This window comes from Camellia sinensis, chromosome 12 (genome assembly GCF_055761805.1).
Source record: "Camellia sinensis isolate YWXY chromosome 12, ASM5576180v1, whole genome shotgun sequence".
In the NCBI taxonomy this organism is placed as follows: domain Eukaryota; kingdom Viridiplantae; phylum Streptophyta; class Magnoliopsida; order Ericales; family Theaceae; genus Camellia; species Camellia sinensis.
In genome coordinates this window covers 63531517-63588800 of record NC_138972.1, presented here as the reverse complement: position 1 = coordinate 63588800, position 57284 = coordinate 63531517, and the positions used below count along the sequence as shown (strand labels likewise).

The window sequence follows — 57284 nt, the reverse complement described above, 5'->3', positions numbered from 1 at the left end:
CCCCCCCCCAAAAAAAAAAAAAAAAAAACCAAAGAAAAAAACAATTTTTTTACGGAAATTTATCAGAGATCTCTACAAAAATTAATTATAACTTCATAAAAAAGCATATGATTATATTTTTCAATATTTATAACATTTTTCACTAATCTTAAAAAAAATTCCCAACCTCCACTGATATGAAATTACCCTATTTTTTATGGTAAAAAAAAAAGTTACAAAGCAAATTTCATGATTTAATCCTTATAACAAAATAAATTTTGAAATTTTAATTTTTTCAATTTAAATTATAATCTTTGATCTGCTTTTAATTTAAACCATTAGTCTATTTTTATCAAGTAAAATTTACAAAAAATAATATTGTAATTATTAAGTTCAATGTATGTGTAAATACAGTTCCACTACATCTCCCTAATTGAACTCCCAATTCTACCCCCAATGACATATATGAAAAAAATAAAGTTTGACAAAGAGAGAAGTGTGGGTGTGCCTTCACATAGGTCTTAGCAACAACATTGTGAACGGAATTGGAGGACCTCAATTAGGAGGATAAATAATTTTTTATGTACATAAAATGTCTAAAATATTCATTTTTATTAAGTTTAATGACTAAAATAACGATATTTTCATCGGTTTTACCTAACAAAAATAAATAAATGGTTTAGATTAAAAACAAATCAAAATATTAAGGTTTAAATTGACAAAATTAAAAACTCAATATTTATTTTATTACAAGGGTCAAACATTAAGGTTTTTTTTTTTTTTGGGTGTAATTTCTCCACAAAAAGGGGTAAATTATAAATACACCCTTTGAGGCTTGCTTCAAATACAGATTGCCCCATATAGTTATAAAAAATTACAAATACTTGTCAAAAAAAAATTATTTATTAGAATAAACAGAAAAAAATAAATTTTCTAACTACTCTTCTATGCAACAATAAACTTATAGAATTGATAATTGAAATATATTTCTGAGGTGGTATATTTTTAATTTATCTATTTTTTAATGGTAAATTACACTGACCTCCCCTGAAGTTTGGAGAACATACAATAAGCCTCATAAGTTTTGCATAATTACATTAGGTTTCCTTAAGGTTTTAATTCATATAACACTTGATTATATTTTCATCGAAAGTTCATTAGTCATATGAATGGAAAAATGATCTCTTTAACCTTATTAAAGAGAGGTCACTGTAATTATATCAAAATTGCAGTGCTTATTATATTATTTTTTTTTCAAATTTCAAGAGATGTCAATGTAATTTATTCATTTTTTATAGTTAAAAAAAAAAATTGTATAGCATATCCAAAAAATCATTCAGATTTGAATAGTGTAAAAGCCTAGGTGTTTTGAGAAGTGCTTTTTTTTAACTCTCGGTTTATTTTTGTTTTTGGTGAACTTTTTTTTAAATTTTTGAAAGTGCTTTAGATTTCTAAACTCAGCTCGATAAGACGTACCAGAAAATTATAATTTTTAAAAAAACATCCAAAAAAATCCAGAAAAGATAAAAATAAGCCAAAATAAGCAATCTTTTTTTTGTTTATTGTAGTCTTTAGTGATTTTTTTTTTCTCAGAGTTTTCAAAAAAATATATACGTTTTAGATTCGTCTCAATAAGACGGACCGGAAAAAAAAAAAATTTGACATAATTTTCAAAAAAAATCAGTAAAGACCAAAAAAATCAGAAAAAGATGTGACTTTTTTGTTGTGGGGGGAATGGCTCAAACTGTGCATAAAGATGGGGGAATTACAATTTAATGTTGCCCCTCCATCCCTTAATTACTTTTGGTCTATTAATTCCCCTTTAAATTAAGTTGTTGGGTGGTCTAACTTACTACTAAAACTTTAACTTTTTACACAATATAACCCTACTTATCTCTCATCACACAAAAATGAAAATTATGACTCCACTTATCATTAGATTTGGCTTATTTACAAATTACCATATTGTAGCGATCTTGGTTTCAACCATTCTTTCATGTTTTGCCACTTCGAGTGGGTAGGTTGGGGATCGAGCTGTCCGGTCAGCTCGCGGGAGTCTAGGGGGACAACCAAGTTACTTGTCCACTCGAGCGGCCGTTTATGCACTCAAGCGGAGAATGTTTGGTTTTAGAAGTTTGACCTGTCTGCAAAAGTATTGGAAAGGTGTATTCGACGCTCGAGTGAGGCTTTCCACGCTCGAGCGGACCCTGTTATATCAATTCATGAATCTGATATTTCAGATCACTTTTGTATATCTCTCTCTCTCTAAAAACATTTCCTCTCCCTTCTCTCTACATTTCCCTATGCCAAATTGGATCAAAACTTTGATTTCTCAAGATCCATTAGAGTTCTGTCATAGGTTCTTCATCAAAGTTGGTTAACTTCTCGAGGGTTTTGTTGTTTGCGGTGAAGATCGAGTTTCAACACCGTTGATTTTGAGGGTTTCATCTCATTTCTTCTTCAAAACTTGAGGTAGGGATTTTCTTAGAGTTATATATATTTTTGCAAGATCTAGATGATTTTCGAAATCATCATTCGATAGCTTTGAAAAATGATTGTTAATTCAAGAAATTGAGCGATTTTGAAAATGAGTTTGTCTCTTGTTCTTTTAAAACGATCTTATGGGTTTTGATTTTCGTTGATTGAAGAAAAAATGATTTTGGAAAGTTTTCTTTCAAAAGATTTGAGTTGTATTGTTTTGGTGAGAAAACCTAGAATTTGGGAATTTTTTTTAAAAAGACTGAAAATCCATGAATGATATTGTTATATTTATTTTGTGTGTCAAAAAAAATGGATGTTTGAAAATTTTCTTATTTCTATTTATATAAATGATGAATTTCAGGGAATATGAGAATTGTTGTTCATTTTGGAAATTATTGTTCAAAACGTTAAAATAGTCTTGAAATGACTAATTGTTGAGGATACTTGAGAAGAAGGAATTGTGTTATTCTTTGGATGATGAATTGGAATAAAAATATTTATATTCATCTTGTGTTATTGGCATATCAATTCATTTGATTACATTAAATTTTGAAAGTTGATTTGAAAACTTGCATTGAGAAAAGAATGTTGAGAAACAAGTTTCCATGAATTGGTTTTGGAGTAAATACAGTGGTAAGTCTTGACAGGTAGTATAAATGAAATTGAATAGGTGTCGAGCCTTCTAGTTAATACTAGTAAAAATGACAGATTATAGGTGTCGAGCCTTCCAGTCAATGCTGGTAAAAATGACAAATTGATAGTACTTGTCTAGTCTACTTGCAGACACCAACCTAGGGATTACCAGAATCGTATTTACCGCTCTTGAAATGAATTGTTAAGTTTTGAAGAATTGAAATTGCATAACATCATTGAGCATGATGGTTTTCAAAGATGAAGATGTGATTTTCTTTCAAAAGGGCATAGCATGTCATGTGCATTCCATCTCTTAAGACTTATATAAAATGTATATACTTTGTTAAGGATTTCCTACTGGGCTTTATGCTCACCCTACGGAATTTTTGTACAGAAAAAGATGTGATGATGCCGCCTAACTAGAGGCAAGAGAATGTGTGTTGAGAGTACGAGACTTTCATTTTTCTGTGACTCTGTGCGTAAGCCAAGGGCTATATGTGTGTGGATTTGAATTACCGTTTTGTGTAACTAGGCTCAAGCCTTGAAAATTTGTAAACCCCTTGGGGATATTTATTTGTTTATTTACTTGTTGTTAGATTAATGTATTGTTGCATGAAGAACTATTGTATAATGTAATGTAAGTTTGAAAATTTATATTCGGTTTTCTTTAAAAGAGCCATAATTGTTGTATTATCATTTGGGTTAGAAATTTGGAGTGTTACACATATAATGATTACCATTCAAATTAACCATACTACTAAACTTAACTCTAGTACTAGCTAATGTATACTTGCCAATCCTTTTAAATATGGTGACTAATTACATGTTGTACTTGGACTCCTAAAATATAGATTCTAGGTTTGTTTATTTATAATTGTTAATCTTAATATGAGGTTATGTTTGGATGACAAGAATTTTGAAAACGAATAAGAATCTATTAGTAATAAAGTATGTATCAATATTATCCATGCATTTGGTTGTGCTAGGAATCTTCTACGAGAAAAAGATGAAGTTTTAAATATTATGAGTTTCATTATCATTTTTTATTTCTTAAATGGTTAACATTCTCCCAAATATGAGATTCCCATTTGAAAGTGGGGAATCAAATTCTTACTTAATTTGTAAATATGATTCCTACTGAAATAATAATCAGGAGTCACTTTCTTATTCTAATTTGTTTTAGATACTAGAATCATGAGAACCAAAAACACCAACTTTGTCTAGGGTTCTATCAGGCTTGCGGCTATTTGAAAGTAATTGAACAAAAACATTTAGGTCTCATTTAAAAATAAGTTATTTTAGTAATTTTTTGACTTTTTTATGAAAAGATGTGTAGAAAAGTAGAAAGTGATGTGACAACTCATAGTGACTTTTTGACTAAAGCATATAGTTGCCAGAGGAGGTCTTAAGATTGTATTTGGATTTAGAATTCAAGAAGGAATTTGAGAGGAGAAAAGAAAATGACAAAAATTCAACTTCTATTTTATTTTTTTTCTCCTTCCTAATTCATTCTCTACAAATTCCTTATCAATTTTTTAAACCAAACCCAACCTTCGAACTTTGGCCACTTTATGATAAAATTAAATTAAAGATATTTAACTGCAAACCTGACATTGGTTTTTCGATTTGCAATTATGTTAGTAAAAGACTTCACTTTTGATTAAAAAGGCCTCTAATGGTTAAAATGAAAGTTGAGAAGTCAAATCATTTTTCAATTTACTATAATATCATTTTGTTAATTTTGTTAATTTTTGATAATATCGTTCCAATAATGTCAAAGTTGTTTTTAGCCAACTACCATTTTTCTTTTTGACGGCTAATTGTGCCAGTCAAACCTACATTTTAAGTAAAGTTACAATGCCGCTTTTTCGCTCATCTACGGTTAATAACGATAACAAAACTTGACAATGTACTAAACATGACAATTTTTTTTCTCACTGGCACTACTACGCTTTTAATCAAAATCTCACATTGATCCTTACACTTTTACTAAAATTTCACTTTAGTCCCTCACTTTTAATTTTTGTCAACCTCACTAACGACAGATGAACAAAATAGTGACATTATAACTTCATCAGAGACTGGAGCTTGCTGGAGGGTAACTAGCAGTAGACAGTGACCGGAGGTGGTGAAAGAGGGAGGAGAAAGAAAGTGAGAATATCTTCTTCTCCTTTAACATTTCCAAAAATTTTAAAATTTGAAATCAATTTCACTTTTTTTAAAACAAAAACAATATATCAAATAAGTTTTCATTTTCCGTTTCCAGAAAAATGAAAACGAAAAACGGTTTGAAATCGAAAGTTCTAATGCATAAAAATGATCAACAGGTTACAGGTCCTTCCGAACCCTCTTGAATCTTTATTCTACCCTCTAGATGTCCAAACAGATTCCACCAATTTGGAGAAGCATAAATATGTCATCAAGGTCTCCAGCTATTCTGATCCAATAATAAATACAACAAAAACAAAATACAATGGAACCAACCATGTCAGTGAATAGTGATACAAGAATTCGCGACTTCGCCTAGTTCAACAGCCAAGTTCGTATAACTAGGCCACTGCTATTTCTAAAATCTTAAAACATCTGCAAGCATTCCAGCAATACAATATCATTTTTTTAAATGCAAATGTTAAAACTTAATTTTTGAAGAAATCTGTATAAATATATATACACAGATGCATTTGATGTGCACAAATTGCAATTAGAGGGTTGTCCTAAGCTTCAAATGGGTAAAAATTTAACAACATTTTCTCTCCCGCAAAAAACAAAAAGCCCCGGTGTGAAAGCAAAACAGTCAACCAACCTATAAGAATATCAAAAAAGAGAGCAATAGAAAGGGAGTAAGTATCAACGTAATCTCAACCTTTGATGTATAGAATAACTGGCTATGTTTCAAATCATGCTTTACCTACCAAAAGACTACACAATGTCCGATCTAATTTTACCAGTCTGGAATTATAAATCACCAGAGGATATATTCTTTGGCCTTATCAAGAACACTTCCAACCAAATGAGGGTTGGAATGAGAGCCCGGGAGTATCAAAACATGTCAATTTTGTTGATCTCTTATAATAAAGAATTTAATTCCGAATCAAAATCAACAATCTTCTATTGGTATGGTGAATTTTTCACTTTTAAAAGCAAGAAAAAAACTGTACATTAAAAAATTAAAAACACCTTTTTCAATTGAAATTTCATGAAGAGTAGATGGAATTCATGTACTACAGAATCAGCATTTTACAAGAGGGAAACAAAATCCAAAATAGAACAAATGCCTTGACTAGGGAAGAACATGTGAACGAAATATAAGTGGATAGGTGCAGCAAAATCCACTGCTCCAACACTGCACAATAGATGACATGAGGTTAAAGATGACATGAGGTTAAAATGTATCACTAATGCTGCATAATTAATCCAGTGACAAGACGACTTCTGCTGTGGCACATGTAAACAGAAAACAAAAATTTTGATTGTGTGGACCATTCATAAAAACTTCTACAATGTATGCACAACAAACACCTAAACTATCATGGGGTGTACTAAAAAAGTGTATGAATTTATTAAATTTAACTAAGCATATAACCGTTGCTCTATGTTACCTAGAATGTGGATCATTCCGGTATGTGGAACGGGATCAGGAATGTGGTAAACAACTTGCTTTAAAATGTGAAACAATAAGGTAGATTTGTATAGTTTACACTACAAGAAAATTTAAGAAATTTTAGAGTAATTTTCATTTAACTATTCGGCATCCAATAAAATGTAATTTTTTTTTCCTCCCAAATTAACCATGTAGCAAAACATTTCTATGAACATTATGACCTAAGAAGTACGGACACTTCTACGGAGGAAATGTGTCATGTCACACCTGTGTCCGACATGGCACTCTTTGGACACTCACTCCTAAAAGCATGCCCAATACTTCTTCAACGTGTCTGGATTAAAATCAAATTCATAACATCAGACACATTAGCAACACTTCGGTGACACTTCTTGAGTCCTCCAAATATATCCTATATGATGAATCCCTCCATTATAACAATGTTCTCCATTCTTTATAACACAACTTATGTATCCTAAATATATTAAAAGAACATCATGTGCAATACAATTTTATATTATTGTTTTTGTTTAGAATGTAATTGCTATGTAAAAAACACCTTGATGTTTAATTTATGAAATATATAGCTTTTTAATATAAAAAGGTATATTACATTTTTTTATTATCTTTGAATAAATTATTCATATATATGACATAATATATTTCTAAAATTACAAAAATTAAACATGTCCCAAGCGTGTTGTGTCGTGCCCTGCATTTTTTTAAAAAACGTGTCGGCATGTCTCATGCAGGAAGCATATCGAAAAGACGAGCAAACAACAAGATCAAACTAGAGATACTCTCTCTAAGAACGAACAATATTGAGCAAATTCTCAATTTTTATTAATCAAATATCAACTTCAAGTCCATAGCCGTAAGATTTAAAACCTTATTTATAATAAACCTACTTCTTGGAGAACAAGAAACTAATAAAACAGGAAATAAAAATCAACGCTAATAGACGAGTCAAATTGTATCAAATCAAATTAAGAAAAGAAACTAAATAAATCTATACTATTCTATACTAAATTAAATATTCCCAACTAAATATTAATTCTAAAACATAAAATAAAAATAGATAATATTTTTAAATCTGATATTAGTGTCGGTGTCGTGTCCGTGCTTGTGCCACCACGATTATTTGCCATTTTTTTTATGTTTTGTCATGGCAAAACTTCACTCCTAAATTTTAGTTCATTATATTTTATTGTTTCCTCCTAAGGAAACATTAAAGGAAATAAAATAGAAAAAACGTTTGGGATTCCTTCAAATCACTAAATTTATCGTTTTAAAATAAAAGTGTACCATATACCAGAACGTACATTCCAAAATGTAATTTGCTAGGATATTAGTGTATTTTGCACTGCTCTCACTAGAATACAATGGCAGAAAAAGATTCATGCAGCCGACCCCTGTTAATTCGGACACAAGGCTTGGTTTGGTTTGGTTATAATCTATACACATGACCTTCTCCACATCTATGTCATACACGTTGATCAAAATCATTTGCTGAAAATGTGCATGTTTGTCTCACTGAGAATATAGTTTGAAGTGGAACCATAAATTACCACAATGATCTTACCAAGAACATGAGAAGAGTATGAGCACAAAAGAATAGTGTAATGGACTTACCACAGTAAGCAACGGTCCCAGTTTGAACTTGTCATGAAATGAAAAAGCAAGTGGCCTCGGATTGTCTCCAGGCCCTCTAATGAACCCACTGGATTAATACGACCGGAAAAAAAAAAAAAAAAAAGATTAGAAACATGCTAAAGGTACCATTCAAGTACAATCAACAGATTTAGAAACATTCACACACAAATTGTTAACAGTCACTATTTATAATAACAATAAGGGTAAAATACACAGACCACCCTGAGGTTTAGAGAAAATACAATAAACCCCACAAGTTTGCCATAATTACACCAATCTCCCTTTAGTAAGGCTAAAGTGAGCGGAATTAATGTCAATGGTCTGTAGACACAAGGAAAAACAAATTAAAATATATATTTCAATGTAAAATAAATGGCAACATTTTTCCATCTATACGAATAACGAACAACTGGTGAAAAGAGAGTCAAGTGTTATGTGAATCAAAAGTAAGTCCAAAACACTTTCTATACACTTCTTACACATATATTGAGACTAATGACCACCCATTTGAAGGTCATTAGCACTACCCATAATAATGATAACAGACACGGCGGGGACTATTGCCAAATTTATGGATGATGCCAGGACAATGAACAACCTTTTAATGCTACTAAAAGTTGTATATTACCCTGCCAATATATCAGCCTAATAGAAACAATAAGAAATAAAAAGATACTGCGGCTGGTTAAAACACCAAATGATAATTGATAAACATGTAACAAGACAATAACTCACATTAATGATGCAGAAATCAGCGGAGTCCTTTTGACATCACAAATGGCAATGAGACCCCTGTACAGCTCATCCCCATCTTCATATGATAAAGCCAATCTGTCACCCGAAGCATCCCAAGCTATCTTCTCAATGCCTCGACTGCATAAATAACAAGAAAATGTAATGAGAAAAAACCTCTTATCTTTTTCTTTTTCAAACTCTTCTTTTAACATGTGCGTTTCTAAGTTACATCGACTCTTCTAAATTTGTTAAGTCCCCGTGTCGGACACTTGACATTTGAATAAGGACATGTGTTCGACATGCTTAGTTGGACTCCGCATCCAATAAGTATGCTTGAGTAGTTGAGTTTACTATATAACCATGTATAGTACTCTGTCTGTTCTATGTTAGTTTGAAAACACCATAAGAACTACTCATTAAACAGGGCTATTTTAAGAGTCAATTCGTAAACCTTAAAACATGGAAAATATTAAGAAGGTATAGGATTTAAATACAAAGTTATTCTACCTGTGAGTCAAGGATTGTATCTCTGACAAATCAACCGGCAAAAGGTGTGCATCTGGCAAAATCATCACATGCAAAGAATTGAATCAATTCTTAAAGCCTAATTCAGTGCCCTAGAATTATGGAAACTTCTATTTCCACACACCACTCTCAGTTCACACCCCATTTTTAATTCAAATATCAACTTCCAAACAAAACTACATGGTTCGGCAATCAACTTCCAAACAAAAATCTGTAGTTCGGATTCGGAAATCAACTTCTAAACCAAAGATATAGCCGAATGATACGTTTTTGTTCGGAAGTTAATTTGTAAACAATGTAGTTTTGTTCGAACATTGGTATCATAACCAAAAAAAATGTGTGAACTGAGAGAAAGTGGTGTTTGGAAAGAAGCTCCCTATAGTTACGAACAATAGAGTACATATACAGTTTTCCTGAACAAAATGAATAGACAATGATACAGAAACAGAGAACCAACTAAAGACTATAACTTCTTTTTTCCCTTTTTTTTTTTTCCAAAAGCACCTTTTGTCCTTAAATATGTCATACCAACTAAACTAAGCACAAATACAAATACAGACATGGTACAACATTGATATACAGCATGGTATGGACACACTGACGCAACAATTTAAAAAAACAAGACATGACACAACATGAACATGACAACACATAAATAATATATATTCAAAATAATAATTTCTTCAAATTTTACAGTACAAATAAATTTCCATTTCATTTTTTTTTTTATGAGAAAACACAGTAAGAAATAGTTTTTTTTCACATTCCATATACTGTAATAGTATGAACATGAATAAAAAGTCCCAAAATCTATTAAACATCTACTAACATCATAACATAATTAGTGGCTTTCCAGATCTCTCAACCTTATGGAGAGGGTACTCATATAACCTATGAGGGATCATCACCATTGTTATTTATTTATTTTTTGTAATATTTTTTAGGGAATTTTCATTAGTTGATTTGATTAAATGATTACACATAATTTTCTAGAATAAGGAATTGATGGTTGACATATGAAACAAAAATCTAACACAAACTAATTTACAGTTACGTATTATTTCTTGGAAGAAAACACTCAAAAAACATAAATCTGTTTTTGTACCACTTTAATTTGGCTCTTTTTCAAGAATTTTCTTCCTTTAAAAAAAAATAAAAAAACACACACACACACAAGAATAAGATAAAGATAATAATAATACATATTTTTATTGCATATGAAAGTCTTTCTTTCTTTTTTTATCCTGAATTTTTTATCAACATCCATATTATCCCCACTCTCATTTGGTTCTAATATTTTTAAGTTCGATTAATTTTGAAGAGTTCAAATTTTATTGGATTTTGATAATTAAGAAAAGAAAAAAAAATGTTATATAACACTATTGTTGGCTATTAATCAATACCACATCAAATACTCAACAGAAAATATTTATCTATGGAGGATACGCTTCCAATCCAGTTTGACAATATATCTCCTACTTGGACCAAAATCCCATCCAGATGTCCAAACATGACCTAAATGAACTAAAATAATACTTCAAAAAGGCCTTAATATTCTGTTTTACGATACTAATAATAAAATATGAAATATCATAATGATTGACATCTTACTCTAGTTGGAGGCAAAGTGTAACTTACAGTTCATATTTGTAAAACATGATGGCATCTAGTTTTTTCTTCAGAATAGCGTAAACAAAATTGAAGATGAGATAACTAAAACTGTCAAGCCTTATATCTTCTCCAACTTTCTTTTCTTTCCCCTTATATCAGCAAACTAAAAATTTCATTAAAGACGTGAAATTAAAGGTACAAGGAAATGAAATGCACTAAGAGAGATTTAGAGAGTGCAAACTCCCCTACTACTGCTGCTCACATCCACACAACCAACCCCTCGGCCTCACGAGTCTTTTTAAGTTTAGAAGAACATAAGCAAAAACAAAAAGGAAAAAAAAAAAAAAGCTAAGTAGATCTTAACTATACAACAACAAAGTACTTGAATCCCTGAAAACATTCTGTATCCCACCACACCATTACTATCACCCACACCATATACTAACTCCCAACACCATGATACCCAAAAACACTTACCAATACACTATTCCACAAACCCAGGATTTGTAAAGCCTTTAACCAACCCCACCACAAAGAAAAAACAACAATACACACATGCATAGGGAGAGAGAGAGAGAGAGAGAATCCAAGACCATAGATCTCTTTGTTAAATAAATAAGTTATTCAAGAGAATAGAGATTGTGAGGTAGTCAGAGCAGACACATAGAGATGCCAGCAATGCGCACACAAGCCCACACTACAATTTCCTCATACCAACATATCCATTACAACCTCAACTCGGAAAACAAGCATAATGTTGAAAACATTCAATAGGAATAAGAGCTACTAAGGAAAAGAGGGAAGACGCTCACATACCTAGTGACGGAGGCTTTGATGCAAAGTGAACAGAACCTAATGTTAAAGATTCAGAGAAAGCAACAAGTATCATTCCTCCATCGGGATCCCATGTCGCTCCCTAATAACAAATGATATTATCAATTAGTCACTAATTAAAACTAAGAAAAGACTCCATCAACAGTATGTATGCAATAACTAGGTTTATCAAATCCAAACAGAGAAAAAGGAAATAAAAGTATTTCAGAAGCATAAAAGCAAAAACAACCATACAAAGGACTTGTGATATTGCTAAAGAAATGTGGATATACAACTAATACAACCAAGATAAATTCTTGGATTGTAAACGTCAAATGTCAGAACATGTGGATTACACACTAAAGTAATCATCTCTTTATCATGAACAGCGAAATGCTATGCAATACCTTAGGTATTACTTTACATGCCACGTGTGCATATTCATCATTTTCCCTATGTGATAATGCCATATACCATACTTGTGTGCTAGGTGACTTAAACATGCTATGTTAGTGTCTTGACTATGCCTATGAATTACTCTCAGAGAGTTGTCTTTGACATGAGAAAGTAGAATTGAAGTAGAATTGTTCACATGCTTCACTGAGACCATGTATGTAATTAAAGTGTGTTTGAATAACTTCATGATCTTGTTTCTTACTTTGCATGCCACAAGTGCATGTTCATCATTTTCCCCATGTGATAATGCCATATGCCATACTCGTGTGCTATGCCAGAGCATATCTAGTGGAATTTGGGCTATTTTTGAGCACAACAAAAGTGCACTTCATAAAAATTTACTATAAGTTGCTCCAGTAGTATGTAGTATTCACTGTGCCCAAATAGTACAGGTGCTCCAACAGTGTAGTATTTCATGTGCTATTTTTTTTAGAGCAATGCTACATACCTCAAATTTGACCTTGGCTCGAATGCCTCGAATTTCTGTTCACTGGTCGTCCGGCGAAAAGGTTGACAGCCGCAGTTGACAAGGTGACAACCACGGTTGTTAGCCTTTTTGCTGGACGACCGATGAACAGAAATTCGAGACAAGATGGATTCGAGGCACCAAGGATTACACTTTTTTTTATTCATCTACCTATCAACCACCATTTTTTAATAAAGCTTTAATTCATTATACTAAGTCGAAAGTTACAAAATAAATAGATGGCCTTGTATATGGATGTAATTTTTATATTTACATTTAATTTATCTTCTTTTTTTTTTTTTTTTTTTTTTGAGAAACAACAAAATTTTATTAAAACGGAAAAGAGAGAGGACAAGAAGTCCTCTTACAAGGAGAGAAAAAAGAAGAAGAAAAAGCAAAACCAATCACAAAACTCCAAACTCTAAGAATGGCAAACAGCAGCCCAATCCCTAGAAATCAAAAACAAAGGGACTCTTTTAAAAGGAGGAGATACAAAAGCCCAAAAAGAAGCCAAATATTCAGCCCTATCCCACAAAGCCTCTACACTTGCTACTTTGTCCTCAAAAATTCGAACATTTCTCTCCAACCATATAACCCAAAAAATAGCAAAAACAATGCCTAATCACATTGATTTGGCTTTCTTAGTACTCCCAAACCCGTCAAACCGAATAAGAAGCATATGCATACACTCCCTTGGAGCAACCCACTGCACATCACATAACCTAAAAAGGCGCTGCCATAATGCTGCAGCCACCGGGCAATGAAGAAAAAGATGATCCGCTACCTCCAGATTACTCTTGCACATCACACACCATTAGGGGCAAAGAGAGTGATTAGGCCTTCTCCTCTGAAGAACATCATTAGTTGTAACGCCCTTTTGAGCCAAAGACCACATGAAAAACTTCACTTTATGAGGGACACTCGCTTTCCAAAGTTTCTTATGAAAAGGGAACAAGGGAACCGAGGGATTATCAATAATCTTATCAAAAAAGGATTTGCATGAAAAGACCCCAGAAGAGACAAGGTTCCACACCCTACTATCGGGAGTCGAAGAAAGAGAAACCCCCTCAAGCACAACCCACAAAGAAGCCAATTCCCCCGCCTCCCTATCATTCAAGTTTCTAATGAGATCAAAATTCCAAGATATGGGTGCCATAGACGAGCAAGCCACCGACGCTATAGACACATTTGGCGAACGAACCAACCTGTAAAGAAGGGGAAAAGATCTAGCAAACGAAGTATCCCCTAACCAAACATTCTCCCCGTTCCCCACTTTGAATGAAAAATAATTAGACACAAGAGGATACAAACGAGAAATGGATTTTCACGGAGAACGACAATTGCCTCTATTAACCACATTAGAATCTCTACCATTAGATTGAATTTCATACTTGCTTTTAATAACTGAACACCATAACAACTCACTTTCAAAAGGAAATCTCCACAACCATTTGCCCAATAAAACAATATTCCTGGCAACAATGTTCCCTATAGCCAAGCCACCTTTTGCCCTAGAAAGAGAAACAGTCTCCCACCTAACCAAATGAACTCCTTTACCCTCCTCACACCCTTACCAGAAAAAATCCCTCATCAATTTCTCAATTTTTCTTGCAATGCTAACCGGAACTTTGAAAAGGGACAAGAAATAAATAGGAACCGAGCCTAATACGGATTGTACTAACGTAAACCTCCCTCCCTTAGACAACAAAGCTCGCTTTCATCCCTACAATCTTTTCCTAATTTTGACAAGAACAGGTTCCCAAAAAGACACCAATCTAGGATCTCCTCCCAGCGGAAGCCCTAGATATTTGAAGGGGAAGGAATCAATTGAACATCCCAACAGGGCTACCACCCTATGCACCTGACTATCAGCCAAATTAATGCCCACAACACTGCTTTTGCTAAGATTGACCTTGAGGCCAGACATTATCTCAAAAATTCTTAAAATCTTCAGTAGACTCCCCACCTTACTTTCCTCCTCTGATGAGAAGAAAATAGTATCATCCGCAAATTGTGAGTGAGTCACACCTATCCTATCCCTTCCCACCACAAACCCTTCAATGACACCCTTATCCTTAGCTAACTTAATAATCCTACCCAACACATCAGCAACTAAAATAAACAAAAATGGTGATAAAGGATCACCCTGTCTTAGGCCCCTGGATGCTTGGAAAAACTCTCCCGCCTTGCCATTCACAATAATTGCCATACTGCATGACGACAAGCACCCTCAAATCCATTTCCTCCACCTAACACCAAACCCCTTCCTTTCCAAAACAAAATCCACAAAACCCCAATCAACATGGTCATATGCCTTCCCAAAATCTACCTTAAATACAATACCCTTCTTACATAATCCCCTATACTCCTCCACAACCTCATTGGCCACTAAAATTACATCCAAAATCTGCCGACCCTGCACGAATGCACCTTGTGCCGAAGAAATAGTGCCCCCCAGGACAGCTCTGAGCCTTCTAGCAAGCACTTTAGCTAAAATCTTATAAAGAGATGTGACCAAACTAATGGGTCTAAAATCCCCAATCTTGATTGACTTCTCCTTAGGAATTAGACAAATGAAAGAGGCATTGGTGCACAAATTAACTTGCCCACTCTCAAAAAACTCAGAAAAAACCTTCATAAGATCCCTTTTTACAATATCCCAACAATCCTGAAATACTGCCATTGAAAAACCATCTGGGCCAGGAGCCTTGTCTCTGTCACACTCAAATACAGCCTGTCTCACCTCTTCTTTGTCGAAGGGTCTTTCCAGCCAACTAGCAGACGCTAAATCCACTGGGACCCAATTAATGCCTTCAATCCCTGGACGGTCCACACCCCCATCGGAATATAGATTTGAATAAAAATTAAAAATTTCCTTGACAATAAGCTCCTCCTTACACACTACTTCACCTGAAGCCACTTCCAAATTCTTAATAAAACTCTTCTTCCTCTTCCCTGACGCAACTCTATGATAAAATCTAGAGTTGGTATCACCCTCTCTAGCCCATTTCAACTTAGCTCTTTGACCCCAAAAAATTTGCTCCCTAAAAATGATCTCTTCCAACTTCATTCTTAGCATTGACCTCCTATACCTTAACGATTGAGATAATCCCTCGTCGGCCTCCTTCCCATCTAACTCCCCAATCTCCTGAACTAGCTCTGCTTTCAACTCACCCGTATCCCCAAAAACTTCACGTTTCCAGATTTTAAGATTCTCCTTGACTCCTCTCAACCTGCGCATAAACTTAAAACCCTCCCACCCATGGACACGAGCATTTTCCCACCATTCCTTAAAGAATGCCTTGAACGCACGATTTTCCAACCATATATTCTCGAACCTAAATGGGGTTGGACCCCATTTAAAAGGACAACTCTCTAGAATCACAGGACAATGATCTGACACCACTCTGGGCCCCACCTCTTGCCTTACATCCGGAAACAACTCCTCCCACCCCAAAGTATGAAGAAACCTATCCAACCTACAGCACACCCTATTTTCCTGCAGATTAGACCATGTGAAACGCGCATTACTCAGAGGAGTATCTATCAACTCACACTCCCTGATAAAAGAATCAAAGTCCCACATACTCCTATTTGTGGAAACCCCATTTAATTTTTCGAAAATTTGCCTAACCACGTTAAAATCCCCACCCACACACTAATAAGGAGAACAAATCCCGAATAATCCCACTAACTCATCCCACCACTCCTGACGATCCCCAGATCTATTAGGACCATACACCCCTGTCAACCACCATTCCTTATTATCCCTATTCCTGAACCTAATAGACAAAGAAAATACCCCAACAACAACCTCACACTCCACTACAACTCTCTCATCCCACATAATCAACATTCCCCCTGATCTTCCCCTAGAAGGCAGTACAACCCATCTCCTAACCTATCACACCCCTCACACTTTGTCTCTTGAAATATAACTATACCTGGTTGTTGAATTTTCAAAACCTCTTTAACTACGGCCCTTTTCCTACGAGACCGTAGTCCTCGAACATTCCAACTAAAGATCTTCATCGGGAACTATCATCACCCCTTACCTTTTTTCCCCGCCCCTCATAATTGATACCACTTGTAAGATTTCTTAATTCCCTCAACCCTTTCCTTAATCCAGAACCCCTATGATTTCTATCCCCCCCAGATGGAATCCCCACCCTTTTAGCCCGAGACTTCTTCCCAGTATTCCTGACCAATGCCAACCCAAGAGTCTCAAGTAACTGTGTAAAATGAGGGACATCATCCTCCTCCAAAGGAAAAGACACATACTTACTCATTTCCCTCAACCACCTTTCAGACTCAGAACCATCGTTGCCATTAACAGTGTTCCTTTGAAACCTATGATTAAGAGACTTCTCCCTCGAAAGATCAGTCCTATTAGTGTCCATATTATTCAGCTGTGGGTTCAAACTGCCACTGGTAGAGGTCCTATTCGCATGTAACAAAGGCAAATTATCATTCTTGTTAGAAACCTTTCTGGAAACTTGTAAGAAACAAGGACCCAATACTGACTCCCCCTCCTGCCCCACCCCTCTAACTGACACAGAATGAGAACTCTGAATATGAGGATGAAGTGAAGAATTCATGTTGTCCCTGTCAATAGAGCCACCAACCTGTTCACAAGACTTGAAGACTTCCTCACCATAAAATCCCCCAGTGTGTTTAATACAAGAAGAACCTGGTACCTCCTCTTCATGATATAACCCAGTGAGATTCAATTCAACATCATTAGCCCTCTCCTCCTCCGAATAATCCTCATTTTCCTCATTCGGACCAAGAGATTCATTAGAACTATCTAAAGATCCATATTCTTCCAATGCTTGAAGCACCCCTTGAGGATCACAGATGTCCCCTTCCACTTCGTGAACCATTCTGTCAACATCAGGTAAAAATTCGATCGCTACATCCTCATCTTCAACCAAATCATTAACATCAGTGTGTCGCTCAACCCGAAGAAACTGACCTGTGGAACGATCGACCACATCGGCCAAACCCAGTTGAATTTCGTTCGGGTTTAATCCAACCAGCTTAGTCGGAACCAGATCAGCCCCAATCTCCACATCCTCCTGTCGCCGACTGTCGTTGCCTTCATCCCTATCGTCCACCTGGGTCGTTGTCTGTATACAATCATTCACCCGATCGAAAATACCCATTGTCTCTTTTACCCGACAAAGCCCTAGATCCGAACCAGTAACAGAAATGCCCATTTGGACTGGATTCGACCCATCATGATTCAACATACAACTTGGTTGTTTTTTACCCAGTGGACTATCCTCCACAAGATCCCCTCCTTGGCCCAAATGACTAGAGCTCAAAAGGCCCAAATCAAAAATCTCCTCGTCACGGACCTGGTCTGCAATTGGTGTAAAAGAAAGACCCAAACCTGATCTGGGCCCAAGCACATCCAACAGCCCATCTTCACCTAAATTAGCCTCTCGAGCCCTGGAGCCCAAAACACGAGGCCCATGTTCATTACACTCATGCCCACCGCTTGACCTTCCCTCTTCGTTGACATTCTCACTGACGAATATCAGAGCCCCTTCGTTAACCCCAACTTCCTTAGGAACCAGACAGCCACGTGTCGCAGCTGTCCCCCCAGACTCTTTATCTCCTCCACCTCCGACGCCAATCTCCGATGGAAACTCTTGCCGAAAATCCCAGTGTCGATGACCCTCCTTTCGACTGAAAGACTTCGAAATCCCTTTTACTCGCACTGTGATGGCTCCATGATCCGTCGAGATCTCCATGGTTGAAGGTAGAAACCCAGAATCCGATCCTCTCACCTTCAACCTCACCTCAAACAGATTTTCAAAATTCTTTGTTCTGTTATCCACTTCTAGAAGCCCTCCACATTTCCTCCCAATTTGCTCAAAGATACTGATATTCCATAGATTAAATGGCAAGTCACAAATAGCAATCCAGCCACCGTACAAAGCAATCACATTCGATCTCCTATGCTTCTCTTCTGACCACCTTTCCAACAATACCGCAATACCCATTCCAAAAAACTGCCACCCCTTACCCCCATAGAAAGCAGCCATATCCTCGGTCTTGGTGAAGAACAGAGCTCGATTCAACTGAAATGGACGCAACTTAATAGATATCTTGTAAGACTTACATAATTCCTTCTCAATTTGCTCCCACCCAATAAAGAAATCTGCCCTCTCACACACCACCGCCTGATGAAGTACTAGCGAAGGACCATCTCTTAACAAACTCACTGATGGAAGCTTGAGAACCTCCGCATACGACCATCCTCTATTTGCCCCTGTTTTCACTTGCTGACTCTTTTCCTTTGTGTCATCCCTCTTGTTGGCCCTATTCAATTGAACATCATTGCAAGGATCCTTTGCTTTGGCCTCCTTTCTTATCTCATTGCCTACCTTCTTGCCATCTACATCTCTAGTGCAGTTGTTCTGCCTTGCTCCAAATAGGATTGTTTCCAGCAACGAAGCCACATCCTTCCACCCCTTTCGATTGACTCCTGTTGGGATGATAATATTTGATGTCCTAATCCCTGCAACCCACTTGGATAGCTCCACAAACTCACCTCTCCTATTTGAATAACACTGAAGACAGAACACAGCCGAACTATTCGTATACTTTCTGAAGAACTGCCTCATGGTACTCATGTTTCCAGCATCTTTGAGAACCTGTGATGCCCAAAAAACCCCTCCCAAATCAAGTTTCAATGTGAAACTGCGATGCCTATTGCTTTCTATGATTTCCACTACCTCTCCATGTGATCTCTCATCCACCTGAACAATAATAACCTTCTGCTCAATCTTCAGATCAAGCACACGATCACTATACCTTCTGACTCTCCCTTTTTCTGACTCTCGCTCTCTCATCATGTTAGGAATTACATTTAATTTATCTTCACATGACATAGTTGTAATCAGTGCTATATTAAACTGCATTAATAAAGCCCTAGATGTAATTTTTTTGAAAAAAGTCAACTAGTCAAGTGTAGTATAAAATAGTAGTGTATCATGTGCCAAATTTGGCATGGGAAATGACACTGCTATTTTAGCACAATATATACTACACTGTTGGAGTTGCTTGTTCGCTACAATGCTATTTTAGCATTGCTACACCTAATACTACACTACTGGAGATTCTCTTAGTGTCTTTACCTATGAACTACTCTTAAAGAGTTGTGTCTTTGATGTGAGAATAGAATTGAAATAGAATTGTTCACATGCTTCATTGAGACATTGTAATTATAGTGTTTAAATGACTTCATGATCTTCAATTTCTTAATCAAAATACTTAATTGACCTATATTAATGCTTGTTATGTCTTGAGCTTTGTATGAATAATGACCACGGTTAATAATTAATGTTATACGATTAATAAAGGCAACCTCGATTAAGAACAACATGATTAACAAAAGTGAGATTAATTAACTTAACCATGAGTAGTTAGTGGTTAATGGTGTTGATTAGTGAGTATATGGCCCATTTGGCAAAAAGAGGGGGGAAGAGACGCCTCATCCTCGCTTTCTCTACAATTTTGTGCATTGACATGTGCTCTATTTATACATACATGTCTATAGATCTATAATGGCTTATTAAAAACAAAGGAAGAGAGGAACTTGAAGTCCTTGTCCTGTAGATAGTGTGTGGAGAGAAAAAGATAAGAGAGTGAAGGAACATTCAAGAAAAGAAAGAGAAGGATCAAGAGAAACTTGCATGTGTTAGCCAATTGAAGTAAGAATTCTTATTTGCAACTTGTTTCTTTCTTTTTAATATGTCGATAGCTTGATTACCAAGTGCAATTTGGTAGAAAATCGGCTTAAACTCCATGACTGAGCTTGTTATGCTCATTCCGATTGAAGGAAAACCCTAATTTCAAGTAATTGAAGAAGAATCATGGAGTTCTCCCATTGAATTGAGAGTCTTGAAACACGCCGGTTTTACTTACGATGAGATGAGGAGACTTTCTCTACCACTTTATGTGGTTTGATTCACCACGTGGGGATTTTCATGTTTGCCCATTTTGTTATGAAGAGAAGATGAGCTGACTTATTTCAAATGAGATATACTATCTCTGATTATAAATTGAACATTGTATGCTTTTGATTACAATGTATCCATGATAATGTATGCTCAAGGATTCTTATTATTCATTTACTTCTTGTATTGGCCAAGAGATGTAATTACTTGCTGCATCAAGTCTTGCATATATTGATATGAAGAAATTAGCATAGGTAATTTTAAAAAAAAAATCTGGAAATTGCATTCCATGAGCATCACGAATGAATCTGTTTTCTAAACCGAAAGTAGTTGCTTCTGTTATAATTGGAAGGAATTAACACGGTACTAGTGAAAAGCAATTCAACCTTGAAACTCATTTGACAAGTTATTTACACTATTCAAAAGTTGAGTGAGTAAACCAGAAAATTTTGTTGAACGTCACTAGCATACAAACCATTATTTAAGAAATGGTGCCACCAAAATATTACACATGAAACTGTAACACCAAGTAGGCAATAAATGACATTTGAGACAACTTCATTAAAATAACTAGCAACCCATAGAGAATGTCATATCAAATTCTCATGATATATATCCATCTATTCTTATCAAAATAAATATATTTAACTTCAAAAGTATAGAAGCTCCATCAGATCTTTTTAGCTGGATAACAAAATGATTCTACCTTCTATCCTATAGCTAAATAAGATATTCAATGTTGACAAATAGAAATAAATATTGTTCAACTTCCCTGCATGGCTGCAGAAAGCATCAGAATTCAAAAGGCCTAAAAACCAACTATCAAATAATGTTTTCTTCTAGTTCTCTGTCTGGATTGTTTCGCCAATTAACAAACCAAATTTGAATCAGCCTTTGTTACTTCTAAAATTCTTGACCTATATCAAAACCAAAGGGCCAGAGATACCAAATCATACGTCAAAGTAACTTCAGAAGGCTGCAACACTCAACTTAAGTTTCAGTTTCCACAATATCAATTCCACTACATTCCTCCTAGAAATTCACAGAACTAACTTCTCCAAGAACTAGAAGACGACCCCTCAACTTCCCACAATGAATCATAAAACCTCACATATCGTCAATTCCAATAACTGTATTCGGCCAATAGAATACATAACACATTTTTAGATGTCTTAAAACTTCTCTAGAATTTATGCATCACCCAAACTCAATAACTCAAAAATCTTTAATCCCCACTACTTGGGGTAGATAATGTGCATTTTTTTTTTCATATACCACTTCTAGTCATGGTTATAAGAATCCGAATCCAGATCACAGGATTTTACGATTCTACCATCTCAATTTGGCCGAACAATCCTGATTGCACTAGGATCTAAAATCTTGTAGAATCTTAGAATAACTATGATCTTAATCACAAAATCATGTATAATCATAATATGATCCCGGTCCAGCTACGATTCTGATTCTTTCTACCAATTTTTTTCTTATTATTTATTTTTTCTATATATGTATGTGTGTGTAGATCAAATTTTGACAAAAAAATTCACCTTCAAGTGTCTTCTCTTATAACAAATTTCATTTTGGGAACTTGAAGAGAATGTGACAGCTTCTCTTTATTTATAGAAAAAGATTTCTTCAAAATTATTTGAATTAAAATATTTTGAGAGAAATTTAAAAAATTTGTTTCACCCTAAAATCAAAGTCAGTGAATTCAATTTTTTGTTTGAACAAAATGATTTGGAGGAAGAATTGAAAACTTGGTTTTCATCTAAATGGAATAATTGTGACCATTTTATCAATTATACATTATTAGTAAACACTAACAATTTATCTTAGCATAAATATGCATTATATCAAATTTATTATTTATTAAAATTATTTAAAACATATATTATTATTGATAATTTTACACTTTATTTTAACAACCTTGCTTGTAGTGCACTATCATTGGTTAGACACAAGGCAATGAAAATGAATGCACCTGCTAGAAAATATAACCAATCTTCAAGAGTTGTGGCTACAAGTTCTACATCTGTCATCTAAACTACAACAATCCTTTCTCCGAGCTTGAAACTGGTCAACTGCAACATAAAAGAAAAAGGGGGAAGGGAGGGGGCAAAACATACTTAGCATAACATGCGTAGCTAGTACATCTCAACCCTCACCCCCATAAAATATATATATATATACACACATGCACACACATAGTAGAAAAAGAGACTCTGAAAACTGCACAAAAAGAGACTGCTGATCTCTTGGAATACAACACACCATGTTGATCTACAAAAATTTCTCTCCACAGCGTATCTCTAAATCCATGCAGTCATAATAATAAATATATCACAAAGAAACATTAATCAATCTGTGAAAGCTACAAACACCTAAATTTGTCAATCTAAGTGAATAATATCACCAAGAAACTCAGATAAAGAAATATATGATTGCTAACTATAGATATCTCATATGATCTGATAATCACGTAAGTACAGGTCAATTGCACAAACAGAATTATCATTTTACTAACCGTGACAAAGCCACTGGTTGAGGACCAAGGTTCTGATGTCCATGTGTTTGTCTCCCAAAGATAAAATGTCCCATCACTGTAACAGAACAAGATCATCACCTCAGATTTAGATTGATTAAGATTAACAGCAAGCATACAAAATCTGAATCAGGCGAGTAAATGACAGTACAACTTCGCTGCGAAAAAATAATCTCCAGTGGGAGACCACTTTAGCATTGATATGCCTCCTAATCCCCGTCGAATGGGTGTGCCTCGACCTGTAATTATATGAATTCAGATATACCAATTAAAAAAAAGAACTGAGTATCTGCAAAAATGAAAATAGAATTATCATAATGCATGTAGTTCAAGAGTAACTTGATTCTTAAAGAGATAAAAACCAGATCAGCAAATATGAAAATATTCTCAGATTCAATTTAACCCATGCCCCAAAACAAAGCAACCCTAAAACAACTGGAGACTCTAACTGTGATAACCCAGATACTGCTTTGCACTCTATATTATGCTTGCATTGAGTGCACTTAAACAAGAAAGCCTTATTTCTTACTTGCTAAGGTGATATGATGCTATCTTGAAGTAATGAATTTTTTCGTATGAATATGTTTTACTTAAGTCTGATGTATTGATATTGTATGGAAATGCCTCATACAAATAGATGAAAATAACATGAAAATGTTTTGTAATTGTATAACTTGAGCTTCTGCACTATCCCTCATGTTGAGATAAGTCTCCTGTATGAAAATGTAAGAAGAGACCACACCACTTGTGTGCTTGTGTAGAGACATTTAGTTTTAGGGGCAGTTGAATAGAGTCTAGTTACTATGGCTTAATGATGTTTGAATGGCAAACCAAGGTGCTTAATCAATTTGGATTAATGACTATTGTGTTGTCAACTATGTGAAAAACCAATTGCGATTAATAAAAGAAACAATGATTAATTAAGCCTAATCAAGATTAGCTAGGTAACTGTGATTAATTAATCATAACATAGTTAATTAAGCTAATGACCTTGATTAATTAAAGAAGATGACTCGTGGTGTAGGAAAGGGAGGATGACACCTTGATACAGCACCAATAGGAGAAAGAAGGTGAAGAAGAAACGAGAAGACGAAAAAGAAAAGAAACAAATCTATAGACGAGAAAGAGGTATATTGAAATTCTCAAATTCAATAATATGCCAAATTGCCAATATCAAAAATGTAATAGTTCAATACACATCCACCTATATATATGGGCCTAAAAGCATTATCCAATAAGAAAATAAAGAAAAATTAAAGAAACATAAAAATGGAACTAAAATCCTAATGAAATGAAATCAAAAAACTCCTAAATAATTATAAAAACCTAAATAAACTAAAATTCTAATTCAATTGGCTTCATCCACAGCCTTGTCATTCCCTATCATTTCTCATCGGCGAAAAAACATATCCCTCAGGGAGTTGTAATAATAAAAGCACTCCAACAGATGAAGCTCACATTGGCGAAACATTTCCTCAACCATGATAGCATCTGAATGGTGAATACTTCCTGAACAAGACTATATTGAGAAGCCCAATGTAAGAAAATGATGTCTCGACTCTATAGCATCAATAATCAAATAAACACAAAATGACCAAGACAAAGCAGCTAGAACAGGTGTTGGTGGTGAAAATGTAGCAACTCCAGTAGAGAAACCATCAAAAAAAACAAGAGGCTTCAAAGTGCCTCAATTGAGTAACATATCCTGTACATGTAACATTGAACAAATATTTAAATTCAATGGTAAATTAGTAAAACATGCACTTGATCCATAATCCAGAATAGAACAAACTTGTCCATTAAATGTCAACGTGAAATACTTGGAGAACAACTATGGTGCAAAGGGGTACTAGCAAAGCCCTTATGCTTAAAATGATAATAAATATCCTCAAGGAAACTATTAAAATCAAGCAAAGAGACGAGATTAACAGACTTATGAGATGATTGATTAGAAATAATGTCAGAGTAACTCTCAACATCAAGCAAGGAGATAGGAGCAATAGACTCCAAAAAAGCAGAGGATATGACAATTTCATCAGGCTCGTAATGAGATGAAGATAGGACAGACTCTGGAATGGAGGATACAATAGACTCAATTGAATTCTCATCAGCAATAGAATCAATGACTAGATCAACATTTTACACGGTTACTGATTCAACAAGTTCTTCCTTACGTGCCACAACAAACGTTGATTCAACCTTAAGCTCTAAAGTCTTGGTCACTTTAGGACATGAAAAACGTGCACACACAACATGAATATCCTATTCACCCAAATATATATATATATATATATATCCTTCCAATCCAGTATGATCAGGCTAAGCATATTGATATTAATAAGAACTTTATCGATGAGAAGTTAAATTATGCAATATGCTTTGAATTTACCACCTCACCTCGGGGGGCTGTTAATGTAAATTGTGTAAATGTAAATTACCACTACCACTCACTCCACCTACCACCTCCACTACCACCCACTCCACCTACCACCTCCACTACCACCTACACCTACTCCTCACCTACTCCCAAATCCTCTCCTATATAATAGGAATCCTTGTAATATACATAATACACAAAAATCAATCAATAATACACAAATCAATCAATAATATACATCAATTTATTTTACATGGTATCAGAGCAAGGTTAACAACCTAGTCATTCTGCTTCACCGGCGGGCGGCAGTCTCGCCTTGGCCGCCCGCCGGACCTCTACACATACCTTCACTCCGCTGCCACAAATTTCACATCTACTCTCCCCTTCACCAAATCGCAGGGCCAAATCACACAGAGCTTGCGTAGTAGACTCAACAGTCATGGGTTCACCATACGAGAACCTATGATTTTGAGTTTCAACCCGTGCATGTTCAACAAGAGTACGAGCATCAGCAGTTAACCCACTCATTGCGCATCCAATATGCTCATCGATTTCCACAATTTTCTCCACACTGCTGGGCTACAGGAGCGGTGAAGTGATACGCTTCTCAACAGCAAGCACAACTCCTTCCTTAGTCTTCAACCCAATTGCTGTCGAACCCAGCTTAATGGCCTCGATGGCATATTCAACCTAAAACAATCGACCTTCGGGAGAGAAGGTATTGACACCTCTATCGTACTCAGCTCCTCCGGCAACGAACTCCTCAGCTCCTCCGACAACACCACCATCCACAGCCTCGTACCTGCCATGCGCCGTCCCTGCCTTCTCTCCTCTCTGCCTCCAACGTTCCCTCATCTCCACCACCGCTGTCACTGTCGTCCCTCCGTTCTCTACGGCAACTCACCGACGGTCCCTCAATCATTTTGTCTCTCTCTCTCTCCCCACCACTTCTCCAGAGCCACAAAATGATCTCAAACTCTCTGTTCATGGACCCAAATCATCATGTACCCCACACACTCTCTCTCTAGCTTGGAACAAAGTCCCTCTTCTCACTGTTTCTTCATGACTTTGATTTGGGTTTTGATCCAAAATTTGTTTTTTTTTTCTTTTTTGGGTTGCCGTCACCATCACGTGCCCATTACAAAAAAAAAAATAAATAAATAAAATAAAAACAAAACGAAAAAAATAAAAAAAAATAAAATAAAATAACATCACAGGGGCTCTTTATCTCTCCCTCTCGGCAGACCTATGCACATGGGCACACACTCAACACACAACCCAGATACCCACTTATCTCTGCTGATCCCACTTTTCACAATTTTATTTCTTTTCTTTTATCTTCCTTTTTCCTTTTCTTTTATAACAACAACAAACATCATCATATCTTCCACCAACTCCAGTCCCACTCAACTTTCTTTTCTTTTAATATATATATGTTTATTATCATATCTTGCCTCCAACTCCCCACGTTGCTACACTTTCTTTCTTTTATTTTATTTTATTTATTTATTTATTTTCTTTATTTATTTTTTTTCATTCAAAAAAAAAAAAAAAAAAAAACAACACAAAGAGACAAAACTGCACACCAAACTCATTTTATTCATGTCGGGGCTCACCCCGATCACCATTTTACACCACAAAAAAAAAAAAAAAAAACAAACAAACAAACAAACAACCAACACCACAACGGCTTTGTTTTCTTTTCTGCAGACGGCCACACCCCGACATCCCTTCTCTACTCTGCCGCCGGTCTCTTCTTCTTGCCTCCGTCCTGGGCGGCCCTTGCCGGTGTTGCCTCCGTGTCACCCACTCCACTGGGCATGATCACTACTCCCTGCTCCTCCACTGCAGCATATGGCGGCCCTCCAAATCGGAACATCACGGTGGCCTTCCGCTTCAGCTCCTTGTTTTCCGCCTTTAGCACACTTATCTCTGCTCGCGCATCCTTATACATGCGTTGGAGCAGAGCCAGTTGGGCGTTTAACTGCTGCACCTCATTTGTCCTACTCTGCAGCCGGTTCGACAAATTTGTAACCGCAGTCATAGTTTCCACACATGACTTCAAAGTATACTGATTGGCTTCCACATCCGACTGCACTGCCATTCTTTACTCCACAGACCGCATCGGAAAGTTCAACGGAGCAAAACCCGAGGTGTTTGGTTGAGGTTCACTGGCCACCGCACCAGTTATCTCTCTTGTTGACTCGTTGAGGTCGGGAAAGAGAGTGAGCAGACCACGGGAAGACGAAGCCATTTTCTGGGCAACAGAGTGTTACAGCGTATTACAGAGTTTCTCTCTCAGCAAAGGAAGAATTTTTCAGAGGTTTCTCTCAGTTTTTCTGTCTCAGCTTCTGCCTCAGCCTCAGCCTCCGTCTTGGTTAAATAGTCGAGGCAGCCACGCGTATCGCGCGCCACTTGACGCCAGACGACAAACGGGCGCGCCAGCCAAGGCACTCACGTGCCTCGCCATCATGTCCGGCACACTTTTTATGGAATGGGCACGCCTTTTGATGGCACGCCTTTTGAAAGATTGGGCACACCTTTTGAGGACGCGACTTTTGAGGGCTCGATATATATATCCATGTATATCTTTTGGGCAGCCTATATACACACTCATCCAGTGTCTTCTACAACGGTCAGCTTTATCAATCCCTTTGTTTCAACCTCAAATAGGTTTCTATCTTCACACCTATTTGAGTTTGAGGGGGGGTTATACACAGTATCATGTATAAGTCGCCCATGGCGAACTCCCTAAGTTGCCCCCTTGGTGCACCACCACAACCTGCTACAACGGTCCGACATGACCCCGTAAACTGTCTTCTCAACCGGTCCGGCATGACCTCATAAACTGTCTTCTACAACGGTCTGACACGACCACACAGTGTCTGCTACAACGGTCCGACATGACCCCGTAAACTGTTTGCTACACCGGTCCTACATGACCTCGTAAACTGTCCTGCTACAACGGTCCGACATGACCCCGTAAACTGTCTTCTACACCGGTCCAACATGACCCCATAAACTGTCTGCTACAACGGTCCGACATGACCCCGTAAACTGTCTTCTACATCGGTCCGACATGACCCCATAAACTGTCTTCTACATCGGTCTGACACGACCACACAGTGTCTGCTACAACGGTCCGACACGACCCCGTAAACGGTCTGCTACAACGGTCTGACACGACCTCATAAAGTGTCTCCTACAACGGTCTGACACGACCATACCGTGTCTCCTATCCTGTTTTATTTTATTTATCAGTTTACTTTTCTGTTTTGTGACTCTCTCCAAACTCAAGTTGGCTAGTGCCTATCCTCCTTGAGTTTGAGGGGGGCTGTTAATGTAAATTGTGTAAATGTAAATTACCACTACCACTCACTCCACCTACCACCTCCACTACCACCCACTCCACCTACCACCTCCACTACCACCTACACCTACTCCTCACCTACTCCCAAATCCTCTCCTATATAATAGGAATCCTTGTAATATACATAATACACAAAAATCAATCAATAATACACAAATCAATCAATAATATACATCAATTTATTTTACAATTTGACTAAGTGATTTGCATTTAAAAATTGGAATGCTAATGTGCATAATAGATGATGCACCTCACCATGTTCATACCCTAGGGGCTTTAATTGATATGGACCATAACAAGATCAAGAAAAAGCAAAATTAAAGATGCAGCAAATTTTGGAAATGTGTTGGCTTCAAGCAGAATTTGCTTGGGACCAATTGGAATTATGTGTAATCAAATTCTGCTTTATTGAAGACTTATTTTATAGGTTAGGTATTAAATTAGAATATAAATGTGTTGGTTGTGGATTATTTGAGCTTATATAGGTCTAAAATGGTTTGAGACAGCCTATTTTTAGCATACCTCTTCAAGATTGGGAAGCAGAAGGCGTGGAGGAGTTTCTTGGCTTACTTAATGGCATGACTATCACTCCAGCCAGACAGGACAGTTAGAAGTGGAAGAATAGATATGAGTTCTTCTCTGTAATACCTTACTTCTCATTGATTTCTGGAGGATCTAGAGAACATTTGCCATCAATTTGGAAGACAGGAGCTCCTTCAAAGGTGGCTTTTAGCAGCCTTGAATTATATCTCAACGGTGGACAATCTGATAAAGCGGGGATATAAAATGACCAATAGGTGCTGCTGTTGCTGAATGTACTGTATAGCGGAAGAGATAGGGGATTATCTTCTCATACACTGTCTGTGGCAAATGAGCTTCGGGATTCACCTTTTCCACCTTTAGGGTGCCAAGCTCGATCAAGGAGGTGATGGAATGTTGGGGTAGTGGATGCAGTTGGGAGTCCAAAAAGAAAACTTGGATGGTGGCCCCGCTCTGTATAATGTGAAGCTTGGAGAGAGGGAAATAGATGCATTTTTTAGGAGACAATTCTTGGGATCTAGAAGCTCAAGATGGGTCCTTTACATACATACATTTTATTTTTGGAATCAAGGATTATTCTGTGAATCCTCTCTCCTTTAGATTTCATTTTTGCACTCAATTTTTTTGTTGAGCATTGGTTTGGGATGTTCTAAATAAGTACACTTTTTGACTTTTTATAATAAAAAAAAATGTGTAGAAAAGTAGAGAAAGTAGGTAAAAAAGTAAAGAGGAGATGTTGATTGATGTGACTCAAATAAGTGTATGTATGCAAAACAAGTGCACTTTTTTAGTGCATGCCAAACACCTACTTGGTGCACCCTTGGGTGTTTTTTATTGGGACAATTGCAAAAAAAATGGTATTTTGTATTGATACCATTTTTCTGTAATTGTCCCTTTTTATTCAAGTAATACAATTTTGTCTTTATTTTTATTTTAAATCTATTAATTAGTGGTTTTTTTTATATGCATTACAGTATTTTATAGGTGTGGGGTATTTTGGTGATTTGTAGAATTTCTGGAATGGGTTGTACAAGGTCACCCATGGGTCATCATGTGGGTCAAGTTATGTAATTGAGTTTTTATTCACGGGTCGTACATAGTTTTAGATAGATTTCCAAGTCAAAAGTTTTAGTTTCCAAAATAGGAAGTCCAAGTTCTTTTAGAATCAGGAGTTCTAGTCTATATAAATTCATCCAACTTATTGATAGAGAATATGTTTTAGAGATTTTCCAAAACTTTTGACGCCTTTTTGGGATTGTATGATGCAATTCTAACTCTAGGTGTGCTGCTTAAACTGTCTCCTTCCTTCTTAATTTTCTATGTATTTTTTGGCCAGTAAAAATTCTAGAACTAGATCTGTTTCAAGCCTTTCCCAATCCTAGAAATCCTATTTCATAACCCCAATAACTTAACATCCACAACTACTCAACCCTAGTACCTTAAAGAACACAACATCCCAAGTTTCAGAGGTTCACAGTGCCCACAAAATTCCTGAATAATACCCAAGACCTCATCTTTTCATGCTCAAACCCATACCCTTTCATTATCCATCAAACCATAAGAGCCTATACATATTTACCACCTTTTTAGCCACGTCAACTAGCAATTTCAGCCCTCCACTGCTGCATCATATTTTATTTTTGAGCTCATCGTTCACTGCTTAGTAGGAGAGTATCTCCACACTTTTTCTACATCATTAATGTATTATCTAACAGGGAGAAACAGAAACACACTTTTTCCTTTTATTCTATTTTGTTTTTTGGTTGGTTTTTGCAAAACAAATAGTTTATGAATATATATACTTGAAACTTGTGTCCTATATCACTGAATGATTTTAAAATTGAATCACTCCGATGTGTCTCATAGTTATATGAAGGATAAGTTACAGAAATAGATCTTCTATGGAGTTGTAGTATGCAGGCATGCTAATCATTGAAGGACAAATACAAACTCATGTTACAGATGACTCAGGTTCAGGGTGGGCAACATTATCCAATGCCCAATCAAAAGAAAAATCAGTCAAATAATGTAAACCAAATCCAAAGAGAGTGGTTAATGGGCATCATCTCAAGATGTTCCATCTGATACACATAGTAAACAACACAATTTTTATCAAAGAATTTATAAAAAGTTAAAAAAAAAAAAAAAACAAATAACAAAGAGAAAGTTTTCTACCCAAAAGTGAAAAGGGAAAAAAAAAAAGTAATATAATGAAGAAATCAACTATTTCTGATGCTTCTAAAATCACCCAGCATGCTACTCAGCATAATCTGTGAGCTTCTGTAAGACCAAAGCAAACACTGATTCTGATGCTAAAAAAATTGAAGTGGGAAATGATTTTATATATACCTTGAGCAACATCCCAGATCGTGAATGACGAGCTCTCATACGAGCCAGATGCCAAATATGTAAAAAGAGGTCAAGAAAATCACAGATTCAACCATTAATAGAATACAGAAAATGAAAGCATAGAAAAATATGGTTCATTTAGAAGTGAGAATAAATCCTCATTGTTGTATATTGTCAATTATAAAGTATATCTATGTATTTTCTTTTGCTAAAAATAAAAATAAATAAAGAAAATAAAAATAAAAATAAAAACTATCCAAATGTCAATCAACAGGGAAGGAAATTACATGATGTATCTTTCAGCACCCTACACACAGAGGAACAACCACAAAGGCCCAGTGCATGGCAAAGACAACAAAAACATCAAGGGAATCCAAAGTTTCATTACAGGACTAATGAAACTTAATCGATGAAAAAGGACTAATGGCATGCAAAAGCTGTGAGGAAAGTGATAATTATATCTCAAATTTAGTAAGTCATGTTCCTAGTACTAGATAATATGATAAAGCATAGTAAAGTTATAGAAATGAATGCCAAATGGAAACTAGTTAGGATATCTTCCATCTGGACTCCAAGAAAGTGCACTAATTTGTTCATCATCGTGACTTCGAAGAAAATCCACTAGAGTCCATCGAGTTCCAGCACCCCTAGCAATAGTGCCAGAGGTAACTCCAGATCTCACAGATGCCGCATTGCCAGGATAAGAAGCAGTCCATATACAAATTCTACCCCTGCTCAATTCAGTTATTGAAAAGATACCCAATAAGAAATAACATAGTTGTTGGTAAATCTTCTTAAAATCATAATACACAAAACATTGAGCTAATTGTACAATAAGAATGCAGAAATGTTGTGATACTTGCTTGCATGCTACAGAAAGTGTCCTCCCACCATTTGGCCTCCACTCAAGAAGCTTAACATCTCTTTGGGATTCATGGGTCAAAATGCATGGTTCCTTCCGTTCTGTTAAAAATATAAAGGTTCAATTCACTAGAATCAAAAATTATATTGAACAGACATCTAAAGGATGATGAATGAAATGCTCTTTGACAATGCAAATGGCGAAGAAAGAAGCAAGTATACCCTCATATCAGTGAAAGAAAATTACTGACCTGAATCCTCATAATCACGAATTGTAACATGATTTGGCCCAGAAATGAATGCTAAAATATGCTTATGTCGATGCCAACTCACTGCATGAAGATCAACCTCTGGCAACAATTTTACCTACAAAATTTATAACCCAAGAAAAAGAAAAAGAAAAAGAAAAGGGTAAGGCCTCGGACCACTTTTTTTTTTTTCTTTTTCCTGTTTTCCTTGTCAGGCAAGTAACCACGTCCTCTAGACTTGCTCTTATTCAAATGATCCAACCATCTATTTTTTTTCCTATATTTATGCAACTCCTGTTCTTAAAACTTATACATTTCAGGAACATTATCAAGACAGTTCATGATGAGCGTTGTAGTCATGTCTAAGTTACAAGCTTGCTTACACATTGTAAAGCAGTCCACAAGAAGAGCAAATAACACCAAAATTAAGGAAGCACTAGAATTCATTATTTTCAAGCCAAACTCATTGGAAACATGCACAATAAACCTTTTAGGGTTAATAGAATAATATGATCATTTATGGTAGGTGATCTAAGCCGAAATGTTACACTTCGAGTCTCCCTAGCTTATGTTTTTAGTCTTTTAGCTTATGATATTTGATACAATAAAATATTTTTCTTCCTCTTCAAGTTAATATCACTCCGGAAAAGAAAAGATCGCAAAAGGAGGCAAAAGGAGAGAATTCATTATTTTCAAGCCAAACTCATTGGAAACATGCACAATAAACCTTTTAGGGTTAATAGAATAATATTATCATTTATGGTAGGTGATCTAAGCCGAAATGTTACACTTCGAGGCTCCCTAGCTTATGTTTTTAGTCTTTTAGCTTATGATATTTGATACAATAAAGTGTTTTTCTTCCTCTTCAAGTTATATCACTCCGGAAAAGAGAAGATCGCAAAAGGAGGCAAAAGGAGTGAAAATCCGTGACTGAGTGAATCCACTCGAGCGAAATTCACAATCCACACGAGCGGATTTTCCATAATCAAGTTGGGCCTTTGAGTTGATCCGCATGAGATTTGTCACGTTTTTGCGTGCACACGTTTTAGACTCAGAATTGACTAGAGGTGATAAAAAGAGGTTTTGGGCACTTGTTTTGGCATCTGAAACCCTAGAGAATACGGCTAGAAGCTAGAGAAGAAGAAAAATCATCAATCCATGGCGTTCTCTTCAACTTTCGAAGTGTTCAACCTCTCCATGAGTGGCTAAGCTTCCTTCTCAAGATTGAGATGAAACTCTAATCAAGTATCCCGTAATTTTGTATTTTGATTATAGTTTTTTTTTTTTTTGAAATTAGATAATCATTGTATGATCATATTTAGATATTTTATTCAAATAATCTTTTCATTCGATTTATGTATTCAATTTCTGTGATTGAGAATGCATGATCATACAACTGTTTTACTTTCTTGTATATACAAACCCTGAGACGAGTTATGTTTAGGGGAGACGAGTCGTGCCACAATCCTAGTTTGGTGTGGACGATTCGTGCCTATGTTTTGGATATGCTCATCCTATTGGCAATGTTATCAAAGCTTGTAGCCACCATACATCATTATTATCCGGACCATTGATTTACTAGAATTGGATATTTTAATTACATGATATGAGATTAGTAGTGGATTTGGAATCCTAAGTCTCTCTCCATATTCGGATAACTCTCTTTATTTGCGCAATTAGTTTGGTTTAATCTAAATTCTCATCGGTAAAAATCAATCATCCTCTCTTCTTCAAATTAAATTAGAAATTACCAATTAAATTGATACAACTCAACCCAAGGTCCTCGTGGTACGATACCTGAACAATATATTGTTCTACTGAATTACTGTTTTGTTCAATTGTTTATTTTTTATTGAAAAAAGACTGCTCAATAGGTACTAATCTAGTTAATTTCTATATGATTTATTAAGTTTTATATACCAAGGGGACTTGGTAATTTGTATAATTTTGTGAAAGGGATCGAGGGGTCACCCATGGGTCGTCATATGAGTCATGTAATTGGGTTTTATTTATAGATCTTAATTGGTCTTGAAAATATTTTTTTTTGAAGACAAAAGTCTAGGGTGTATTTGGTTTATGTTTTGAGATAAATTTCCAAAAAAAAATTTGGATAGAGAGTTTAGAAAAATTTTTGGTTTGTTTGATTGTATATTTTGAAAATAGTTTTGGTGTTTGGGAGTTTGGAATGATTTGATATTTTGTTTTAGTTGAATAAATGTGTGTGAGAGAAAAAGTGATTGAGAAAGAGAGATGAGAGATAAAAAGTGACTGATTGATTGATGTGTAGGAAAGAAAAAGTGATTTTGGAATTTTTTTTTTCAAAGAATTTGAACCAAACAAAATTTTTAAAATTTTTCTCAAAAATTATATCTTGAGATACAAACCAAACAAGCCCCTAGTTTCCTTTTTCAGAGTCCTAGTACTAATTGGTGAAGGAAGCCTTTATAGTGCAATATAATGCGGTTAATTCAATGGAGAACATGGTGTGGAGACTTTTGTGAAGTTTTTAAAGCTCCTCTATGAATTATGTGATGCAATTCTAACCCCAAGTGTGATACTTGAGGGATTTGGGTGTGATGCCTAGACCTTGTCTTCTTCTTTCTTCTTCTTATTTTAATTTTTCTAAACTTCAAGCCTCTAAACTACAAACCCAGATATGTATTAACTCCCATTCAACCCCCATACATCATAGTTTCTTAACCCTAGCACCTCAGCTTACAAAAGAATATATAACAACCCAAGTTATGCACTGTTCACAGCACCCATAACAGCCCTTGAACAGCGCCAAAAATTCCATCTTTTCATGCTTACATTCTTACCCCTTTATTACTCATACAAATACCAACTTTTTAGTCATAAAAATCAATTAACATCAGCAGCTTTTCTGTTCTCATATATTAATTTTGGTTCACTACTAGTAGGAGAGTAAGCCCCGACTCGTCCTTCGTCAGTTTGGTAATTGAAGAGAGAGTATAGGTTTGATCCCCATACCCAAACTACGTGTACCATCTAAATGTGATTCTTAATCGATGAGAATATTTGAAAATTTTCAATGCTTTCCTGTAAACCTTTACTAGAAACTACACAAGGATAAATAATCTGCAAGCTTTTCAACTAGTTTAGATCATCAATAATCAGGGTTACTTAAGCTGTTCAATAGCCAATGCAGGACATAAAAGTGCACATTTTAAGTGCAATTCACGCTTAAGTTAAGCTTGTCTATGATTAATGCAAGAGACACAGTCAATCAACCAATTCTGAAGTGTATGTTGTTAAAACACATTAACTATCTGCATTGAGTCACCATTAATATCTAAGTAAACATAGATAAACAATAAAAAAAACCACGCATTTCAGAATCTTATGATCATTTGAATGCTTCCACGCCTTCTTATAGTCTATTAGGCCTAAATCTTGTACTGCCAACGTAACGACACTGCAATGTCTCTCCCTCATTTCAATAAATGCTAAGGGCATCTCCACTCCAACCTAAATCAAACTTAATTTTGGGTAAAAGTCATTAAAAACAACCTCCAATCCTTTATCCAAATTTGTACCAAATTGAGTTTTACACAGATTTTTACCCAAATCAACGGAGACTAAAATGTTTCCTAAAAAATTTCAAGTCTATTTAGTGGCTCTCAAATTTACCACTTTGCTATTAATTAAGCTTTTGCTCAAATTTATGGTTAAATCTGAATATGTCCATTGGAGTAGTCCATTACTCAAATATGAGTAAAATTTTGAGTAACAACCCAAACAATAGCAAAAGCAATTAAACAGAAAAAACAAAAAATTACATCATTCGGATGAAAAAGGAGTTTGAGGGAATTGATAAAAATCCCCTGTAGTGCTGCTGACCAGCTGTTCCTCTGAACACTCTCATCAATTCTTCCTAGTTGTTCCGAACCCTGTTCCGGATTCGGTGATGGTAATAGATGATCGGTCCGAAAAGAAACCGCACTGAATACAATTCCCTACAATTATCCACCACATTCAATTATATATATGACCAATACAAATTATAGACACACAGACACAGAAATGCATGTGATTGAGGAGACTTACGAGAACTTTGGCGTAAGTTTCCTTAGCTCGATCGTCTGAGAGGTTCTCGGCCGTAACTGCATTTTATATACATTTGTCATACATGATACATCTAGTTTAAACACTTTTTCACAAAAATTTGAGCGCTGTGTGTGTGTGTGTGTCTATATAAGAGAGAGAGAGAGAGAGAGAGAGAGAGAGAGAGAGGGTTTCATACTGAAGTCTCTGTTGATTTCACAGATGGTGACTGAACCAGGTTGAGGAAACGAATACATTTTCTCAGAGAGGGAGAGAGAGAAGGGTTTCTTTCTGTTCAAATTGCTAATTAGGAAGTGGGGAAAATAATTTCTGAAGGGGAAGCTTTTGAAATTTCATATATTGGGTTTAGGGTTTAGGAGAAAATAATAACAAAATTACACAAAAAAAAAATTAAGAGGTGATTTGAGATGTTGTAGATAAGTATAATTTTTTACTTTTTAGTAAAAAAGTAGAGAAAAAATGTGGGTTATGAAAAAAATTTTAACTTTTTACGAAAAAATGTGTAATCAAATAGAGTGATTTTATTTTCACCGCTACTTTACCTCTTTACACCTTCTATATGAGATTTTTTGGACAATTCTACTTACACCATTACTTTATCTCTTTACACCCTCTATATGAGTTTTTTTTTTAGAAGGCTCTATTTACACACCACTTTCTCTCTCAAGGCAAACCACTTCTAAAGACACGCCAAAAATAAATTGCAAAAATAAATATTTTTCTCATCACACACCACAAATTTTTATGTATACCCTCACTCACACACCCACCTACCCACAACAATATACACACAAAGTTCCATCTTTGCCTCCACACAGCCACACACCCCACACCCACGATACTCATCTCCTCCTCCATTCTCTATTTACACCGGTGAACACCATTGCTGAAAACACTCATCAAGACGTCGTCGGTGGTGTTGCTCAACACAGTTGGTAATAAATTGACTCGTGTAGTCAACAAGACCCCCAAATCCAACATTACTGCATTCCACGGATGCACAGTTCTGAAAAAAAAAATTAAAAAAAAATTATAATTGTTCGGCAATACAGAGTTGAATTAAATGAAAAAGTCCAATCGTAGTAATCCGAACAAATTGCACTTGTTCGATTGTAGTTTGTTGAACAGATGTAAGTTATTCGATTGTAGTCTGTTGAACAGATATAAGTTGTTCGATTGTAGCTTGTCGAACAATGATATATCATTCACCTCTGGTTAACCGAACAACGATTTACCACTCATAAACGAAAATGACGACGAAAACAACAAAAAAAATAATATTTGCATTGGTCCATTGTTCCGAATGAGAATTGTCAGATGCATCCTTCATTGAATCCAATCAAAATCTTCAATAATACTATATTTTTTATTATTTGTTGAAGGGTTTTTCATTTTAGTTTTAGGATTTTTGGATTCTTGACAAAGAAGATACGTAAGAAACAAGTTTGAAATTGATAATTTATATTATATTGATTCTTGTCCTTTATGGTAAATACACAAATAGGGTGTATCATAACTTGTCCTTTATAGTCATTTCACTTAAGGTTAAAATTGTAGTAAAAAATAAATTAATTAATGGTTTGCCTTGAGAGGGAAAGTGGTGTGTAAATAGAATGACCCTTTTTTTTGTTTTTTTCTTCCTAATTTTATCCATGTATTAAATTTTCTTTAAGGTCAAAACACTAAAATTAAATATATTTTGTTATCTCCTTACACCTCTTGGTCTTCAATCCCTACTCCTCTTTTTCCTTTTTTAATTTTTTTTTTCTTTTACACATCTCTTTTTAAAAAGTGAGAATCATAGTATTTTGATCAGTAAAGAAAGCAATGGATGAAGAAACGGTGGTAAAAAACTATCAAAAAAAGTGAAATGATGAGTTTTTTTATTTATTTGGTAGGCTTTCATTTCGTTTTTCTGGACTGGTGTTCTACTTTCATTAAGTGATTCGAAATCGAACAAAATAAAATAGTCCGGTATCACATTGTCGAACAAAAAATATAAGTCTGGTAACCAACTACCAAATAAAAGATACATTTCCGGTAACCCCAAACCGATTTTTTTTAATTTGTTTGACTTCTCATTACCATGTATTTTCAGTTTCATTTTTTTATATTTTTTTATTTTTCTACCTGGAAGGGTTATACTTATACTCATTACAATAACGTAAGTACTGCATTATTAGTGGACTCTAGTCATGAATTCATTACAGACGAGGTTTGTTAAGTTTTTTTATAAATACGATTTTTTCTTATTTTTAATTTGTATTGAGTTTTATTAATAATTTGACGTATAAATGTATTTATTATTTTTAGTTTTTTAGTAATCGTGAAGCTTTAATTAAACGAGCTTCTGATTTTGGGAAAAAGACTGGATTTGTCATTGCTATAAAGACATCAGATGCGGAAGATAATGGCAGAAAACCAACACTTACACTTGTAAAAGAAGTGGTTGCAATAGGGACAACATGAAGATCAAGGGGGAACGATTGAGGTTGACAAGTTCTAAAAAATGTGGATGTCTATTTCTATTAAGGGAGAAAAAAATACCTACAAATTAGCAAGACGAATTGTGATAACATATTTGATTGATGGATGCAAACAATGACATATTTTATAGATACTTTATGGATATTCATACACTTGATGTTTTTATGAATAATTTTATGAATACTTTTTATGTATGATTTTATGGATGCGTGTTTGATTTATGAATTTTTTTATAGATGCTTCAAGAAAAAAGTAAATCTTTCAATGTACAGCGACGAGGGCCTAGACAACTCTATTGTAGTTTGGCAACATGACACTAGAGTAATCCCATTTGTATAACAATGTATCACTGAACATGCATTTCACGAGTGGTCCAAAGTAATTTCTTGTTATCATCTAATTGGACGACAACATAATACTAGGAAAAAAAATTATTGTCCGGTAATATGGCACTGGAGTAATTCAAATTAATTAATGTTGTATTACCGAACAGGCCCACCACAAATTAAAAAATCATTGTTTGGAAGAAAGTGTCTTTGTAAATGTATAGCAACAAAATGCTGGAGAGATCTATTTTTTTGGGCAGCATAACACCGGAATAATGTAAATTGCACCGTGTTACCAAAATTAGTGGTGTAAAGAGATGAAATAGTTAATCTAGAGTTAGTTTTGGTAATATATTGGGGGTGTAATGAGAATTATATTTTTTTCAGTGGTGTAATGAGATGGAGGGTGTAAAGAGGTTAAATAGTGGTGTAAGTAGAATCACCCGATTTTTTTTTTCTTCCAATTTTATCTATGTGTGAAATTACTTTTAAGGATAGAACACTAAAAGTAATATATTTTATTATCTCCTTACACCCCTTGGTCTTCAATCCCTACTCCTCTTTTTCCTTTTTCCTTTCTCAACTTTTCTTTTTTCTTACACATCTCTTTTTAAAAAGTGAGAATCACAGTGTTTTGATCATCAAAGAAAGTAATGGATGAAGAAATGACGGTGAAGAACCATCAAAAAAGTGAGGTGGTGAGTTTTCTTGTTTGTTTGGTAGGTTTTTGTTTCGATTTTCTAGGTTAGTCTTCGAGTTTTGTTCCGTGCTTCGAAATCGAACAAAATAACATAGTCCGACATCATAATGTCGAACAAAAAATATAAGTCTAGTAGCCAACTGCCGAATAAAAGATACATTTACGGTAATATAAGGCTAGATTTTTTAAATTTGTTCGGCCACTCATTACCATGTATTTTCAATTTTTTTTATTATATATTTTTATATTTTTTTGCTTGGAAGCATTATACTTATACTCATTGCAACAACGCAAGTACTGCATTATTAGTGGACTTCAATCATGAATTCATTACATACGAGATTTGTTAAGTTTCTTTATGAATATGATTTTTTCTTATTTTTAATTTGTATTGAGTTTTATTAATAATTTGACGTATAAATGTATTTATTATGTTTAGATTTTTAGTAGTTGTCAAGCATTAATTAAATGGGCTTTTGATGTTGGGAAGAATACTGGATTTGTCATTGTTACAAAGACATCAGATACGGGAGGTAATGGCAGAAAACCAAAACTTACCCTTGCTTGTGAAATAAGTGGTTACTATAGAGACAACAAGAAGATCAAGGGGGAACAATTGAGGTTGACAAGTTCTAAAAAATGTGGATGTCCATTTCTATTAAGGGGGAAAAATTGCCTACAAATGATTAGTGGATGTTGCATGTCTTATGCGGAGTGCACAATCATCCGTCTACTGAACATCTTGAAGGGCACTCATTTGCTGGCAGATTATCTAAGGAGGAAACATCCTTATTAGTTAACATGTCAAAGAGTATGGTGCAACTAAAAGAGATATTGGTTACATTGAAACGAATGGGATGCCTATAATGCGACAACAATGAAGACAATCTACAACGCACGCCATCGACATCGAGTAATATCGAGGGTGGGAAGATCACAGATGCAATAACTATTAGGGCAATTGCCGATTCAAAATTATATTGAGTGGCATCGATGTGATGATAGAGAGACGGTGACTAACTTGTTTTGGGCACACCCGGTTAGTTTGGAGTTGTTACGTGTATTTCCACATATCTTGATTATGGATTGCACATACAAAACTAATATGTATCGACTCCCTCTCTTAGAGATTATTGGGGTAACATCAACGGACTTGACATTTTCAGTTGCTTTTGCTTATCTTGGTCATGAACGGGAGGATAACTATACATGGGCTTTAGGCGTATTGCGTACTATTATGGAGAATATTGCTTTTCCAAAAGTCATTATTACGGATAGAGAGTTGGCTTTGATGAAAGCCATCTCAAAAGTTCTACCTATGGCCACTAATCTTTTATATAGATGGCAACTTGACATTTTCAATTGCTTTTGCTTATCATGGTCATGAACAGAAGGACAACTATACATGGGCTTTAGGCGTATTACGTACTATTATGGAGAATATTGCTTTTCCAAAAGTCATTATTACACATATAGAGTTGGCTTTGATGAAAGCCATCTTAAAAGTTCTACCTATGGCCACTAATCTTTTATATAGACGGCATATTAGCAAGAATGTTCTGATGAAGTGCAAGAAGGTTTTTGAGACAAAAAATAAATGGGATAAGTTCATGCATAGTTGGAATGCTTTGGTATTGGTTAGAACAGAAACATAATTCAATGAACAATTTTCCAATTTCAAGATCAAATTTAGTATGTATCCTGAAGCTATTAAGTATGTTACTACCAATTGGTTAGAGCCATACAAAGAAAATTTTGTTGTAACTTGGACAGACAGTACTATGCATTTCAAAAATACTACTACAAATAGGTGAATTTTGCTCATTACATTTATGAATTGCTATAATTTTTTGAATTTTATATTAAATGTCAAAATATACATACTTGTAGGGCGGAGAGCTCTCATGCTAAATTGAAGAGGCAACTTGGATCAAGTCAAGGCAGTTTTGAGACATCTTGGACCAAAATACACAATTTGTTAGAGTTACAGCATGTAGACATTAAAGCCTCATTTCAACAGAGTTTGATTGTAGTCCAACACAACTACACACCTACTGAGTTCACTGAGTTACGTGATTTTATTTCAATTTGTAGTTTGGACAAAATATTGGTAGAGTCAAAGAGATTGAATAGTGTGGGAATATATATTGTTGCATGTGGTTGCATTTTGTGACGTACACATGGATTGCCATATGCACATGAAATAATTGAGTATTTTCAACAAGGTCGATCGATTCCCCTCTCTTGTGTAATCCTCATTTGAGGAAGTTAGATATACTTCCAGTTTCAAAAAGTGCTTTTGTGGAGTTAGATTGCAAAACAGAGACTGATTTTTTTATTGAGAAATTCCAAACGATTGACGAGACGTAACAAGTGATCTTTCTGAAAAAGTTGAGGGAGTTAATTAGTCCAGATAGTACATTTTTGGTGAAACCTGAACTCAAGACTGATACGCGAGGTAGGGGCCGAGGTTGCAGCCGTGGTCAATTCAAAATCGATACATCTACTAAACGTGACCCATCTGCGTTTGAGTTTGTACTATATGGGAAAGATAGTTATTCACAAGGTGTTACCATCTAAACTGCACCAGCTCATAAGCAAGTGCAACGGAAGAAGGCAAAAAATATGTATAAAATATATTTTAATAGTTGTTCAGCCTCATTTTAATTATTTCATATATCCATTGGTGTATATTTGTGATGTAGGTCTGTATGATGCAGTTAACAAATCGTATCTGAGAGGGTAATTTGTGTAGCCAAATTGGGCCGAGCTAGGTTGGAGTGGCGGTCAAAGATGTTTTTAGGACCTAGTTACGAGACCTAGCTACGGGACCAAGTTATTGGACCTAGCTACACGGCCTAGCTATAAGACCTAGCCACGGGACCTAGCTACGGGACTTAGCTACTTCCTAGTAGCGGTCAACGCTATGGCCGAGCTACCAAGCAAGGTAGTCAAACGGAGAGAAGAGCCGAAGTGACTTGGTTGACCGCAATGTTAGCCGAGGTAAAGATATCAGCCGAGGTAAAGGGGTCAGTCGAGGTAAAGGTCTCAGCCGCGGTAAAAAGAGCTTAGCAAGTGGATCGCAAGTGTTAGCTCGGTCCAAGTGTAATGACGGTCACCGCGGTCGTAGCACGCCATAGTTAGCTTGGTCGTAGTATTTGGAGCCAAGGTATGATGGCTTCTCATGGTGGACCTCGCTTTGGTTAGCACGGTCTTAGCGCGCCATAGTTAGTTCGGTTCAAGTATGAAAAGGGATTGGCAAGTGTTACCACGGCCCAAGTGTGATTAAAGTCACCAGACGGAGTAAAGGTAGTTATCTCGGTCATGGTATTCAGAACTAAGGTATTTGGGCTTCTTGCGGTGGACCTAGCTATCGTTAGCTTGGTCGGGGATTTACTATGGTTAGCATGGTAGTAAGTAAACACCACAGTTGGAGTATGTCAAACCGAGGTACACGCAGTGAAAGGAAGAACCAAACTAGCTGGAGGTCGGTCTAGTTTGCGGCTTTAGCATGGTCATGTTAGCTCGGTCGTATTGACATCCAACCGTGGTAAAACCATCTCACTTGGTTTAAGCAGTGAGGGGGGTGTTGAAGGATAAGCATTATCTTTTAGGAATGTGATTCCTAGGAGGACTCTACATGGAGGAGTAAGAGTCCTACTTGGATTGTGCCACGCGGAACCTATAAAAGCTCATAACATCACCTATGGAGAGGTAACACAACTTTGATTCTCGAATACACAGAGCTTTTGTCTATTTGTCTATTTTGCTGACTTAGGCATCGGAGAGGTATCCGGCACACACCCGCCGACTAGCTCACCTTTGTGTTTTCAGGGAGTAAAACAACGTCGTACAAAGGAGCGCAGACTTGATCAACAGGATTATACGAGAAGGTTTATTTCTTTCCCATACAGTATCTCTTACTTGGAACAATTTCCGGAGAAGTTAAGACCACATATCCATCACATAAAAGATGTACAAGCAGATGACAATTGTGATTTCAGAGCAATAGCTGGATTGATTAGTTTAAGTGGAGATGATTGGCAACAAATTCGGCAAAACTCGTTAACTGAGTTACATTTGAATGTAGTGCACTGCGTGCAACTATTTGGTTCACTAGAAAGGGTTGATGACCTTAACTCTATCTTATTGTAACGCCCCAAATTTCTAGCCCAAACGATAATACAACAATCATGACTCTTTCAAGAAAAACCGAATATAAATCTCCAAACTTACATTACATGATCCAATAGTTCTTCATGCAACAACACATTAATCCAACAATAAGTAAATAAACAAATAAATACCCCCAAGGGTTTACAAGTTTCCAAGGCTTGAGCCTGGTTACACAAAACGGTTATTCAAACCCATACACATACAGCCCTTAGCTTACACATAGAGTCACAGCAAAATGAGAGTCTCGTACTCTCAACACACATTTCCTCGCCTTTAGTTAGGCGGCATCACCACATCTTTTCCTGCACAAAAATCTCGTAGGGTGAGCATAAAGCCCAGTAGGAAATCCTTAACAAAGTATATACATTTTATACAAGTCTCAAGAGATGAAATGCACATGCCATGCCCCTTTTTGAAGATAAATCACATTTTTATCTTTTGTAAACCATTATGTTCAATGATGTCATGCAATTTCAATTGTTCAAAACTTAACAATTTATTTCAAGGCGGTAAATACGACTCTGGTAATCCCTAGGTCGGTGTCGGCAAGTAGACTATACAAGTACTACCAAATTGTCATTTTTACCGGTATTAACTGAAAGGCTCGACACCTATCCACGTAGGTTTTCGGTCTTTCACCCCGGACTCTTAGGCCAACTTATTCAATATCATCTACACCATCTATCAAGACTTACTAATGTATTTACCCCAAAACCATTTCATGAAACCTTGTTTCTCAACATTCTTTTCTCAATGCAAGTTTTTAAATCAACTTTCAAAGTTTAATGTAATCAAATGAATTGTTATGCCAATAACACAAGATGAATATAAATACTGTTATTCCAATTCATTATCCAAAGAATAACACAATTCCCTCTTCTCAAGTATCCTCAACAATTAGTCATTTCAAGACTATTTCAACGTTTTGAACAATAATTTTCAAAATGAACAACAATTCTCGTATTTCTTAAAATTCATCATTTATATAAATATAAATAGAAATTTTCCAAACATCCATTTGTTTTGACACACAAAATAAATACAACAATAACATTCATGGATTTTCAGTCTCTTTTAAAAAAATCTCCAAATTCTAGGTTTCTCACCAAAACTATACAATTCAAATCCTTTGAGAGAAAACTTTCCAAAATCATATTTTCTTCAATCAACGAAGATCAAAACCCATAAGATCATTTTATAAGAATAAGAGACAAACCCACTTTCAAAATCGCTCAACTTTTTGAATCAACAATCAATTTTCAAAGCTATTGAAAGATGATTTCGAAAATCATATAGATCTTGCAGAAATATATATATATATATATAACTCTAAGAAAATCCCAACCTCAAGTTTTGAAGAAGAAATGAGATGAAACTCCCAAAATCAACAGTGTCGAAACTCGATCTTCACTGTACACAACAAAGCCCTCGAGATGATAACCAACTTTGGTGAAAAACTTAGGTCTAAATCCCAATGGATTTGGAGAAATCAAAGAGAGAAGATGACTTCTAGAGAGAGAAGCTCCCGATTTGGAATTCTGGAGAGTTTTAGAGAGAGGGAGAGGACTGAAAAAGTGATCTGAAATATCAGATTCACAAACTGATATAATATGGTCCGCTCGAGCGTCGAATACACTAATCCAATACTCTTGCAGACAGGTCAAACTTCTGAAATCAAACACTCTTCGCTCAAGCACATAAACGGCCGCTCGAGCGGACAAGCAACTTCGAATACATTTTGCATTTTTGCTTCGGGGGCGCTGCCTATCGACCCCACCAGGGCGCTGTCCTGGGACCCGCCAAGGGGCGCTGCCCCCTAGACCCCTGCGAGCTGACCGGGCAGCTCAATCCCTGATTGGCCCAGTCGAAATGGCAAAACATGAAAGAAGGATCGAAATCGGGATCGCTACACTTATCCTACTTCGAACCTGGCCTCGGATTTAATCATTAGATGACTATGCCTAACATGGGCCATTTGATAGCATCATACTACCAAGTTGTTCTTTATCATATATCCATGCAACAATGCTTGACGTTTCTACTACTTAGATCAGTGCTAATTGCAACACCTAATCGAAAAGATATCTGCATAGGGTCTGTAAATGGAAACCATTTCGTGCAGGTAACTACCGAGCCTACTTAGATCATTATAATATCGTATTTTGTAATTATACTTATTGATTTCTTTGTTATAGGTTTATCTGCAACTTGGTCATACAGTACCTCCGATAGCAAATAATTGGATTCGTTTTCATCACCCGTGTGCTAGTGGATGAGAGAAAGCATATACTATTTGTATTCATCAATTCCGCACTCTTATTAGCCTTGATGTAGTAACTATCGAAATAATCGATATAGATGAATTGTGATAACATGTTTGATTGATGGATGCAAACAATGATAGATTTTATGGATACTTGTATGGATATTCATACACTTAATTTTTTTATGAAAATTTTATGGATTCTTTTTATGTATGATTTTATAGATGCATGTTAGATTTATGGAGCTTTTTATCGAACTGAATTAATTCAAATTTGTGAACATTGTATTACCAAATAGGCCCAAATTATCGTTTGGAACAAAGTAGCTCTGTAAACGTATAGCAACAAAATGCTAGACAAACCTATGTTTTCCAGCAACATAACACCGGGAAAATGTAAATTGTCTAGTATCATGTGATCGAACAGATACTTCACAGTGGGCTCCACTGACTTTGTTGTTAAGGAAATTGAAATTATCCAATTGTACGGTAACATATAATTGGGAAAAAATAGTTTAACTGATAACATGATACTGAAGTAATTGAAATTCATTATCATTTTATTACCGAGTCAGCCCAGCACAAATTATTACCACATTATTTGAAAGGAAGTTGCTCTGTAAATGTATAGTAACAAAACACTGGACAAACTAATGTATTCCGGAGTTATAACATCGAAGTTTTGTTAATTATTTCGCATTGTGTGACCGAATAGACACTTCAATATGGACTCTATTGGCTTTGTTGTGAAGCAAACTGAAATTATTCAATTGAACGGCAACATAATGTTAGGGAATTTTTTTTATCCAGTAACATGGAACTAGAGTTATTCAAATTGTTTAGCATTGTATTACCGAAGAGGCCCAACACAAAAAAAAAAAAAATTATTTACGAGAAAGTGGCTCTGTAAATGTATAGCAACAAAATGCTGAAAAGATCTATTTTTTCTGGCAACAGAACACCGGAATAATGGAAATTGTTTAGCAGTGTGCCACTGAATTGGCCCATAGCACTGAAAAAAACAATGTTACTTCCAGAAAATAGTACCATATCACTCCAAAACACTTTAATATCATTACAATGCATTACAAACAATAACAAATCCATATGTTCACCAAAATAATTGTTCATTAAAATCATCATACAAATATTGAATACAAAATAGATGTAAAATTGTTTAAAATTCATACAAAAGTATGACACTTCATTACTTGTCTTACCAAACATATAGTTTACCAAAGATCCACGACATTCACAAAAATTATGCCATTGGGAAAAAGTATTTCCCAAACTCTGTACGGGCTAGGCATTTACAAAAACTATGCCATCAGAAAAAAAAAAAAAAACTAGATCCTAACTCTCATGTCCGGTCAATACAAAAGTATATCCCAAACTCTATACAGGCTAGACATTCACCAAAACTATGGCATCAAACAAAAACTAGATCCCAACTCTCATGTACGGTCAACACATAACTATGACATAAAAAAAGAACTAGATCCCAATCCTTATGTACTGTCCATCCTATGACGTTTATAATAGTAGACTTGATGCTCTGTATGTATCGATATAGATCCCAAACTCGGTCCATCAAGAACTTGTAGCATCCTACCAATGGTTTCATACAGCATGTCAGGGTGCAAGACACACTGATCATGACCGAGGCTATGGACTGCAGCACCAACACTGAAAGCAACATCATTACACTGAAAAGAAATTGATAAAAATCATACTTAGTGTTTGATTTATGGTGAACCACTTAAAAGTGAAATAAGTTAATTCACAATTCGCTTACCCACTTAGGATCCATAGTTACATCATTCTCGGGATGTTGTATACGTGGATCAAACTGAGAGTGATGCGTAGGATTTTGAACAACTCGGTGCAAAATACACATTCTGATGGGCTCTGCTGTACAGTCACACTACGAGCGTTAATGAACAACACATGATTCTCCCATTGCGCCCATATCGTATCATGGTATTGATACATGATTATGTATTGTCCTGGTTTACTGCTTCGTATAGCTCAAATATGAGATAATGGTGCTAGTGGGATGATTTGGACCCTACCAACATGTCGCAAAACCCTATTGGGGTGATAGGGTTTAACAATATCAAAGTATTTCAAACATCCAGTATAATATGCAACCTGATGTAGTAGATGGTGTGTCATACATAAACGGTATTGATCCCATTTGATCTACAAATAGGCAATGCATAATATTAGTTATAATTTTTTTTTTTTTTACAATATGACATTTTTATAAAATGGCTAACCTCATTAGTACGTAACATGTCAGGTTGCTCTCGTAATGTCTGCAAGTGGTTTTCTGTAAAACCCCATCTCTCCATGGACTCCAACGACAAACACGAGGTTGTTCATCAGAATAGGACAAATTTGGATGAGGCCTTCCTAAACGAAAATGCTCATAAATCCATGCTTCCAATAGCTTCAAGTAACCAACAATCTGCTTAACACCAGCCCTACTAGCAAGTCTTAATTGTCTATACAAAAATGCCAAAACTGCAGCACCTCATGTATATGAGCTAACAGCATCAATGTTAGTCAACATGTGCAGGTAAATAAGGGGTACTCGAGTCCCACTCTTGTCAGCGAAGTGGGTACAACCTAATAAATATAGCAAGTAAGCTTTGGCTACATATTGTATGAAAATTGCATCATGTGTATCTTTAACTTCATGAAATCTGGTTCTCAACCACTCTAGCTTCATGGATTGCCCACGAGATTGAACTAATTCTGAAAATGCATCATTCACTAGCACTTCCAAAGTAGCACTCACTAGTTCAGCAGCCTCGTATCTTGTTAATTTTGGACATAACAAAGCCCTGCCAGTGACTGGAATGCCAAATATGGTCCGCATATCATCCAACATGACAGTTATCTCACAATCTGGCATGTGAAATGTATTTGTCTCTGGGTGCCGCCTTTCGATGAAGACAGATATTGCCACTCTATTGCCATGCCGATATGTGTGATCAACAAGGACACTAAGACCAGACTGCTCAACCAAATGTCTCCACCTACCATTTTCGAGTGTTGATGACATCCATGGCCACTTTGCAAGCTTTTGAGAACGATTCAAACATTTAAGAGGTCCCCGTTCCTGCATTTTATAGAAAATATATAAATAATTTGAAGCATATAGTACATATGATTAGTTTATTGTTGAGAAATTCAAAAAATACCTTTTTCTTCCAAACAGCAGCAGCAACATGTTTACAGAAGCTAATTAGCAATGAAGGATCCTCTGGAGCACCCGGAACTGGTTCTGTGTTGTCATCATCCACACCAACATCGTCCTCCATGAGGTCAGCTTCTACACTAATATCATTATCGACATCGTCATCCTCCACACCAACATCGTCGTCAACATAATCATTATTCACATCCACATGGTCATCCTCCTTCACAGGGACATTCACTTCCAATGCTTCAAGTTCTGTTTGCTTAGCATAACTTCTGTTGGATGTCATTGGTCTCTTACGTGAGACACCATTAACCATTTCTGTGTAAAAAAAAAATTAAACCCAATATCAATAAAAACTCGAATATATTAAATGACTGATGTAAACAATATCAGCAAAGAAACCATAATTTCATAGATAACATTCAATTTAAAAAAAAAAGTTTTGAATGTGCAAATGTATAGAAAAAGGGAAAAATTCTAATTATAGAAGAGCAAAATACATGATTTATTAACACATGATGTTTTAGAAAAAAAAAAATTATTAAAATGATAAGTAAATGGGAAACTTGGCACCATTTCAAACTTTTTTGTCCTAGAAAATTGCATCAGCATAAAAGTTACTGTTCTAGGGAATAAGGAAGAGGTCATTCAAATGAGTCAAGGGGTGTTTCATTCATGTTTCTTCCTTCACAATTTAGGGCACTGTTTGTTATTGAATATTTGTTATGATAGATGTTCAAATTTACAACTGACAAAAATTTACAAGTAGGTTGCCTTTATTGAATGTTAGTTATGATAAATGTTCAAATTTTATGTTCATTATGTTTATGCTTTCCCTGTGTTGAATGTGTTCATGATATGGTTGGAAATATGTTCCTCATTTCATGCTTATAGCTTTACCTTGAGACAATTTATAATTAACTATTGTTTTCTTTTTTCTTTTATCTTTATTGATTTGTACTATGTAATCTAAGAATGCAATTGATAATTTTAATGTGCCTACATTGTTCTATTTCAAGTTTCCAGTTTTTCCTATTTATTTTTAATTTTTAAATGCCTACTTTATTGTATCTTAAAGCTCAAAATCTAATCTTCTTGGGATACCTTGCTTTGGATGTTACTTGAGCTACATAAGTTTTGAATGACCATTGAGACATATAATTTGATGCATGTATTGGTATAAAATGTGTTGTCTTACATGCATATGGTAGACCATGGTGATACCTTGATGTGCCACATACTGAATTGGCCTACTGGCTGATATGTCAACTGACAGTATATCTAATAGTATAGCAGTACCATAAGTTACTTCTACTAAGCAAATTGTAAGAATTTAATTTGCAAAGTTTTGGAGGGGGAAAAATATGTTCGGACTAATGATCTTGAAGTAAAACAAGAGGAAAAAAATTTAAGTAGCAGCTAAGTTTGGAAATGTGTTGCTTTCAGGGTGAACTCAGTTGATTAGTTTTCTAGTGAACTCAATTGAAGAATAATGTAAAACCTGCCCCATATATCAAATATCCAAGAAAGCAACATAGTTTTGCACATCTTAAAGATCAATAATTACCACCATCTTTAAAGATTGACAATTGAAAACCAAAAATTGCTTCTAACATACTCTTTATTTTATACCCCAGCCAATATATTTATGAAAACCGAGAACCCACAAAACTCTAACCCACAAATTCAATTTTTTCCACAACTGACAACCTTTTATGGCAACTCTTTACCCGCAGAACTCTAACCCTTTCCACTTAACTATCACTCTCAAAAAAATAAAAATTAAAAAATAGAGACAATGGGCAAAACAGAGGACCAAAAATTAGATAAAACAAAGGACCAAAATCTGAACTTCAACATTCAAAACTAGCACCAAAAATCATAAATCCAATTAAATTCCAAGATCAAAACCACCAAAGCTATGTTTGGAATGTGCTATTCTTTATCTATTCGTAAAAAATGATGACATAGATGATATAGATATATATATATATATATAGATATACATATCTATGCCTATCAATATAGAGAGAGAAAGAAATGTTTTTTCACTTACCTTTGGCGAACGAGAAGAATGAGTTCAATTGTCCATGCCGTCTGAACATGTCCACGCCGTCTGAACCCCTCCACGCCGGTGTTGTCTAGTCTTCTTCCCTGTGTCATTCTCTTTGCATCGTTCTCTTTTCCTTATTTTCCCTCCAAAAGTGTAGATGTAAAGAGATAGGTTTTGAAGATTTTTTTTACCTTAGGGTTTGTTTTGGTAATATATTAGGTGTAATGAGAATCTAATGTTTATTTTAGTGGTGTAATGAGATGGAAGGTGTAAAGAAGTAAAAGAGTGGTGTAAGTAGAATCACCCAATAAAATATCATAGGAACTACCAAAATTACTCTTTTACCCTTCCTTGCTGACACAACAGCAGGAAAAGTGGTTTGCGTGCATGTTGTTTAGAGGCTCATGGGTTTTCGTGGCTCTCATTGTGCCATATAATTGCACAATCAGAAATGTAGTGGAACACTGACCTGCAGTGTTGTGTTTTCTTATTTTTTTTCTTACCCCACTTTGGATAGGTAGCTGTTGTTATTGAATTGAACGATAGCACAATTGAGGCAGCAAGTTTGTGAAATTATTGATAAGAATATTTTTTTAAAAAAAACAGAAACCAATAAACCTGTAAGAAAAAAGAAAAATAACTTGCTTGTCAAATGGTCAAAAAAAGGGTACCTCATGAACTGGGGTTTACAAGTTCAATCAAGCGGTTTCACGCAATCCTGCATTCGGGTGAGCATCATGTCCTAGTTTGGAACAGTTTCTATGGATTTTGTATATGCCATCAAGCCAAATGGTCAAAATATGGATATCTCAACAAGACTACCTAATATACCTCTCACACCTAACACCGAGAAGTGAAAGAAGGATCAAACGGTACAGCGGTAGTCCAGATCCAAGGGTTGTGTTCCTAACATGGTAGAGCCCACGACCGATCAGCCTTTTGGCAAGCTTTTGTGCAAGCCTCCGGCAAACCGTCCAAGAATAGCAGATGGCAAATACAGTGACTTAAGTGCACCAATGCAAATGCAATGCAGAGAACATATAAGTGAAGATAAAATTTCACATCATGAAATTCGAGTCAAGTTCTCTAATTTCCCCAACAGAGTCGCCAAAAACTGTAGCTTACTTTTCGTGCTCCTTTCGGATACAATAGCCCTACAGTTTGGACTCCCGTGGTTCTGAATCTAATTCTACAAGTGCAATGTGAAATAGATAAACACAAATGAGTCCAAATTCGGCAATTCTTTTGAAAAATTGATTTTGAATCAAAATGCTAAAAATGGATTGCTTTGCCCGATTTCAGAGTCGCTATTTAAATGTTTTTGAAAAATTTAGGAAACCCATGACTCGTGCCAAAGGCCACGTGTTCGTCATCACCAAAGTGTCTCGGCTCGAGAATGTAGACATTAGAGTGGAAGGTCATGAATTGAGCACCCCACTCGCCCGATCAAAGATCGGCTCTTGTTCCGATTATTAGGCTAACTTTACTATGTGTTGCACACAAGTATAGACTAATTTATAAAATTTGGAACAGTTTGATTTCATGTTTGTTTTGAAAAATGGTTTGAATACGTATCACTTGAAAAAGTGGGCTCGTATGCACATTAATCAAATTAGCCCAATATAAGCAATTTAACCTTCATCCACAGGCATTCAAACAGGTATATCACTTAAGCACTTAGCCTCATGGTAATTATGCTTGACATAGCAACAATCACACGCATGCGATATGCTAAAGCAAAGAAATGCTCACTTAGTATTCCGAGGCAAGCTAATCAAAATAAAAGAATTAGAAAACATGCATGCTCCTAACAAATGCAACATATGCAATATGCAATTTAAATTGACTTGGCTACTATCATGACATGTGAATCAATTTGATAGCATGCAGTCTGAGCATGTTTTTAAAGAAGCAATAAATAATAATGCTTTGTTAGAATGATGTGCCGAGCCAAATGCATTCAAGACAATGGATGTAATTCATGAGAAATGCAAAACGAAAATGTGATGCTCTAAACTATCCATCATAAGTGGATAAATAAAAAGGAGAAAGAAATAGGAGTTGGAAAACATATACATTATTACATATTTGCACTCGTGCAAGAGGGTCTGAATGAATGTCCTAGCTAAGCTAGCTAACTAATTATTATAACACCGAATTTAACTACCCGTCTTAGCTAATTAAATAATTACAACACAAAATTAATTAATTAATTAATTCAATTAATTACAACACCAAGTTAATTAGCTATTCTAACTAAGTATTTAAATATAACAAGTTCACAAGTTAACGGGCCCGAGAAATGAGGGAATGGCTTATGCATGTACATGGTTTGCTTTCCTGAAAATGCCTCTATTTTGTTGCCAAAAAGGTTCTATTTTTTGGTCAGAAAATTGCACTGTTTTGCCTCAACCTCTGCTCTATTCTGTAGGACAAATGGTACTGCCTGGCTGAAAAAGGTGGTCGACCGTAGTGGACTGCCGTACAGTATAAGTGTCCGGCCGGCTACTAGTTTGTGGTACTGCCTTGCTGCAACAGATAGCAAACAAAGCACAAACAAAGCATTTTCAGGGCATGTCTGTCCACCCTACTTCTCCTTATCATTAGACAGATCAAAGGAGGGATAGGTTCGATTCGCAAGCCATCAATCGGTGTAAATTCATTGCATGATGACTTATGAACCAAGGGATACAATTTCAATAAATGCACAATGAAATACCCACGAACCTCCTCCCTAACATGATATTGATCAAGGAAAATGGATGACATCGACTCTTGAACCATTTTCATTACTAACAAGTATGAAACAACTTAAGACTCAATGGGTTCAATTAACATCCGATTAAACCAAAACTATTTTTTTTTTTTTTACTTTGCTCCATTTTAATCCAATGTTAATACCTCTTTTTAATTACCTTTCCATTCATTACGCCTTTTAGTCCAATAATGAATACTAAGTCCACTAATGGAAAGAAGTGTCAAACAAAGGGTTGTTTTGGGCATGAGAGACATGTCATGCCATTGATAATGAACATCCGAAGAGATTAAACCATTAATCACAACAATCTCTATCTCAAGCTTAAACAAACAATCAGTTTGAAACAACTCTCAAAGCAAAGAAGAAGCCAAGAAATGAGAGAAGTACAGAGATGATTAGAGATGAACACAAGTATGGAAAGTTTGAAATAAATGCTATCAACTCAAATAGGTTGGTGTCTAATGCCTAAAACACCAAACCTATGAGGACCGTTACACTACAAGCATGCAATATAAAGCATAAATGACATGAACAACTTAAAACAGTCCTAAAATAGGCTAAAAGAGCACTAAAATTAAGGTAAAAACATTTACAAAAGCAAGCTAAAATAATAGAGCAATTAAGCTAGTAAACAAGCCAAAGGAGGGGAGGCTAACCCCTCTATTTTTTGGACTTCAAAACCACATTTTAGCCTCTGAAAAATTCTGAAAAACAACAGTAAAAAGCTCAAAAAGAATTTATGAAAAGATGGGAAATACAAGGGTAAAGGCCTAGGAAGCAAGGTTCAAAGAAGAGTGGTCAACCCCTTTACCTTTAATGGCCTTAAACCACAAGTTTTAGCCCACAAATACAAGTAAAAAATGGCCTCAAAATAGTAAGAAAAGATAGTGAACAAATAGAGGAAAGAAGATAGGAATTACACCTCTTGAAGAGGAGTAACCCTTTTGAATTATAAACCACTAATTCCACACCCTCAAGAGCTAAAATACAAGCTCAATAACCTCAGCAAAGGACCCTCAAAGTTTGGTTTAGAGAGTCTAGGTAGAATGTTGTAAGTTGTAAGAGAGAGAGAAATATTTTCCAAGACTTTGCTCCACAAATTTTTCTAACCCTAAATTATGAGAGGGAGTCATCTATATATAGAAATATATGAGACTATCTCGAAAATATCCATACTGACACAGCTGGTACAGTGCATGCATCTATGGAGACACTTGGCACAACTGGCATCTGTGTTTTTACACAAGTGGCCGGTCGGCCACTAAAAGGGGACGGTCATACACCATTTGTGGCCGGAAGGCCACTAGTGGGTCTGCAGGTCCCTAGATGGCCAAGCTTGAAGAACTATTGTTTTGGTCCAAAAACAAGGCACAAGGTTTGTAGGTTTCTGAGGCTCAAAACCGAGGTTTCCTACTGAGGAATTTGAGCATTTTGGACAAGCGTGTGAATTCATCATTGGGTGATCAAATCAATGGCGTCCACGTCTTAAGGGCGGTCAAAAATGGAGTGTCTATAGTCACTTATCTTCGGTGCATGCAAGCAATATATATGGCCACTAACCAAACCAATTATTTCAAAATAAAAAGTTATATTGCACTTTCATCACTAGACTCAAATTGTATAACAAAAGTACTTTATTCACTTATGAGTTTTATGTGTATTAAGCAGTTTTCAAATGTTATTCATTGTATGGAATAATATACATGAATAAAATATACAATTTAAAAAAATATGTAACATATACTTTAAAAATATGTTAATAAGATTATTTATTTATTTATTTTTATGAATGAATATTCAATTACTACTTTGTCATAATATCATAATTACTTTCCAATCAGCAACTAGAAAGAGTAATTTTATCATTTTTTTGTATGAGAGCAAATATGATTTCATAATTTGTCAGCTAATTTTGTTAAATAAAAATTCTGACAAATGTTTAATATTTTTTACCAGGCGCGGGGTGGGGGAATCGATGTTTAGGCTCAGTTGTCACATAGTACAACACCTTGCT

At 35.5% G+C, this 57284-nt stretch overlaps 1 protein-coding gene across 4 annotated transcripts; it reads right to left on the bottom strand.

Annotated features, from left to right (window-relative positions):
• Nucleotides 1-5507: 5507 nt before the first annotated feature.
• LOC114322209 (aladin) lies at nucleotides 5508-37643 on the bottom strand. 4 transcript variants are annotated; one of them, XM_082898815.1, is made up of 14 exons: nucleotides 37475-37643; nucleotides 37279-37334; nucleotides 37011-37187; nucleotides 33214-33328; nucleotides 32965-33064; nucleotides 32659-32832; nucleotides 32102-32160; nucleotides 23617-23704; nucleotides 23448-23523; nucleotides 12035-12134; nucleotides 9590-9641; nucleotides 9083-9220; nucleotides 8327-8414; nucleotides 5508-5896 (listed from the first exon to the last, which is right to left on the bottom strand). In XM_082898815.1, exons 1-14 carry the CDS (start codon nucleotides 37530-37532, stop codon nucleotides 5888-5890), a joined length of 1290 nt encoding a protein of 429 aa, XP_082754941.1. In that variant the 5' UTR covers nucleotides 37533-37643; the 3' UTR covers nucleotides 5508-5887. The 4 variants fall into 4 exon arrangements, with proteins under 4 accessions (XP_082754941.1, XP_028125277.2, XP_028125278.2 ...); XM_028269476.2 differs by lacking the exon at nucleotides 5508-5896 and adding an exon at nucleotides 6253-6436; XM_028269477.2 differs by lacking the exon at nucleotides 5508-5896 and adding an exon at nucleotides 6253-6436 and having other exon boundaries at nucleotides 23620-23704.
• Between the last annotated feature and the right edge of the window lie 19641 nt (nucleotides 37644-57284).

What these genes read in the sequence shown, in the direction of transcription:
- LOC114322209 (XM_028269476.2), bottom strand. Translation starts at nt 37,532, where the DNA reads ATGTATTCGTTTCCTCAACCTGGTTCAGTCACCATCTGTGAAATCAAC. An exon ending in ATACAATCCTTGACTCACAG is followed by an intron (nt 9,221 to 9,589) that starts GTAGAATAACTT and finishes TTATTTATGCAG; the next exon opens with TCGAGGCATTGAGAAGATAG. An exon ending in CTGATTTCTGCATCATTAAT is followed by an intron (nt 8,415 to 9,082) that starts GTGAGTTATTGT and finishes GTATTAATCCAG; the next exon opens with TGGGTTCATTAGAGGGCCTG.